This window comes from Furipterus horrens, unplaced genomic scaffold (assembly GCF_987537825.1).
Source record: "Furipterus horrens unplaced genomic scaffold, mFurHor1.1.pri manual_scaffold_9, whole genome shotgun sequence".
NCBI classification, from domain to species: Eukaryota; Metazoa; Chordata; class Mammalia; order Chiroptera; family Furipteridae; genus Furipterus; species Furipterus horrens.
Window position 1 is genome coordinate 78,054,039 of NW_028327179.1, and position 72,089 is coordinate 78,126,127.

The 72,089-nt window shown below is 37.1% G+C and overlaps 1 non-coding gene and 1 pseudogene across 1 annotated transcript; one reads left to right on the forward strand and one right to left on the reverse strand.

The window, feature by feature from the left end:
- The first annotated feature begins 4,699 nt into the window (after positions 1 to 4,699).
- On the forward strand, positions 4,700 to 13,400 carry LOC150001981 (ribosome biogenesis protein BRX1 homolog; annotated as a pseudogene).
- Positions 13,401 to 27,838: 14,438 nt separating this feature from the next.
- LOC150001982 (U4 spliceosomal RNA) lies at positions 27,839 to 27,979 on the reverse strand. Its single transcript, XR_016513205.1, has one exon. It is a non-coding gene; the product is annotated as a U4 spliceosomal RNA (small nuclear RNA).
- Between the last annotated feature and the right edge of the window lie 44,110 nt (positions 27,980 to 72,089).

Here is a 72,089-nt window from a genome sequence, read left to right on the forward strand (position 1 = left end):
GTCCCTCTTGGTGGTGGCCCACAAATTAGCTTGAATTTGCTGTTTACATCAATATTGGCTCTTCTTGGAAGACATTTTCATTCAGAGCTGCAGTAACTCCTAGAGGTAAATGCATAATTTCCACTATCCCTTCCTAAAATGTCTCTTAGATTATTAGAGCTAAGAATTGCAGAGCTACTTTCTCAGAAATTTTCTGTAAAGAAAGCACTTACTTAAGGGATTCTAGTTCCATGGCAGCTCTTTTAAAAAATATTTTATAATCTGCTCAAAATTACCACAAGTTGCATTAGAAAAGCAATCCCTTCATTCTCTCTCTGCATTTCTATTGCCATCTTATCACCTTCAAGTATGTAGTCTTCCTTTCCCATTTAAGATGAAATTCCATGTCTCAGCTTACCAGGTTAGACATGCTATGAATTTTAAAGACCAGAATATAGCCTTTCTTTCTGCTAGGTCACATTACAACTCATACTTTCTGAGATTAACATTACTACTTTATAGTGCTATTAAATATGGGTTGCTATTTATCACTATAAAAATGTTTTTAGCAGTTGTTTTAAATAAAGGATGCAATGGAAGACACTGTTATTTACCAACCCAACATCCATTTCCTCCTATATTCTTGTACCATCTTAGTTTTTAAAAATATTTTTATTTGTTTTTAAGGAGAGGGGAAGGGAGGGAAAAAGAGAGGGAGACAAATATATATGTGAGAGAGAGACATCTATCAGTTATCTTTCAAACCACCTTAACTGGGACCAAACTTGCAACCTAGGCATCTACCTTGACCAGGAATTGAACCAGCAACCTTTCACTTTGCAGTATGATGCCCAACCAACTGAGCCATACTGAATAGGGCACATCTTAGATTTATCATGAAGAAACTATATGCCAAATATTGTCTGATAAAAAATAAATAGTCATGTGTGATTTTAAACTTCTTTGGAAAATTATCTTCCTAATTAAAGAAGTTGAAGTTAAATGAAGACTACATGAAAATAAAGAAGAAAAAGGAAGACATGAAATAAAGAGAAAATCATTATCTATATATTTACAGCCCACTCACCCCCTTTCTGTGTATTTAGATGCCTCTTTAAGTAAATGTCATGATTGGAACTTCAGCAGCCCTCATATAATCATGAATGTTAGCCTGAGGAATAAAGTTGTTATATCAAAAGTGGCTAAAACATAGAAAGTGCTCAGTCTATATGGCATCATTGAAATACTGAAATAATCAGTTCTGTAACAGCCAACCCCTAAGAGGATGTGAGAAAATTGCTTTGATAAAGTAAGTTACCCTTAGATAGATATTTTCTGTCTTGCAATTAATGGTAGTCTCTCTGAACCCAATGCTTATGGTAACAAAGAATATAAAGATAAATACAACATAAATATAGTAAAATATCTCAAGGGAAATAACTTTCCTAATGAGAGAGTTTGGTTACACATTTGATAGCAAGATATCCTGAGGTCATTAGTAAGTGTAGCGCTGAGTCCTTAATTATTGCCTGTACTGTTAGCTTATACATCCTTGAGGACTTCTCTAAAATTGATTCTAAGCTTCTATATTGTAATGACTATTTCTTAAATTATTCTTTGGGCTAAAATCTTTTAAAATTTTTGAAAGTTTACAATTGATATAAAACCATCCTAAAATAGATATCATATATAATTAAATTTTGTTTTTATTATTTTCATTTATCAGTTGCTAATAACTAAATTCATGTAGCCAAATGTGAATATACTTTCTGTGTGTGTGTGTGTGTGTGTGTGTGTGTGTGTGTAGGAAGTATCCATGCTCTCGAGAAAACTTTTTTGGGGAAAAGACATGAAAAACTTGTTATTGCCTGTTGCCTAACAGGCATAATTTAGGACAAATATGGGTTAAAGTTTAAAGTAATTTTCATTTGTATAGGTTTCAATTCTTTAGAACAGGCTGTTTTTGGTTAATTGATTTTCACAGCTCATTAAGTCATGTTCACCTGCTAAATTTCACCTTATTTTTTCCCAGTGATTGTTTGCACTTGAATATTCTGTATTGCCACCTGAAGCATGGTTTGGATCATAGTGTTAATTATATATTTTTAATACTTTATTTTATTTTGTTGATTGTAATTTCTATTTCAGGTATAACTATTCTAATCTTACTATGTCTGCCTTTCTTTGAAACATAAACACCTTTCTAATTTTGCTGGGTAAATCTACCTTTCAATGACTTGAGCTTAAGTGGGTATCTGAAGAAATTAAGTGGTGGTTTCTTTCAGGTAACACCCAATATTTGATTGGTCATTCATTAAGTAAGCAAGTATCAGAAACTAACATCCAAATACATATCCAAGTTAAATGCCATTTCACATTTTAGGACATTAATACTGATAATCAATTGTATAATCACTGAGGGAGATGTAGAAGTTTAGGTCATTGTACTTTGGAATCCTTTTAAAACTTGATTCATCCAGAAGTAGACATGATATTTCATTTACAAGCTGCTATAAACAAAAGCATTGCCTCTGTATCTCATTGAACTGTCACATATTTTACACTTAGAAAAGCTGTATCTGTCCCATAACCATTAGCATAGTATAAAACTTTACCTCTGTCACTCAGAATTATTCAATATCTTAAAAGTTATGATCCAAAAGTTCTGGTGAGGAATTTTCCACTGTGTCTATATGAAGATATTAGCAAATCCTTTGCACAAAAACAGCCATACAGACAGACAAAATTTACAAAAACAACCATTTCAGCATCCTGGATATCAAACAAATGTTTACACATTCTAAGAAAAACACTTATTCTTGAAAGTTGCTGAATTCCAGGTAGGAACAGTGGTAGTCTATGACATCTTGTTGAGTTTATTCCTCTCCACTCCCTTCCCTCCACCTCAATCAGCAGAGGTTCTTCCAAGAACCAGCAGAGGCAAGTAATCACAAGCAAGCTTCACTGACACAGTCAAAAGGAACTCATTCAGTCTGGATTGGGAAGTGATACCCACACCCAGTGGCATTATTATTGGAAGTAACAATCTTGATGGTAAGTGATCAGGGAACACCAATAACTCTAATAGCTGGAGGATGCTATCTGTGTTGGAGCAAGCATACTCCTGACTGAAGCTGTGTGTATGCACAGTGAAGACAAGTTAAAATGCATATCCTGATCCTAGAGAAACCACCAAAGAGTAACTAACACATACTGTAGAAAACATGACCAGAGATATTTAAAAGGTAGACTAAAATAATTATGTAACAAAAATGAAGTAAAAAAAGACAAGGAAACAAAAAAGATAAAACATAAAACAAAGAGCAAAATGATGAATGCAAATACAACCATATCAATATCAACTCTAAATGTGAAAGGTCTAAATATCCCACTCAAAAGACAGAGATTATCAGAGCAGAATTAAAAAGTAAGTGAAATACATATTGTCTATAAAAGACATTTAATAGATTGAAAGTGTAACCAGAAACACAAGTTCAGCTGCCTGTCACAACAAAAGCCAAACTCCTGAGTGGGGTGCTAGTACAAAAGGAAATAGGTTTATTCAGGTCCCCACTCATGTCTCAAAGGCCATCCCCTCTTTCTGCTCAAGAGATGGTCTTATAGGGGTAGGGAGAAGAGGATGTTTTCCTATCCAATTACCTGTCTAGCTTTAGTCTCATTGGGTCCCTATCCATTACTCTTTCCAGCTTTTAGTGGCCAAGGCCCAATCTAGTCATCGTTCTAGCTTTTGGCACATTCAGTGCAAGAACTTTCCCCTAAGCCACTGAACAGTGGGGCGGGGGGGAGGGACTCTCCTGTGCTCCCTGTCTATGGTATCAGGGTCAGGGGGAATAAGAGGTGCCATAGGACCTGGTGTCATGAAGTCTGGAGATGCTGTAGCCCTCCAACGGCCTCCCAGCATTGCACATGGGGAGAGCTGGTTAGAGTCCTTGGGGGACCCACTGAATTCCAGCTCAGTCTCTGCCTCATTTGGCCCTCCAAAGTGGCCAGCCAGGTCCTGACTCTGCTCCTAGCTTCCCATGCTCCAACTCTCTATGGTAACAAAAGAGGAACTTTTTTTGACAGAAAATGAACTTGGATCTTATATATGTGTAATAAAAATAGAAAGGCAGTAATTCTACAATACCGTTTCTAAGCAAAGGTGGTCAGATATTCAACTTTGGCTGATAAATTTGTTTATTTAAATATGCTTGTAATTTTATTGTTTCTAATTGTTTGTCTCCCCCTAATTTTTTGTTACCCTACTCAGTGCTATGTACATAAAAATATATGTTGAAATAAAATATTCTTAGCTGCTGTAAAAAATATGGAATAAATATATCAAAGATTACTTATACAGGCTTTTTATTATCAGTCAAAATAGGCATACTATCATTATACAGACAATATGAATATACTAGATAAAACAATACTTTACAAAAAAGTAATATTTCATAATAATTAAGTAATCAATTCATTAGGAAGATATAATAATTGTAAAAGTATACACATCCAACAGTCTCAAACTACATAAAATAGAAACTGATGGAATTGAAAGGAGAAAGGAACAATTCAATAATAATAATTCGAGATTCAAATCCCCATTCTCATAATTGGCAAAATAACTAGAAGTACAATCAGCAAAAAGATGGAATATGTATTATTAATCAACTTGACCTAATTGACATATATAAACACCACCAGAAAGCAGTGAGGCAAGATGGCAGCCACCAAGAGGAAACAGCAGTGATTCAAATGAATAGACAAAAAAAGAATGAAAAAGGTGCCAGGCCACCAGCTAAGCAGTGCAACCTAAGAGAGAAGGTGGAGGAAAGAGACAGAAACAAACCATATCACAGTTCTTGTTTGCAATGGCAAGTGGAAAAAGAAGGAACAGAGAGATCCAAGATGACAAAGGAGTAAGTGGAAGCCACATTAACCCCCTCCCAGGATCAATTTGGAATTACAACTTAATTGTGGAGAAACCATCTGGCATAACCAACTGAACACTCGCTGGAGAGAATTTTTATAACCACAGAGAGACAGAAAAGGCCACTCCATCACAATGTGACTGGAAGGATGTGTGGAGACATGAAAGGGCTGGATGGGCTCCCACAGGTGACAGCTGAAGGGACTGAGAAACAGCTCAGCAGCCGGGGGTTCCCCCTGAGAAGGGCAGGGTCTAAACCCCCTGCTGGGCTTCTCAGGCTACAGCAACAGAGAGGAAAGTAAAATAGCTTCCAGCTGTTAAAAGTGAAAAGCCAGAGGATTTTTTGCTGGCCTGAAAGAAAAAGCTCAAATGGATCACATACAAAAATATTTTGGCACCCATTCACTCTAGGCTCAAGCAGAGGGAGAGCAGAGAGGACTAGAAATGTTTGGGGAGAATTTGGGGCAGTAGCTTTGAGGAGAGAACTGAGGGAGCAGCTGACCAGGTCCCAGTGCTGACTCATTTCCCATACTGCAGGCAGACCATTCCCCTCCAAGTGGCATCAGCCTGAGGGGAAGCAAAAGCCCTGCCTGCAGGAATTAATCTGCCCCACCCTCGGTACTTAAGCATGACAGCTGATCAAAGATTGAATAGATTAACAACTAAAAAAGACAGACAAAGGCAGTAGATCTCTGGTAGTGTCCAACAGGCTACCTAGGCCCAGGCTGGTACACAATTTGATGCTACCAGGGGCAGATCCAGGAAGTGCAAATCAATCTAAGAAGCAGCAACAAACAAGAAGAGTCACAAAAATGGGGTGACAGAGAAACAACCCCCCATCGAATGGAAAGGAAGAATCCCCAAAAAGAATGCTAAATGAAATAGAGAGAAGAAAACTATCAGACATGGAATTCAAAACATAGATTATAGGGAAGCTCAATGAGCTCAGCAAGCTCAAAGAAAACTACAAAGAACTTCAGGGAAATTACAAGGAACTTACTGAGAATTACAGCAGGATGAAAAAGGAAACATAAGCTATCAATAAGAGCCAGGAGGAAATGAAGAATACAATTTATAAATTGAAGAACACAGTAGAAGGAATTAAAAGCAGGCTAGTGGAAGCAGAAAATCAAATCATGAGCTGGAGGACAGTGAAGAAGAAAATTTCATACAGTGAAACAAAATGAAAAGAGACTGAAAAGGAATGAAGAGGCTTTAGCAGAGCTGCAAAACAACATTAAACATAATAATATCCATATCATAGGAATAACAGGAGAAGAAGAGGAGCAAGGGATAGAAAACCTGTTTGAAAAATGAATGACAGAAAACTTTTAACTTGATGAGAGAAAAAGTCACACAAGTCCAGAAAGGACAGAGGGTCCCAGTTAAGATGAACTACAACAGACCCACTTCAAAACACATCATAATTAAAATGGCAACATTCAAAGACAAAGAGAGAATCCTAAAAGCAGCAAGAGAGAAACAGCTATTAACATACAAGAAAGCTCCAAAAAGGCTATCATCAGACTTCTCAACAGAAACACTACAAGCCAGAAGAGAGTGGCAAAAAAATATTCCATGCAATAAAAAACAAAGGCCTACAACCAAGAATCCTCTACCTGGTAAGGCTCTCTTTCGAAATATAAGGTGAAATAAGGAGTTTCCCAGACAAAAGAAGGCAAAAAGAATACATCTCCACCAAACCAGCATTGTAAGATATACTAAAATATATCTTTAAGATAAAGAAGAAACAGAGAGAGACAGAGAAGAACACAAGTACAAAAAGGGAAAATGACAATGATAAGTACCTATCAAAAACAACCTTAAATGTAAATGGATTAAATGCATTAATCAAAAGATATAGGGTAACAGAATGAATTAGAAAGCATAACCCACATATATGCTGTCTACAGGAGACCCACCTTAGAACAAAATATCTACACAGACTGAAAGTGAAGGGGTGGAAAAAATAATTCAAGCAAATGGACATTTAAAAAAAGCTGGGGTAGCAATACTTATATCAGACAAAACAGATTTTACAGCAAAGACCATAAAAAGAGACAAAAGAGGACATTTCATAATACTTAAGAAAAAAACCCATCAAGAAGATATAACACTTGTAAATATATTTGCACCCAACATAAGAGCACCCAAATATGTAAGGACATTTTCGAGAGGCTTCAGGAAGGATACAGACAGCAACACACTCACAGTAGGGGACTTTAACAACCCATTGTCAACAATGGACAGATCTTTGCAGCAAAAAAAACACCAAGGATATTGAGGCATTGAACAACACTCAAGATCAAATGGACTTAGTTGATATATATAGAAATTTTCACCCCAAAGAAGCAAAATATACATTCTTTTCAAGTGCACATGGAATATTCTCAAAGATAGACCACATGGCAGAACACAAAACAAGCGTAAAACATTCAAAAAAATTAAAATTGTATCAAGCATCTTCTCAGATCACAATGCCTTGAAACTGGAAACCAAATTAAGAGAAAAAACTGAAAAACATTCAAGCTCATGGAGAATGAATAACATGCTATTAATGAATGGGTTAACAATGACATCAAAGAAGAAATCAAGAAGTGTTTGGAAACAAATGATAATGAACACACAACAGCCCCAAACCTATGAGATATGGTAAAAGCAATCCTGAGAGGAAAGTTCATAGCAATACGGGTCTACCTGAAAAAAATAAAAGAATCTCAAACAAAAAATCTAATCCTACTACAAGAACTAGAGGAACAACAACAAACAAAGCCCAGAGTGAGTATAAGGAAGGAAATCATCAAGATCAGAACAGAATTAAGTGACGTAGAGACTAAAAATACAATTCAAAATATCAATAAAATGAGGAGCTGGTTCTTTGAAAAGATAAACAAGATTGACAGACTCATCAAGAAAAAATGAAAGAGGACCCAAATAAATAAACTCACGAATGAAAGAGAACTCACAACCAATACCACAGGTATACAAAGGATTATGATAAATTATTATGTACAACTGTATCACAAGAAATTTGACAACCTAGATGAAATGAAAAAATTTCTGGAAACATATAATCTTCCAAAACTGAATCAAGAAGGAGGAGAAATCCTGGGCAGACCAATAACAACTAGTGAAATTGAAGCAGTAATAAAAAAACTCCTAGTACACAATAGCCCTGGACCGGATGGCTTCACACGTAAATTTTACAAAACATTTAGGAAAGAAGTAACTCCTATCATTCTCTAACTACTCAAAACTGTATAAGAAGAGGGAAAACTCCCAAATTATTTCTATGAAGCCAGTATTACTCTAATTCCAAAATCAGGTCAAGATACAAGAAAGAAAGAAAACTACAGGCTAATATCGCTGATGAACAAAGATGCTAAAATACTCAATAAAATATTGGCAGACTGGATCCAGCAATACCTTAGAATGATCACACACCAAAATCAAGTGGGATTCACCCCAGGGATGCATGGATGGTTTAATATATGTAGGTCAATAAATATAATACACCACATAAACAAAATGAAAGACAAAAACCACATGATCATATCAATAGACATTGAAAAAGCACTTGATAAAGTACAACACCCATTTATGATAAAAACACTCAGCAAAATGGGAATAGAGGGTGCATACCTAAACATAATTAAGGCCATATATGAGAAACCTGAAGCCAGCATCATACTCAATGGGCAAAAACTGAGAGCATTCCCCCTGAGATAAGGAATGACAGAAGGATGTCCACTCTCTCTACTTTTTTTCAACATAGTCTTGAATGTTCTAGCCACAGAAATCAGACAAGAAAAAGAAATAAAAGACATGAAAATTGAAAAAGATGAAGTAAAATTGTCATCATTTGCAGATGACATAATAGTATACATAGAAAACCCTATAGACTCCATAAAAAACTACTCAACCTAATAAGTTAATTTGGCAAAATAGCAGGGTAGAAAGTCAATATTCAGAAATCAAAAGCATTTCTGTACACCAACAATAGAAAATCAGAGGTAGAAACTAGAACAAAAATCCCATTAACTATAGCAACAAGAAAAATAAAGTACGTAGGAATAAATTTTACCAAGGAGGCAAAAGGCCTGTACTCAGAAAACTACGTAACACTGAAGAACGGATTTAAAGAAGATACAAATAAATGGAAGCATATACCTTGTTCATAGATGGGAAGAATCAACATCATTAAAATGACCATACTACCAAAAGCAATATATAGATTCGATGCAATCCCTATTAAAATATCAGTGACATATTTTTCAGACCTATAACAAATACTTCATAAATTTATATGGATCCAAAAAAGAGCCTGAATAGCCACAGCAATCTTGAGGAAGAAAAACACAGTAGGAAGAATCACAATACCTGATACCAAACTATACTACAAAGCCACAGTAATCAAAACAGTCTGTTATTGGCATAAGAACAGACATATAGATCAATGAAACAGAATAGAGAGCCAGAAATAAATCAAGGTCTATATGGTCAACTAATATTTGACAAAGTGGGAAGGAACATAAACTGGAGTGAAAAGAGCCTCTTCAACAAATAGTGTTGGGAGAACTGGACAGGGACATGCAATAAAATGAGACCAGACCACTATCTTACGCCATACACCAGAATAAACTCAAGATGGATCAAAGACTTAAATGTAAGCTGTTGTAAAAGTCCTAGAGGAAAACATAGGCAGGAAAATTTCAGATATTACACGTAGCAATATTTTCACCGATGTATCTCCTAAGGGAAGGGAAATAAAGAATAAACAAATGGTACTACATCAAACTAAAGAGTTTCTGCTCAGCAAAAGAAAACATTAGAAAGATGAAAAGGAATCCAACCATATGGGAAAACATATTTGCCAATGATACCTCATACAAGGGTTTGATCTCCAAAAAATATAAAGAACTTATATGAGTCAACATCAAGAAGATAGACAGCCGAATTTAAAAATGGGCAAAGGACCTGAACAAACACTTCTCCAAAGAGGACATACAGAAGGTCCATAGGCATATGAAAGAATGCCCATCACTAGTCATCAGAGAGATGCAAATAAAAACCACAATGAGATACCACCTCACACCAGTCAGAATGATCATCAACAAATCAACAAACAACATGTGCTGGTGAAGATGCATAGAAAAGGGAACCCTTGTACACTGCTGGTGGAAATGCAGACTGGTGCAGCCACTATGGAAAACAGTATGGAATTTCCTCAACAATGAAAAATGGAATTACCTTTTGAACCAGCAATTCCATTGCTAAGGTTTTATCCAAAGAATGCTGAAACCCCTATTCAAAAGAACATATGCACCCCTATGTTCTAGCAGCACTATTTCCAATAACCAAATGCTGGAAACAAACTAAGTGTCCATCTGTAGATGAGTGGATAAAAAAACTGTGGTATATTTACACCATGGAGTACTATATAGAAGAAAGAAAGAAGGAACTTCTACCATTTGCAACAAAATGGATGGAACTAGAGAGAATTATGCTTAGTGAAATAAGCCAGGCAACAAAAGAAAAATACTATATGCTATCACTTATTACAGGAGACTAAGGAACAACACAAACAGACAAGGAAATTTGAACCAGAGGCATGAAAACAAGGAGTAGACTAACAGTGACAAGGGAGTGGGGGGAGGAAGAGAAGGGGACTAAGAAAGGGAAGGGTCTAGTCAAAGAACATATATAAATGACCTATGGACATGGACAACTAGGTGGATACTGACTGTGGGAGAAGGGGAGGGCACAGTGTGGGGAAGCAATGGGGACAACTATAACAGAAAAACAAACAAAAAATTTAAGTGGTGGAAAAATAATGGAAGCAAAATAAATTAATAAATGAGCCAGCAAATCCCCCACCCAAAAAAACCCCTCACATGTAGGAAGGTAAACAAAAGAAAATGTAAAGTATGTAAATGCAATTTTAATGAATATTGAAAGGACAAGGATTTTCCTTCATATTGTTTATTTTTCTCCCTACCTGATCCCTCCAGAAGTTGGCATTCTGAAATAAGTAATGACATAAGGTTCTTTACATAAAACTAATAATACCAATTATTAATAGAAGTTTTGTTGACCAAGACTTTGACTGAAATGTCATGCTTAAAGGAGGCATGCTTAGGCTCTGGTTGTTACCAAAAAGCCCTGAGGAATTGGGATTGACTTTTGAAGGTAATAAAAGCCCACGAGAAAAAAGGCCTGTTACCTTGGTTGGTTGTGCAGTTCATGACTATCATTCCAGGGAAAGAATGAAGGTTGCTTTCCTGAAAGATGGCTAGAAGGACCCCTAAAGCACAATGGAAAACCCGAAGGACTTGTAAAAGACAGGTGTTTACAGGCAAGGCTGAATGCCAGGTATGTGGCTCAGCTTCTGTGTCCTAAAGGGCAGACTGAAAATCACGCTAAAAGTTCCTTGTGTAAGTTCCAGCAAAGCATATGTAAAGATCATATGTGATATTTTTCTGCTCTTGTTGTGTTTATGCAAATGAACAAGATAAATTAAACCGGACTTAATGCAGTCCCTTTAATGACAAGGAGGGTAATCTTAAGGAGAAAAATTATGATTCAAGGAAAATCACAATGATCAGTGGTAGACTATAAAGTAGTGCAGCTAACTGTCTTTAAAGTTTATTTTCATTTAAAGTTTGTTTTCATTTGAAATTTAAACTAGGTCTGTGACATCATCAAAGATGCTTAATTTACAGGCAAGAAGTGTGTCAAATGCCTTGTAACTGGCTGTTTTTCCAATAAAATAGTCTTGCAGATTTAGAGACTGGTTTGTGGGTTAGATTGCATAAATTTACATGTGTATTTTGTTTTCATAGGACACAAGCCTATGATCTCATTACCTCAATGATTGTACATATAGGCCTCACTTAATCCTGTCTCTATCACTACCTCCTGAGACTCACTGGTTTGGCTGAACTAAGTGGCTGGGTTGGTGAAGTATGGAATGGTCTGTGGGCTTCACTTTAAAACTGGTTTCTCTTTTCTATCCTAATGGCTTGGACAGAAATGGCCTCAAGGTCTGAGAGTGGGAAATATAAATATTCCCCTCCACCCAAACTAAGTACAGTGGGCAAAAGGGTTTTGGACAGATGTGACATGCCTTGCACACCTTCCTCCAAAGAAGCCTTTTTTCCCCTAATGTTGGACATTGACAAATTAATCCCTGCCTTTTGTTATCTAGTGATTATAATTTGAATGATGCCTTTTAACCCTGTTGCCAAATCTGTTGCCCCAAGACTAAAACAAGGATGCCAACCTGTTAAACCAAGCATGCAGCTGTCCAGGGACAGCCAACTGACCTGGAGTCTGCAAGATCCTTCCCCATATGGGAAGGCCACCCTCCCCTCCACACCCCTACTCTTATTAGGGATTTCTGGACCCAAGGGTAGGTAGGACGATGACCATGTCCAGCTTGAAACAACTAGAGGAACATGAGACTTTCACCCATTGTCCTTTATAAGATTATAAAGGGTCTTAAGTCTGAGAGGGAGGAATTGTTACAGAGCAGATGACCCCTCCCAAAAAATCAGTGTATTAAAGATTAATGTATGCTTTATAAAAAATAAAAATAAAAATGATTAAAAATAAATAAATATTTTTAAAAATGAAGAAAAAGAAGGAACGCAGACTCACCTTGTCTTCCAGAGGAATAAATTTCACAGTAAGACATGTAATGCAAGACTTAAGAATGTTGATGCCTCACTTTAAAGCAGATCCTAAAATAGAACACAATGATAAGTTATTTGTGATTAATTAGGTTTGTAAAATAAAAAACTGCAATAAATGCATCTAATTGAAGCAAAGAAGAAATAAGTTATCTTTAGGTGGCTTTCAAATTTATCTCATGGACCATCTGCAAAATTACTAGTTCAGAATAGTCTCATATCCTAGCCAAACTAAAGATAACTGAAAACTGTTTGAAAGGTTCTTGAGACCCTTTTGTCTTTTGACCCTGCTTTTGATGAATTACCATATTATGCTTTGTTAAAAGAACCCCTAATTCAGTCCTTTAGCACATCATGTTTTACCCCAAAAGCCAATCATTCATTGACCATGCTTTTACTTTCAATGTTTTGGATAACAGTAAATGGTTTCAGAACTTTGAGATCATAGAAGATGCTGCCCTTGTAAAAATAGGACCTCGTTTTGTCTTAAATCTCATAAGGATTTTTCAGGGAAGTTTTTGAGGTACAAAACATGTTTTGGTGGGTCATAAGACCCATCACAGCTGCAAAATACAAAGAGAAAAAGAAAGTTAAAGTGGTGCAGAAACAGAGAAAGAAGAACCAAAAGCTATTCTTCCAAATGATTCCACTGCAGATGTTTTTGTTACATTAGAGAAAGAAAAACAATAGAAATACAGTAGTTAAAAGAAGAGCCAAAAACTGATTTGAAAGCAACAAAGAAAAAGGTTTACAAATGGCAAAGAAAAAAAATGAAAGTGAACAGTGAAAATGAACAGTAAATCAATGAATAGCTATTTTTTTTCAATTACTTTATGTTTATTTTGTAATTAATGTGTAATACTTTTATTATCCAGAACTATCTTATATCTGATTAGTGTGGCATTTGAAAGAAAGATCAAATTAAAATCCTGAGGCTTCATTGGCATCTCTGTTTTTCTAAATAAAATATCAGTAGAATTCAAATAAATAAACTAAATTAAATTAAATACACCACCCAACAACTGCAGAACATATTCTTTCAAGCACTCATAGAAAATTCTCCAGAAAAGATCAGATGCTAAGATGAAAAAACAAGCCTCAATATATTTACAATGATTCAAATCATGTAAAGTGTGCTCTCTGCGATCACAAATAAATTAAATCAAAATTTAAAACTAGATTGGAATCTGGGATACCCCAAAATATTTGTACATTAAACAAGATACTTCTGAATAATCCATGGCAAAATGAAATTATAAGGGAATTCATAAAATATTTTGAACTGAATAAAAGAAAGAAAACACCAAATTTATGGAGTATTTATAACTTTGAAATCACTATCAGAAAAAAAGTCTTAATGAAAAAATTGAAGGTTACATATTAAGCAACTAAATTAGAAGCAAACTAAAGACAAAGCAAGAAAAATTAAAGAAATAATAAAAATTAAAACATCGGTCCATCAAACAAAGAGAAAAATAAAAGAAAATTTAATAAAATCAAAGTTGGTTCTCTGAAAATATTAACAAAAACTGATCAACTTTTAGGTAGAATAAACAGTAGCAATACAGAAAAATGTCAAAAATTAGAAATTAAATATTCACAGATAGAGAGCAGGCTGACAGCTCTGGGAGTGGAGGTCCCTTGAGGGTGGAAGGATCAAAAAGAGAAAAAGGTCTCAGGGACACAAACGCAGTGTGGTGATGGCTGCAAAAAAGAGGGTGGGTGGAGGTGGAAGAAAGTATACAGGGGATAAATGGTATGGACAAAATGCAAGAAAATAAATTAAAAGTCACTTTAGAGAGAAAAAATTATAAGAAAAAGATTGTCTTACTGGATATGTAATTAAAATGAGAATACTGTGAAAATTGAAGAAAATAAATAACTTTGATGACATAGAAAAATTTCTTGAAGAAAACAGATGACCAAAACCAATTCAAGAAGAAATAGAAAACATGAATAAACTCTATAACACATTCAGAAATAGACTTATTTATTGAAAATCTTCCCCAAAGAAAAGCACTATGGCTTATTTGGTGAAGTAAAAATAACACCCAATCACCAAGCACTTTCAAAAAGGAAAAAATTAAAATGATTGAACCTTTTCCAACAAATTCATTCTGAGATCAGTATCTATTACCTTGATACCATAACCAGACAAATATATTGCAAGAATATAAATACTTTCTAATGTCCCTCATTAATATAGTTGCAAAAATATATCGTCGTCGTCGGCAGCCGTCCGTCTCGAGAGACGATGGTGTAGCTTCTTAAGAGTCTATCTGCACCGCCAAGAATGGTTGTGCAGTCCGACTCGGGAGTGACACGGTATCTGTCTCCTCCCGTGTTGAATCGACATCTTGCGATGTCGCTGGAGTGTCCTCTCCAGTGAAGCTGAAGCTACAGAGCCTGGGCAGGGTGATATGGAGGGTCTGCTGTTGCCCATGCAGCAGACCCCCCCTCTCTTCACAGCTGAAGGATCCAAGGGAAAGACGGAGTCAATACAGCTTGGCTTCAGGTGCGCCGCAGGAGTTGCCGGTGTTGACTACAACGTCAAACCGCCTTAGGGACTCCGGCTCCGGATTTTCTGTCGGGGTTTACTCCCTTAGCCTTTCCCCTGAAGAGGTATGCCGCAAGGCAGCGGAGGTTTTTTGGAGTCAGGGTTTTCTTTCTCTGACATGTTTTATATATATATATATGTATGTATATATATATTGGTCGGCAGCCGTCCGTCTCGAGAGACAGTGTGGGGAAATTAGAACTCTCATACATTTTTGAAAGGAATGTAAAAGTGGTGAAGCAAATTTTCAAAACCTTTTGGCAGTTTCTCAAAAAGTCAAACAGAAACTTACCACATAACATACCAATTTCATTTCTAGGGTCAAAGAAAGTCAGAATATATAAATACATAAAGAAATGTAGGCTAATATTCATAGCATTTTTTTTTGTAATAGCAAAAAACTGTCAATCAACTGACACATGGAAAACAAAATGTGCTTTATCTCCATAATGGAATAATATTCAGCAATGGAAAGGATCCAATTACTGATATATGTCACAATATGGATGAACCCAAATACATTATGCTAAGTGAAAAGAGTCAGACTTACAAGACTACATATTATATGATTCAATTCATATCAAATGTCCATTAAAGGCAAATTATACAGCTAGAAACATATTATAGGGTGCATTGAGATGTGTGAGTGGGGATTAATTTAAAATTAGTCGAGGCAAATTTTTGAGGAGTTAGAATGCTCTAAAACTGGATTATGGTAATTGCATAATTCCATAAATTTAGTAAAAAATATTGATTGTGTAATAAGTGAATTTAATAATATATAAATTATAAAGCATCTTGTAAAGCAAAAATTCCTGGTGAACTGCAGTATAAGAAAGATTGGAGCCCTGGCTGGTGTGGCTCAGTGGATTGAGTGCTGGCCTCCAAACCAAAGGATCACTGGTTCAGTTCCCAGTCAGGGTGGGCACATGCCTGGGTTGCAGGACAGGTCCCCAATTTCTCTCCCTCTTTTTTTCTCTCCCTTCTCTTCTCTAAAAACAAATAATTTTTTTTAAGACTGATTGGAGAGGATATGGGAGTATGTGGTGAAGCCAACTAAATGAAGGAAAAAACAGGATTAGTTGCCAAAAATGTGGCATTCTTATTGCTGATATTGTTTTTTGAACCCAATATCAACATTATACATACATACATAATTTTCAAACTCATGGCATTTTTTAAAACAAAGTTGATCTAAGTGTTTGCTTCCTTCCAAAATTCAGACGTTGAAATCCTGATATTTGGAGATGGGGCCTTTGAGCGGTGATTATAATGCCCTTATAGAAGGTCTGAGAGAGCTCCCTTGTCTTTTCTGCCACATGACGTTACTACTAGCTGATACCTTCTATGGATCAGAAAGCGGAACCTCACCAGACATGGTATCTGCTGGTGTTTTGATCTTGAAATTCCCAACTTCCAGAACTGTTAGAAAAAATTTTCTACATTTTACAAACCTGCAATCTGTTGTAATCATAGCTCAAATGGACTGAGACAAAAGACCACAGATGCACAAAACTCCTTTTCAGCTTTAATCTACAGGATGTAATAGCTTATTGATTAGTATTGATTTGTTATTCTTGGTCTGGATAAAATTATCACTTCTTTACAAAATTAACTCCTCTTTTCTCACTCACACCAACAAAACAAAAATTTAACACCCAATAAGTATTTTTATAACTATTGCTTTTTCTGCCTTTGTTATCCATCATCTAATTGCCAGGCAAAAAGCACCTCTGATATATTTTACATAAACAACCTTGTAGTCTTCTATCATCTAGTTACTTTTCCATTTAACACATTCTCCACTCTATAGATGGAGTGATCTTTCTAAAATGTTAATCTGCTTACACTCTTCACAGGTAAAAACTCCTTCATGGCTTCCATGTCAATCACTATACATTCTAATTTTGTTAACATGGCTGCACTGCTGTACCACTACTTGTGTTATAGTTGGGGGAACCTGGTCAGATCACAGCAGAGGGAAGAGACCCCCGAGGCAGGTTGGGGAGTACCAGAGTTGGTGGGGAAGCATGTGACAGATTTCCATACCCACAGGTAAAACGATAAACAAACCAGTCCCACTGCATGTGACACTGGAAGCTGTGTGTTTGGCTAGAAAAGCCTCCCCTTTTTCAGATCATGGCAGCAGGAGGCGGGGCAGACACATTGTGCAGGCTGACAAGCCTAATGGACACTAACTTGGATTTGCAGGGAAGCTGGACACTTCTGCTGCGCAAAGGATTTTGGGCCCCGACTTTTAAATGGAGGGCACACAGAAACTTGCAGCTTTTTTCTTACCCTTGCTCCCCCAGTGAGGGGCTGACTCGGAGAGACCAAGGAAATCACTGGGCCACACATCTTGCTGCAGTGGCCCACAGGACACAGAGGATCTGAGCCAGAAAGCATGGGTCCTGGACACACCCTTTTCAGCATACATATGCATGGCGAGGGGACCCCTGGACGGAGCCCTTGCTTGACCAGCTGCAATGATCTGGGTGATCTGGGTATGGGGAGAGGGAAAAGCTGCTGGGAGGCAATGGCAATGCTGGCCCCACAATTGTGCACTCCAGGGAGGAGAGAGCCTAAAACTGGAGAGCTGGAGACCCATTTATGTAACCGCCTTGGGTCCCAGGAGGACAGATAAAAATGGAGTTGGGTGGCTGGACACTGACTCTGGTTCTGGAGGTGGCTGGATTCTTTTTGGGTTTTGCAGAAGAGATTGACCTGGAGCTGGGGAGTCCTGAACGCCCCCATATTGGGCAATCTTTTTCCTTTGAAGATTTTATTTATTTATTTTTAGAGAGGGGGGAAGGGAAGCAGAGAGGGAGAGAAACATCAATGTGTGGTTGCCTCTCAAGTTCATTAGGCAAAGATGCAGTAAGTCAAGGATAACCAGGGTATGATTTGCTTGACCAACATGCATGCACTGGTGTGAGGTGCTGTTACTGAACAGCAAGTTGGGGTCCTGCTGCCCACTGCCACTCTCTAGGCAAAATTCCAGAGGCAAAGGTCTGGTGATAAAGGAAAAGTCTTTATTCAAAAGCAGCTAGTTAAGCCTAACACTAAGGCTAAACTCTAACACCTGTGTTCTCCTAGTTTTTTCCCCTGACAGTTTCTGTAGGGTTAGTTTACAAACTAAAACAACATAATACACAAAAGCTACACAATTCTGGAAGAATGGCAGGCTTCTCCCTCAGAACCTGTTCCCTCTAGAACATAAACCTGCCACCCTCTGCCATGCCATCCCGATCCTAAACTGCCTGGAGTTCCTTCCCATACAAAAATACCGTCTGTTGGAAAATGTAGACAGCTGCAACATGATCATCCAGGCATCCTTGAGGAAAAAAAGCCTGATGTTGAGGAAGAAGAGCTGGAGAGCCTGCGAACCAGAGCCAGAGCAAGAGCCAGAACCAGGCCTGAGAGAGAGCTAGAGCTAGCTCAGGAGCCAGAAAAGTGAACCAAAGAGTCAGCCCTCTTTCTATTTCCATTGGCTCTGGAGGCATTCAGCTTCTCAGCCAGTCCTGTCCTAGACTGCTTTCCACTACCTCAGCAAACTCCTACAGCCCCTCCTACTTCTCCCCAGTGATCTTAATTAGATATCTGTATCAGTGCACATCAACCTTCTGCATGTAAGTGTCAATTAGAATGGCTTTTCAAATTATGGTTGTTGTTTTTTTTTGCCTTTTATTATGCTTGTAATTTTTATTGATAACAGTACATGGTGTAATTGGTAGCAGAAACTACTTAAATAAGCCTTTAGTAATGGTGGTAAGGTGTGAGGAAAGCATTGTGTAGTCCAATGATTAGGTCTCAGACTTCTGGAAAACCTATACCTTTGGACTGTGAACTTCACAACTGTTTCTCAGTATTTTCTCTTCCCCTTACTTGAGACAGGATGGCCCAAATGGGCTGAAGATAATATCCTCCCCACCAACCCCTGGTGTATTATGCTTTCATAATACCCCAGCAACAGGTTAGCTCTAATTACTAGTTTCTCCTAAAGGTAAGCCCTGTTAAAGAAAAGAATATAGTATTCCCTCACTTATCTTGGGTACTATGTTCTAGACCCACCTCCCATGATAGGCAAAAATCCGCGAAGTAGGAACCTTACATTTATTTTAGTATTTATATATATATATATATATATATATATATATATTTTTTTTTTTTAAGGTTTTAGAAACCCTTCCCACGCACTTATAAACCATTCTCAGTCCCTTATTAATATCTCCCACTCCCTTAATAAACTTTTCCACACCTTTATAAACACTACTTATGTTCTTAAACATATTCTACACTCTTAAACTTATGTAACTTTAACAACATAGAAATACAGTACCACAAAATCCCACGATACAGCGAAAAATTCATGATAAATAATTAAATATAATATTTTTAAAAATCCTGCGATACAGTGAGGCTGTGTTAAGTGAACCGCGATATAGAGAGAGACTACTGCACTCTAGCCTATTTCACAGTGGCTCTCCTACCCTGCTTCCCATTGGAAATATCAGGGGATTTGGGGGGGAGTAGGTGGTAATATTTTCTGTGAGAACCTGATTGAGCTCTTGAAAGTAAATTTTACAATGTTATGGGAGCTCATCTATGACTGGGTCCCCTGGAGTTTTTAACTCTCAGTGTTTTCCACCCTGAGACTCCAGCAATTCATCAATTATAATAAGGTTTCTTATCCTGGTACCGGTTCCTGTGGAAGTTTATGTTTATTTCTTGTAAGCAGTAATTTCCTCTATTCTCCAGGATCTATCCAGTCCTGGAGGCAGTGGTTTGTCCTGTGTCCTCTCTTCTCTTAAGAATCCAAGAAGAGTTATTGATTTTTCATTCTTTTTTACTTGTTATTAGGATGAAGTGCTGATTTCCAAGGTTCTTATGTGTGGAACCAGAAGACAGAAGTACACTTCTTAGGTTTTTGAATACTTCTTTTTTTTGTTGTTTTCCTTTTATTTTTTGGCTTTTCAATTACAGTTGTTCCATTTTCCCCCCATTGCTCCCCCCAACCCAACCCACCCCTTATCCTGCGATCATATTCCTCCCCCTTGTCCATGTCCATGAGTCATATATACACGTTCCTTGACCAGACCCTTCCCCTGCTTATCCCCCTTCTCTCCCTCCCCCCCCCATTGACTACAATTCTACTCTTTGTCCTATTTAATTCGTTTGTGTTGTTCTTTAGTTTCCTGTATTAGGTGATATCATGTGGTATTTTACTTTCTTTGCCTGGCTTATTTCACTAAGCATAATTCTCTCTAGTTCCATCCATGTTGTCGCAAATGGCAGGAGTTCCTTCTTTCTTTCTGCTACACAGTATTCCATGGTGTAAATGTACCACAGTTTTTTGATCTGCTCATCTACAGATGGGCACTTAGGCTGTTTCCAGTACTTAGCTATTGTAAACAGGGCTGCTATGATCATAGGGGTGCATAAGTTCTTTTGAATTAGGGTTTTAGGATTTTTCGAGTATAATCCTACCAGTGCAATCGCTGGTTCAAAAGGCAGTTCCATTTTTAGTTTTTTGAGGTAATTCCATACTGTTTTCCATAGTGGCTGCACTAGTCTGCATTCCCACCAACAGTGCAGTAGGGTTCCCGTTTCTCCACATCCTCTCCAGCACAAGTTGTTTGTTGATTTGTTGATGATGGCTATTCTGACAGGTGTAAAGTGGTATCTCATTGTGGTTTTCATTTGCATCTCTCTGATGGCCAATGATGTCGGGCATTTTTTCATGTGTCTATGGATATTCTGTATGTCCTCTTCGGAGAAGTGTTTGCTCAGGTCCTTTGCCCATTTTTTAATTGGGATATTTCTTTTCTTGATGTTGAACATATAAGCTCTTTCTGTATTTTGGAGATCAGTCCCCTGTCTGAGGTATCATTGGCAAATATGTTTTCCCATATGGTTGGTTTCCTTTTCATCTTGCTGATGTTTTCTTTTGCTGAGCAGAAACTCTTTAGTTTGATGTAGTCCCATTTGTTTATTTTTTCCTTTATTTCTCTTGCCTGAGGAGATGTAACCGTGAAGGTATTGTTATGTGGGATATCTGAAATTTTCCTGCCTATGTTTTCCTCTAGGACATTTATGGTGTCACAACTTACATTTAAGTTTTTGATCCATCTTGAGTTTATTCTTGTGTGTGGTGTAAGTTGGTGGTCTAGTTTCATTTTTTTGCACATCCTTGTCCAGTTCTCCCAGCACCATTTGTTAAAGAGACCCTTCTCACTCCATTTTATGTTCCTTCCCCCTTTATCAAATATAAGTTGACCATAGAGGCCTGGGTTTATTTCTGGGCTCTCTATTCTGTTCCACTGATCTATATGTCTGTTCTTATGCCAGTACCAGACTGTTTTGATCACAGTGGCTTTGTAGTATTGTTTGATATCTGCTATCGTGATTCCTCTTGCTGTGTTCTTCTGTTTCAAGATTGCTTTTGCTATTCGGGGTCTTTTTTGGTTCCATATGAATTTTTGGAGTATTTGTTCTAGGTCTGTGAAATATGTCATTGGTATTTTAATAGGGATTGCATTGAATCTGTAAATTGCTTTGGGTAGTATGGACATTTTGATGATGTTGATTCTTCCCATCCAAGAACATGGTATTTGCTTTCATTTATTTGTATCTTCCTTAATTTCTTTCTTCAGTGTTGCGTAATTTTCAGTGTACAGGTCTTTTATCTCTTTGGTTAAGTTTATTCCTAGGTACTTTATTTTTCTTGTTGCTATAGTAAATGGTATTTTCTTTTTTGTCTCTGTCTCCGATATTTTATTGTTGGTGTACAGAAATGCCTTAGATTTCTGTATATTTATTTTGTACCCTGCTATTTTGCCAAATTCGCTTATTATATCGAGAAGTCCTTTAGTGGAGTTTATAGGGTTTTCTAGGTACACTATCATGTCATCTGCATATAGTGATAGTTTTATTTCTTCTTTCCCAATTTGGATGCCTTTTATTTCTTTGTCTTGTCTGATTGCTGTGGCTAGGACTTCCAACACTATGTTGAATAGAAGTGGAGAGAGTGGACAGCCTTGTCTAGTTCCTGATATCAGGGGGAATGCTTTCAGTTTTTGTACATTGAGTATGATGGTGGCTTCAGGCTTCTCATATATAGCCTTAATTATGTTAAGGTATGCTCCCTCTATTCCCATTTTGCTGAGTGTTTTCATCATAAATGGTGTAGTACTTTATCAAATGCTTTTTCTGCATCTATTGATATGATCATGTGATTTTTATCTTTCATTTTGTTTAGGTGATGTATTATATTTATTGATTTGTGAATATTAAAACATTCTTGCATCCTTGGGATGAATCCCACTTGATCATGGTGTATGATCTTTTTGATGTATTGCTGGATTCTGTTTGCCAAAATTTTATTGAGGATTTTAGCATCTATGTTCATCAGTGATATTGGCCTGTAGCTTTCTTTCTTTGTTGTGTCTTGACCTGGTTTTGGGATTAGGGTAATACTGGCTTCATAGAAAGAGTTTGGGATTTTTCCCTCTTCTTGGATTTTTTGGAATAGTTTGAGGAGGGTAGGAGTTAGTTCTTCCCTAAATATTTTGTAAAATTCGCCTGTGAAGCCATCCGGTCCAGGGCTTTTGTGTGCAGGGAGACTTTGGATTACTGTTTCAATTTCCTTCTATGTTATTGGTCTGTTGAGACTTTCTACTTCTTCTTGATTCAGTTTCGGAAGGTTATATGTCTCTAGAAATTTGTCCATTTCTTCTAGGTTGTCAAATTTCTTGCCATACATTTGTTTGTAGTAATTTCTTACAATTGTTTTTATTTCTGTTGTATCAGTTGTGATTTCTCCTCTTTCATTTCTGATTTTGTTTATTTGGGTGTTCTCTATTTTTTTCTTGATGAGCCTGGCTAGAGGCTTGTTGATTTTGTTTATTTTTTCAAAGAACCAGCTCCTAGTTTTGTTGATTTTTTGGATTGTTTCTTTAGTCTCTATGTCATTTAATTCTGCTCTGATCTTGATGGTTTCCTTCCTTCTTTTTGCCCTAGGCTTTGTTCGTTGTTGTTGTTCTAGTTCTTCTAGCTTTAGAATTAGATTTTTTATTTGAGATTCTTCTATCCTTTTCAGATATGCCTGTATTGCTATGAACTTCCCTCTCAGGACTGTTTTCGCTGTGTCCCATAGGTTTTGGGCTGTGGTGTGTTCATTGTCATTAATTTATAGAAATTTCTTAATTTCCTCTTTGATGTCATTGTTAACCCATTCATTCTTTAATAGCGTGTTATTCATTCTCCATGAGTTCAGGTGTCTTTGATTTTTTTCTCTGAGGTTGATTTCTAGTTTCAAGGCACTGTAGTCTGAAAAGATGCTTGATATGATTTCAATTTTCTTGAATTTGTTGAGGCTTGTTTTGTGTCCTATCATGCGGTCTATCTTTGAAAATGTCCCATGTGCATTTGAAAAGAATGCTTTTTGGGGGTGAAAAGTTCTATATATATATCAGTTAAGTCCATGTGGTTTAGTGTGTTGTTCAATGCCTGTATATCCTTGGTGTTTCTTTGCTTCAGTGATCTGTCTATTGTTGATAATGGTGTGTTGAAGACCCCTACTGTGAGTGTGTTGTTGTTAATATCCTTCTTGTGGTCTTCTAGCATTTTCTTTATGTATTTGGGTGCTCCTACGTTGGGTGCATATATGTTTGTCAGTGTTATATCTTCTTGATGGATTATTCCTTTAAGTATTATGAAATGTCCTTCTTTGTCTCTCTTTATTGCCCTTGCTTTGAAATCCATTTTGTCTGATATGAGGATTGCTATCCCAGCTTTTTTTTCATGTACGTTTGCTTGGAATATTTTTTATATCCCTTTACTTTCAGTCTATGTAAATCTTTTGTTTTGAGGTGTGTTTCTTGTAGACAACAAATATGTGGGTCCTGTTTTCTTATCCATTTCGTTACCCTATGTCTTTTAATTGGAGCATTTAATCCATTTACATTTAAGGTTATTACTGACATGTATTTATTCATTTCCCTTTGTACCTCTGTTCCTCTCCTTTTTTTTCCTCTTCCTTTTTCTTAGAACATTTTTTTTAGCATCTCTTTCAATGCTGGTTTGGTGGAGATATATTCTCTTAGTCTTCCTTTGTCTGAGAAACTCCTTATTTCACCTTCTATTTTGAATGAGAACCTTGCTGGGTAGAGTATTCTTGGTTGTAGGCCTTTGTTTTTTATTGCTTGAAATATTTTTGACCATTCCCTTCTGGCTTGTAGTGTTTCTGTTGAGAAATCAGTCAATAGCCTTATCAGAGCTTTCTTGTGTGTTATTTGCTGTTTTTCTCTTGCTGCTTTTAGGATTCTCTCTTTGTCTTGGAATATTGCCATTTTAACTATGATGTGCCTTGGAGTGGGTTTTGGGGGTTCCTCTTTATTGGAACTCTCTGTGCTCCCTGGACTTGCATAACTTTTTCTCTCATCAGGTTGGGAAAACTTTCTGTCACTCTTTCTCCTATCAGTTTTTCTATTCCTTGTTCTTCTGATCTCTCTTTAATTCCAATGACTCTTGTATTGTTCTTACTTATGCTCTCCTGTAATTCCCTTACCTCTTCTTCATACTTTTTCAATCTTTTTTCATTTTGCTGTATCTTCTGAGAATTTTTGTCTACATTATCTTCTAACTCACTAATCTGATCCTCTGCTTCGTTTAGTCTGTTTTTGACTGATTCTGCTGTGTTTTTCAGTTCAGAGATTGCATTCTTCATTTCTTCCTGGTTCTTGTTGATAGTTTGTATGTCTTTTTTTATGCTGGTGTAGTTCTCTGCAAGTTCCCTATAATTTTCTTGGAGCTGTTGGTAACTTCCTTGGAGGTTGTCATAGTTGTTTTTAAGGTTGTTGAGTATATTGAGCTTCTTCACCACCATTGTTTTGAATTCCGTGTCTTACATTTGGGCTATGTCTATTCCATCTACCTCTCTTTCTGGGGATTCCTCTTTTCTTTTAATTGAGATGTTATTTCTGCATCTTACCATGTTGGATTCTTCTTGTTTATGTTTGTTTTTTGGGTTTGTCTGCTTTGACTTCCCACCCTTGTGGTATGAGATTCTTTATGGGAGATCTGTGGGGTTCAGTGGTGCAGTCTCTTTGATCTCCTGAGCCTGATGTTCTTGAGATACCCTTTATGTCATTTGTTTATGCTGTCTGGTTATATTTCAGATGCTCTTTGTTAGGATCTTCCTTCTGGCTAGTTGATTGAGAATCACTCTATCCACTTTGTCTTGAGTTCTTTTGTGGAGATGCTGTTAAAAACATAAACACACAGCCCTGGCAGGAGACCCACACCCTCAAAAATATCCCCCACCCTCTATCCTGCTATCATCAGCCAACGAGCCAGTGTTAATATAAATGTAGAGATTAGAGGTTTTATACTATAGGAAGAATAGATAAGAGTTGTTTTTAGGGAGAAAAAATATGATTTTTGAGAGAGGCGATAATAGATTAATAATAGTTGAGACTGTGCAAGACAGTAGGTAATATTTACATTGTATATTATTAACTATAGAAGAAAAAAGGGAAGAGTGCAGAATATAGTAGGAAAGTGGAATTGTATAGTATTGGATTTATATAGTAGTTATATTCTATTTACTTAGAGTGAAAGGGAGGCAAAGCTAGACCCACAAACAAATAAACAGAAATTAAAGAGGAAGGATGAGAAGGAGAGATTGTATGAAACAAATTAGAGATATAATTTTTTTTTCCTTTCAGGAAGAAAAAGAAAAAAAAGGGGGGGAATGTTTTTACTCAGTTCAGTCTTTGTGTATTCTATTCTTTTTCTACATCCACAGCTGGTCTAATGTGGCGGGTCAGAGGTTCCTATTCCTTGCAGCAGTGGTGTGCGCGCAGTGACTGGCAGGGCGCATTCCTTTGGCACCCATTGGAGCTAGCTGAGGTGCCCCTTCATGCAAGGCGCCCGAGAGCACACCTCAGGCCTGCCAAGCCGCTCTCCGGGAGTTGGTCTCTCGCCTCCCAGTGCTGGGCCCCAGACACTGTGCACAGTGGAAGTGAGTGATTGGCAAGTGCTTTCGCACGCGTGGGCCTATGCACACCCATGCACACCCAAGGCGGCCAGGGATCTAGCCTCAGGCCTGCCACATGGCGTTTGAGAGTTGGTCTCTAGCCTCTTAGGGCGGGGCCCCAGACACTTGTGCTAAGTAGAAGTGAGTGTCTGTGAGTTACTGCTGCCCGCTGTTCCCACGCCGCAGCCTCCCACTGTTCCTGCGCCCGCCTGGTGGGCACAAGCAGAGCCTGAGCAAGTGTTCTGCGCTCCAGCCTGGCACTCTGGCCTGGCACCCACTGGAGTTGGCCAGAGGCAACTGCACACAGTCTTCTGCATGTCCAGTGGGCCCTCCCTACACCCATTGGGGCACTGATCTTCTGTCTGTTGAGGTATGTCCGAGGGGCACCTGGACGCATGGCCCTGTGCACCTGGGCCAGTGAATGAGGGCACTTCCCTATGTACTCCAGCGAGACCCAAGCAAAGGGTTGGGGAGTGGGCGAGCACACTTCTGCGCCTGCGCTCCTCAAGAATGTCCTATCACCCCCAAACTTACTCCCCCTCTCTGCAGTTCACAAGAGAAAAATACAAAGGAAAATTATGTTTTCACTTGCACAACAGCACGCTGTCTCCCATCTTCCAGAGTCAATGCCACCTGGTCGAGTCCCATCTTTGCCAGCGGGCAGAGATCCGCTTTCCTCCTGACTCCCCTCTGGGGAAGCCTGTGGTCACCAAAAATCCTTTGTGTCCTTCCAGCCACAGCTCAGGCAGCCACCCCAGTCAGGAATCCCATTTCATCCCTTTTTCTTCCGCTCTCCTCACTAAACAGATGGTTTTTCTCTAATCCAGTAGTGCGAAGGCTCAACTCCTGCCAGTGTCCAGCTGCTCACTGAGATGTTCTGTCTGCAATTAGTCCAAACTATGGACGGGTCTTAGGAGCCTGAGAGCGCAGCCTCCCCTCACTCCTCCGCCATCTTCCTCCTTGAATACTTCTTAATGTCTTATAAAATGAAAGGCCTGTTTAATTTTTGTTTTGTTTTCTTTTGTATTTTATAATTATGGATGGTACAGAAAAGTCACACTTTTTAATATATAGATTTATAACTTGGTGTCCAGAATATGCTTCAGCTGCATAAAAATTAATTATGAATATTATTTAAACTATTTTTGCTGAAAATTATTATACATTTATTAGCATAGAAATAATCACAATTCTATAATTATTTCTAGTTATCAAATTTTGTCCAATTTTTATGAGATGCTTCTAGTTACTTAAAAATCTTTTTCCTCTTTAAAAATAACAATTAAAATTAAAATATGTTTGCAAAATACACTCAAAGTTGTAAATCAAAATACAATAAAAATAAAACCACAGCATATGGAATGGTGTGTTTTCATTAGAATTTGTTTAAAAAATGCAATCATAATGTATATTCTACTCTGTTTTTCTTCTTCTTTTTCATTTATTCAAACCAGAATACAAAATTATACTTATTTAATAAATAAAATGTTAACAATGGAAATAGATATTGAATGAATATATTAAGACAAACTTTAGATTAGTAATATTTATAACCTCACCTATTTCCAAATACCTATGTAATATACCATCCTTTACATATCTTCTTAATATTCTATAATTTCTTTTTTTTTTTTTTTTTTTAGTCTCCGCAGAGACCGTCAAAAATTGCCAGTGCCGACTATATTTCAAGTCGTCATGGCGGGGTATTGGGAAAAGTTTTCAATTAGCAATAATTGCGCCTCGGATAAACCTCATTGGCTACGATACTGCCACTGCGCAAAGCTTAATAATATTCTATAATTTCTTATAGTTCAAAAATTTGGAAAGAAAACAATATTTCAAATTATTTTCTGCTAATACTGCTAGCTTGTGAGGATATAAAATGTATCTTATTTTATTTAATTTGCGGGTCACAACTTTGTGAAGGAGAAGCAAGCACAGGGAAATAACACGACTTGCCCATTTTTCAAACCTAGAAGGACAAAGATTGGACTGGAGTTGAGATTTTCTAATACCAACTCTATCCTCTGTCTATGCCACATTTCGTCATTATATACAGAAGTGTCCTGGTGGCAGGATAAGAAGCAGAACAAAGGCAAATATATCTAGTGGTTTCATCATGACACAAACATTGTCAAAGCAGTTCTGAGTAGCTTTTAGGGCTCAATGTAGTAGTACACACAACTATTATCAGGCAATATGTAGTTGGGAGATTTTAATTAAAATGCAAATAAATTTTTAAATTATGCAAGAAAAACACAGCACATTCCAGTTGTGTAAGATCATTCACTGCTTTCCAGGTAACATTGCTATGACTCCTTTTACTTTGTAAACTGTTTTCACATTGGTGTATCTTAAAATAATGGAAGTTACTATATACTACAGTATAAGTAAGCTACTAAATAGATTCATAGAGATGTTTCTAGGATCTGATTGCCAAGATGATCAGAGCTGTTCTGGGATATCTTTGGAAGTATTATGAATGCCTTTCATGAAACAAAGTTAATTTATAGTCTCCTTTGCAAATGTTTAGTTATAACTTATGGGCTTTTAGGGGGACACATCTCTCTCCCAAACCCCATTCTTACTCAATTCTACTTAAAAGTAGGTAAGAGTAATTCTTTGAATTATAGAAGTACCATGATTAGCCTTTCAACAGGAGGATGGAGAAATAGGAAGGTTTCAGGCTGCCCCAGCTAATAAGTCTCAACTAATCTCTCTCTCTCTCTCTCTCTCTCTCTCTCTCTCTCTCTCTCTCTCGCTCAATCCTTTGCTCTCCTGTCTCATTGTCTTATAGATGTTTCTCCCTGAGACATAATAAGTACAGAAGATGGGGCCTGTGCGCCATCTTTCTGTCCTAATGGCAGAGGGAAGGGATTGAAATTCACCGCTGTACAAAGAAAGAAAAACTTCCTGGCTCTCTTCTGTTTGCATTTTCTTTCTGCATACTATGTTCTTTTTGGGCAGACATTTTTTTATAATCATTGTTTTGATATATAAAGGGCTGAAGTCCAATTGTATGTTTTTTAAAAAGTTAGCAAAAATAAACTATTTGGCTTGCTTTATTTTTGGCCCTAATATGAACACCATTCTCACAGCGAGATATTCTGTGTTCTAATATCAATCATCTTGAGTCTAGTTTTGAGATTTTAGAAAAAAAGTTGTTAGTCAATAAAGTTCAACTATTTATTTTCTTCTTTTTAATCCCTGTCTGAGGGTATGCTTTACTGATTGATTTTAGAGACAGAGAAAGGGGGAGAGAGAAAGAGAGAGAGAGAGAGACATTAATCCGTTGCTTCCCATATGTGCCCCAACTGGGGATAAAACCCACAACCTAGGTATGTGCCCCAACTAGAAATCAAATCAACAACCTTCTTTGTCCATGAGACAGTGCTCCAATGCGCTCAGCCAGCCAGCCAGGGTTTGTTTTCTTAACTTTGTCATGTATATGATATGTGTAAATATGTAGCCTATAAAGAATAGGATTTAGGGTTTTACAAATCTGTGTTTCAGGCTCCTTCTTTTTTTCACACCCTAAACATTCAAATTTGAGTCATTATTTTGATTGTTCATGTTTTCCTTTTCCCTGAACTAAATTCCTAAAAGATATGTACCATATATTATCTAGCTGCTTTTCCTGAATATCTATATGTCTGCCAGATACTTAATTCTTGCTGAATGAAAATTCTGAAGACTGACTGAACTACTAAACGAGCTACTGAATGAACAAAAAATGGATATTATAATAACCTGATTAGTTCAATTTCAGCATTTATATTATTCTCTGTGGATGCTGAGGGAAATTAGAAACCCATAATTGTGTACATGTGCTACATTTTAAATATTACTGCTAAATAAAGATCAAGTTAGTTTTTGTATTTCCCTGGAGGAAAAAAAAATTGAATCTCAAAGACAGATTGTTGTCTTTGAGGTAGTAGATGGGTTTTAATTGTGAAGGGAAGAAAAAGGGGATAAAGTTCATCTTTAACCTTGTTTCCAAGCTAAATCATCTTACCCTCTTAGATATATTCCTCTTACTGTTCACACAGGGAAAAAGAAAAAAGTAATTCCCAGCACTGCATCCCTCTCCCGGGTGTCTGTGTATAAGTGACATGGGCCTGTGCATCCTCACTGCTGATGGGCAATATTAATCTCAATCTCTCCAAACACAGCAAGGCCTAGAAATTCACCTTTCTCTCTTTGGTACCGCAGGCTCTGTTCAGAAAAACCCTGTGGTGAGTGTTTAGACCACAAGGAATCATCAGAATGATGTAAGCCTTCAAGAGGCGGCTGTGGCCTGATTTTTAAAAGGATCGCTGCTTATAAGTCTGGAAGTGCATCATCTTGTCAGGAATGATCTAATGTACTTTCTGAACTGTGAACTTTTGGTGTCATATTTGGCATATTGGGTTTTATATACTTTTTAAAATATGATGATTATCTTTAGTCATTTTATTTTCATTCACATTTATGAGTATAAATTTATTCTTAGTATAGATACTATTTTCCCAAAGTATTATAAAATCAGGTAATCCATTAAAAATAATAAAAGCACAATGGCAACCTCATATATTTTGTTATTTAACTACCATGCCAATAGATGCTAATTTAAATGTTAACTAAAAATAGCTTAAATAATTTTAAAATACATTTAAAATTCTTTAGAATTATTAAATGTATTGGTATTAATTTGTAATACTTAAAACCACCTGGCAGTTGTTATTCAGAATTCTTTTTTTTTTTTGTACTGAATATGAAAGGGCTAATATCAGTGAAGCTAATCCATTCTTCACACTCCAGGAAAACAAGGTACAGAGATGATGAAACTTAACCACAATTTTGCACAGCAAGTGTTTCATTCTCTTACCCAACCCCTCCTGCTGTAGTAGAGTGGCAAAGGGCACATGATTTCTCTTCTCAATGTTCCTCAATATCCCATTTCACATTGTACTATTTCTACCTTTTGGGGTTTCTTTATTATTAGCCCTTGTAAAACAGAGTTTGATATGCATTATTTCAGATCTGAGAAAGATCGCTAAATCCATAAATCCTCTTATTTATTTTTCTTCTGATGACATCTTGAGCAGACAAAGCTGACAGAGCAGAAAAAAAGAAATCAGCCTGGTCAGCATTTGACCTGTGGCATTAAAAAACTGTTACTTGACTTCTGGCCAAGATGGAGGCCTAGACAGACACGCTGGGTCTCCCTCCACAACCAAGAAGGAATACAACTACCTCAAAACTAGAGACAACCAGAAGTCCCAGAAAATCAAGCTTATAGAAGTCCAACAAACAAAGATATAAAGAAGAAATACGCATCCAGACAGGAAGGAGGGGTGGAGGCCAGGCAGAGAGGACACAGTGTGGTGGCGGTGGCAGTGACAGGCTGGTGAAAAGCGCATTCACACATTTTAAAAAGTTGGAAAGGACACCTAGGGAATGCTCCCAGCACCACACCAGACCGCACAGCTCACAGTTCCAGCACCAGGGAAAATCAAGCCCCATTGCTTCTCACTGTGCAAACCAGTGGGTGTTGGGGTGGAGGGGGAAACTGCCTGTCTCTTAGCAGAGTCTGACTGTTTAAAGGGCCCCCATGGTCCTAGAACCTCTACAGACCCACCTGCTCTGGGAACGACAACCAGGGCAACTGCTAGAGGGGGTCAAGTCTGATACAGAAGTGGGAGAAGTGCCTAAGAAAGGGGCAAGTGCTCAGCAAGCAGCACTGTTCCCTCTCTGACCCCTCCCCCCCCCACAATGCCACAATGTGGTGAAGTGGGTTTCCCTGTACTCACAAATACCTAAGGCTCCACCCCTTGCAATGTAACAGGAGTGGCAGCTCTACCTAAGACACAGAGGCAGACAAACACAGGGGCCTGTCAAGATGAGGAGAGAGAGAAGTATGGCCCAAGAGGGGGAACAGATCAAGGTTTCAGTGGGAGAACTAAGCAATGAGGAGATAGCCAACCTAACAGATGCAGAATTCAAAACACTTATGATAAAGATGTTCACAGGCTTGACAGATATGCTTGAGTATGGCAAACACATAAGGGAAGAAGTGAAGGCTATGCTAAGTGAAACGAAGTCAAATCCACACAAAACCAATGGTGAAGGGAAGGAAACCAGGGTTCAAATCACTGATTTGTAACATAAGGAAGAATAAAACAGTCAACTGATACAGAATGAGGAAACAAGAGTTGAAAAAAAATGAGGAGAGACTTCTGAACCTCTGGGACAACTTTACACGTTCTAACATCCAAACCATAGGGGTACCAGAAGAAGAAGAAGAAGAGTGAGAAATTGAAAGCTTATGTGAAAATATAATGAAGGAACACTTCCCAAATTTGGTGACAGAAATAGACATACAAGTTCAGGAAGCACAGAGAGTCTCAAACAAGCTAGGCTCAAGGAGGACTACACTAAGACACATCATAATTAAAATGCCAAAAGTTCAAGATAAAGAGAGAATCTTAAAAGTAGAAAGAGAAAAGCAGATAGCTACTTACAAAAAGGTGCCAGCTGATTTCTCAAAAGAAACTTTGCAGGCAGGAAGGGACTGGCAAGAAGTATTCAATGTGATGAAAAGCAAGGACCAATAACCAAGATTATTCTATCCAACAAAGCTATCATTTAGAATAAGAGGGCAGATGAAGTGCTTCCCAGACAAGGTAAAGCTAAAGGAGTTCATCATCACCAAGCCATTATTATGTGAAATGTTAAAGGGACTTATTTAAGAAAAAGAAGGTCAAAACTATGAACAGTAAAATGACAACAAACACAACTATCAACAACTGAATCTAAAAAATAGAAACAAAATCCAACTAAGCAAACCAGAATAGGAACAGAATCATAGGTATAGGGATCATTTGGAGGGTTATCAACTGGGAGGGAGAAGGCGGAGAAATGGGGAAATGCTGCAGGGATAAGGAAGCATCATTGATGGTACAAAATAAACAGGGAGAAGTTAAGAATAATATAGGAAATGGTGAAGCCAAAGAACTTATATGTATGACCCATGGCATGAACTAAGGGGGGTGGGATTGCTGGGAGAAGGGGAGTACTGGGCAGAGAGAAGCAAAGGGGAAAAAGTTGGAAGTACTGTAACAACATAATAAAATATACTTTAAAAAAACTGCGACTTGAATGGTTACCTCATACAAAAACACACGTTAAATAAAATGCTTGGCAACTCATATTTAAGTCACAAGTTTTGTAAAATAGGATATAATATAATAAAGTGTTTATTTCTTCTTTCAGTTTTGTGTATTAGAGAACCTCTTCCCATATATTAATTAATTGACTGATGATTGTATTACAATGTGTGAAAATAAAACAAAACCTTTATCAAAGAGAATGTGAAAGTCTACTATGAAAGTACTTTTTTCAAGGTCAATCTGTATAAACTATTTATGGATTCTTTTTCCACCAAACCTTAATGAATCAGAATAGACACTGCATCTGCTCCCACTTTTGTTAAAGGTATAAATAACAAGTGTCCAAGAAATTTATTCTTTCTTTGTAATTTTGTTATACTACATTCAATAATGCATTCAAGCTCTGCTCTAGAGAACATAAAATTAGAAGAGCAAAAGATTATCAGGAAGAGTGAATCTAATTTAGAATGACTTTATTCAGCAGATTACAAGTAGTGAGATGTTAATGTTTTTTTAATTTGAAATTTAATAATTTCTCTGATAGTTTATTTTTTAATAATGATAAATATTTATATGTATGTTTTACAGGGTAAATTTTTATTTATTTCAGAGAAATTATATTTATTTATTTAAAAATTACCTTCACCAAGTGATATAAAGTGAATATGTAAATTTGAAATAGAAATTAGTGCCTATGTTAGTTAAAAACAAAGAAAATTCTTTAAAAACTTTTTAAAAAGTCATTGCCAGCTATAGGGGAAAAGACAGTTAGTTGGTGGCTACAATATTCTACTAGTGCAAGACATAATTCTGATGCAAATATGTAATTTTGATATTATGACATTCAGTGAAGAAATTTGAAGCCCTTTAGCTATAATAGACTCATTAACCAATAAGAGGTAACATTAACATTTTAAAATTGTTTTTAAATTGATTATTCAGCTTGCCACATGGAGATTTTGCAATAATTATGTTGGGATATCTCCCAGTTGATAGGTTGTTTTCCCACTGATTCTGTCAGAAAATGTTATTTCCTACCAAGCTCTTTTGCCCTAAAAGGTCATGAGTTAGCTCATATTACTAAACACTGATTCATTTAAATATTGCTCTTCTAAAAACATGAATAGAAACCTTATTTAGAATGAAGTAAGGAGATCACTCAAAAGGGGGAGCTCTTGCACCCTACATTGATAGCAAAGCATAATGAGAAACTGTAATCCTCCTTCCTAATTTCCCTTCCTATCTATAAAAGAGGTTCCTCTTCTTTATTTTAGCAAAATTGCACTTGACTCTCTATGGTTGTAATCTCCGGAAAGCAATACCTTGTTTGTTAATCCTGAATCAACCCATTTTTCTGGACAAATGTCTGGCTGACTTTCTGTTTGCAGTCAGCACTGTTGAATAAAAAAAGAGCTGAAATGATTTGCTCCAATTTGAGAAGGCAAGTGAATGAGTTTGTAGTCATATAAATGTAATTTTATAGGTCAGAAAATAGCCCCAAGCAGCTTCAGCCATCCCCTTATCTGGTGCCAACTCATCAATAATTGTTTAACTATTTCAAAGAAATGTCCTTTCAGCACAAGAGAAATTATACTGCTCATAGTAAATGTCTACTTTGTACTTTTATTTAAAGATATGCTCTTCTGTAATCACATTTATCAACTGATTTCTATCACTTTTTTTGCCACTTATTAAGATTACTGGGCTATTTGTGGAGGATATCTCATTAGCAACTTCCATTAAGATTAATGTAGAGGCAAATTTTGAAATTATTTCTGATATTTTTTCAATTGGGTGTTCTATAAAATATGCAATAACTGAATGTCTATATACCTTCTAAACCATAGATATTTTAAAATCAAATCTCGAATGTATTTTAAAATAAAAACTACATATATCTTTTTCATTGCAAACTTCATTTTAAAGGAAAGCATGCATTAATTTTAGGAGGAGGGATTTTTTTCTTAGTTTGAGAGGTTAGTGATTCAGTTCTTTACATATGTAGTACATACTGAAGACATGCATAGAACTGTTTTTTAAATTTGATTTAATGTCATAAAACAAACAAAAAATGCATATGCAGATGTCACATGGCCACAGTGACTGAAATCCACTCCATCGCTTAAAAATTGTGTTTGTGTGCATGGAAAGGTATAAATATGTTTCTGTGATATGTAGTTGTGTTGAGATAATTAATATAATAAATATCTCAGTTTTCATAATAAATATTCAAAAAGTAGTATTTTTGGATTAGTGTTTCAGATTTATGTGTTTGATACTAATAAGCATTTGAGAGACTTACATGGGTACTTGAAGTATAATAAAAAGTATATTTGGTCTTTGTTCTTGATTCTAGCACAGGGCTCTTAACATCCTTGATATTTCTTGAATAATGGAAGTATCTTTTGTTATTTATAATGAGCCCCTTTTTATCTCTGCTGAGTTTACATTAATGAGGTGACTTAGAAATGAGGCTGGTCACCAAAAAGACCAAGTGATAAGAGTTGAAACTTTCAGTTATACTTACCAAACTCCTCTGTAAAAGAGAGAGGACAGGCCTGGAGAAATCTCTGTAAAAACTCCTGAACAATAAGATTTGGAGAGCTTCTTGGCTGGTGAACACATATAGCTGCTGCAAAGGTGATATGCCCAGAAAGGTCATGAAAGTTCTATACCCAGATATCTGCCACCAATTTATCTTGTATGCATTTTTTCCATTTGACTGCCTTGTTTTGTTTTGTTTTGTTCTTGGCAACAAAATTATGGTAAGAGACTAATTTTTGTTGTTTCCAACAATTTATTTAAAACAAATTTACTGTAGGACTTTCACAAGTCAGTAAGTAGCATATAGGATAATGTCATTTGAGCTAATAAAGAAATAACACAGTGCAAACAAATAGCAGATTAATCATAATATTGTTCTGGGCAAGTGGAGATGAAAGGAATAAAGTTCAAATTTAGTTTGAGGTCTTTCTTGTTTACCAGTAAACCCTGAGAAAGACAACTTTAATCAACTGGGAGCTGACTCAACTGCCAGTTCAAAAAAAGTACCCTGTTGCTAGCATGTGTTGCTAGCCAAAGAAGGTGCAGGTACTGGCAGGCAGGCTAGGCTTCCCCTATGGTTATCACCTCAGGGACCATTGTGTGGTTTGCATCACTGCTTATGAGGAATGCCTTGCCAAAACAGGAACACATATATCTTCTCTTGAGATTGTTGTGTGGTTTACTACCACTGCTAAACAAAGACTCACCTTGGCCATGGCGAAGCCACTGTCTCAGCATCTTCAGAGAGTTATGTCTTTCCCAGACTAAAACCCTTGAATAATTCTCACAGACACTCAGTAATTATAGTCTAAATGTCCCCTTGCTGTAATTGCTCTTCCACATGTCCTTATTTTTTTTAATTGTTTAAGCTGTTACAATTGTTTCCATTTTTCTCCCCTTGATCCTCCCTCACCCAGCCCCACCCTCTCCCCACCCCAAGCCAATCCCCACATTGTTGTCCCTGTCCATGGGTTGTACATAAATGTTCTTTGGTTAATCCCCTCATCATCTTTCATCTTGCTCCCACCCCCTCCAGCACCTATAAGTCTGTTCTGTGTATCTAACTTTCTGTTACTATCTTGTTTGTTTATTGTGTTCATCAGATTCCACATACAAGTGAGATCATGTGGTTTTTTTTTTTTCACCTACTGGCTTAATTCACTTACCATAATTTTCTCCAAGTCCATCCATGCAGTTGCAAAGTGTAAGAGTTTCTTCATTTGTACTACTACATTCCATTGTGTAAATGTACCACAGCTATTTTATCCCCTCGTCCACTTATGGGCACTTAGGCTGTTTCTTGGCTATTGTAAATAGCACTGTTATAGACAAAGGTGTGCATATATATATATATTTGTATTGGTGTTTCTAGATCTTTAGGGTATATTCCTAGAAGTGGAATCACTGGGTCAAAAGGAAGTTCCATCTTTAATTTTTTAAAGTAATCTATGTTGTTTTACACAGTGGCTGTACCAATCTGCATTCCCAGCAACAGTGCACTAGGGTTCCCTTTTCTCCACATTCTCACTGGCATTTGTTGTTTGTTGATTTATAGATGATAGCAATTCTGACAGGTGTAAGGTGTTATCTCATTGAATTTTTTTCTATTACAGTTGTCCCACTTTTTCCCCGATTGCCCCCCCATTCCACGCCCCCTTCTTCCACAGTCAATCCCCACCCCATTGTCCATGACTATGGGTCACTTATACTAGATCCTTTACTAGACCCTTCCCCTACTTACTACTGTCTCTCCCTCCCCCTACTCCCCTGGTCACTGTCAGTGTGCTCCTTATTTACATGCCTCTGGTCCTATTTTGCTCATTTGTTTGTGTTGTTCATTAGTTTCCTGTATGAGGTGATATCATATGGTATTTGTCTTAATTAAATTATTTATTTATTTATTTTCTTTTGTGGGGGCCCACTCAGTAACAATTCCCCCCTCTCAGACTTAAGACCCTTTATAATCTTATAAAGGGCAATGAGCGAAGGTCTCATGCTCTTCTAGCTGCTTCAAGCTGAATGTGGTCATCATCCTACCTACCATTGGGTCCAGAAATATCTAATAAGAGTGAAGGTGTGGAGGGGAGTGTGGCCTTCCTACATGGGGAATGATCGTGCGGACTCCAGGTCAGTTGGTTGTCTCCGGGCATGCTTGGTTTAATAGGCTGGCATTCTTGTTGTATTCCAGCCACTTAGTTCAGCCAAACCATTGAGTCTCAGGAGGCAGCGATGCAGACAGGATTAAGTAAGGCCTATAGGTACAGACAATTGCTCAGGTAATGAGATCATAAGCTTATGCTCTCTTGTTCAATTTTGTTCATTTGTTTGTGTTGTTCATTACTCTCCTGTAGTAGGTGATAGCATATGGTATTTTTCTTTCATTGTCTGGCTTATTTCACTGAGCATAATTCTCTCTAGTTCCATCTATGTTGTCACAAATCGTAGGAGTTCCTTCTTTCTTTCTTTCTGCTGCATAGTATTCCATTGTGTAAATGTACCACAGTTTTTTTTAATCCATGCATCTACAGATGGGCACTTAGTCTGTTTCCAGCACTTGGCTATTGTAAATGGCATTGCTATAAACATAGGGGTGCATAGGTTCTTTTGAATTGGTGTTTCCAGATTCTTCAGGTATAATCCTAGCTGGAATTGCTGGATCAAAAGGCAGTTCCATTTTTAGTTTTCTGAGGAAATTCCATACTGTTTTCCACAGTAGCTGCACCAGTTTGCATTCACACCAACAGTGCACTAGGGTTCCCTTTTCTCCATATCCTCACCATCACTTGTTTGTTGATTTGTTGATGATGGCTATTTTGACTGGTGTGAGGTGGTATCTCACTGTGGTTTTAATTTGCATCTCTCTGATGGCTAGTGATGTTGTGCATTCTCTCATATGCCTATGGACCCTCTGTATGTCCTCTTTGGAGAAGAGTTTGTTCAAGTTCTTTGCCCATTTTTTAAATTAGATTGTTTGTCTTCATAGTGTCAAGTAATATAAGTTCTCTACATAAAACTAAAGAGTTTCTGCTCAGCGGTGGTGGCGGGGGGCATCAGCAAAATAAAAAGGAAACCAATTGTATGAGAAAATATATTTGCTAATGATACCTCAGACAAGGGATTGACCTCCAAAACATATAAAGAACTTATATTACTCAACAGCAAGAAGAGAGACAATCCAATTAATAAATGGGTTTATAGGCATATGAAAGAATGTTCAACATCACTAGCCAGCAGAGAGATACAACTAAAAACCACAATGAGATAGCACTTCACACCAGTCAGAATGGCCATCATCAACAAATCAACAAGCAACAAGAGCTGGCGAGGATGTGTAGAAATGGAAATCCTACTGCACTGTTGGTGGGAATGCAGACTGGTGCAGCCACTATGGAAAACAATATGAAATTTCCTCTCATTGAGATATTAATTTGTATTTCTCTGATGATTAATGATGTTAAGCATTTTTTTTCATATGTCTATGGGCCCTCTGTATGTTCTCTTTGGAGAAGTGTCTATTCAGGTCTTTTAGATAAAAAGACTAAAAGTATTCAAATGCTTGAAATCTAAATTAAATATTATTAAATAATCAAAAAATTCCTAGAAACAATTGAAAATGAACACACAACAACCTAAAATCTATGGAACACAGCAAAAGCAGTCTTGACAGGAAAGTTTATAGCACTAGAGACCTACCTCAAGAAGCAAGAAAATCTCAAATAAACAATCTAGCGCTACACATAGAAGAACTAGAAAACATCAAACAAAGCCCAGAGCAAGTAGAAGAAGGGAAATGATCAAGATCAGAATGGAAATCAATAACATAAAGACTAAAAACATAACACAGAAGATCAATAAAGCAGGAGCTAGTTCTTGGAAAAGATACACTAGATTAATCATCCTTTACCCACACTCATGAAGAAAAAAAGAGAGAGAGAGAAGACCCAAATAAATAAAATCAGAAATGAAAAAGTTGATATAACAATTGATATCACAGAAATAGAAGTTATTGGAAGAAATTACTATCAACAACTATATGCCATAAAATTGACCAACTTGGGAGAAATGGAAAATTTTTTAGAAACATACAGTCTCTCATAACTGAATTGGAAAGAAGCAGAAATCCTGAATAGACCAATAATAATAAACAAAATCCAAGCACCAACTAAAAAGCTCCTCACATACAAAAGCCTATGACTTCACCAAAAACTACTGCACCTAATAAATGAACTCAGCAAAGTAGCAAGTTACAAAATTAATACCCAGAAATTGATGGCATTTTCATAAAACAACAATGAGCTATTTAAAAAAGAAACTAAGAAAAAAATTCAATTTACTATTGCAAAAAACAATAAAAATAAAAAATAATGTACCTATGAATAAATCTAATCAAGGAGGAAAAAGAACTGTACCAGGAAAACTATAGTCTACTGAAAAAAGAAATAGGGGGAGATACAAATAAGTGGAAGCATATATCGTGTCCATGGATTGGAAGAATTAATATAGTTAAAAAATGGCCATTCTACAGAAAGCAATTTATGCACTCAGAGCAATACCTATTAAAATACCAACGGTATACTTCACAGAACTAGAACAAATACTCCAAAATTTATATGGAACCAAAAAGAAGACCCTGAATAGCCTCAGAAATCTTGCAAAAGAAATACAAAGTTGGAGGTATTACAACTCCTGATATCAAACTATACTATAAGGCTACTGTAATAAAAACAACTTGGTACGGGCACAGTACAGACATATAGATCAACAGAACAGAACACAAAACCAAGGAATAAACCCACACCTGTATGAGCCATTGATATTTGACAAAGGTGGTTAATTTCATGCCATTGTGGTTTGAGAACAATTTTGATATGATTTTAATTTTATTGAATTTGTTTAGGTTTGTGTTGTGGCCTAACATATGGTCTATATTATCCATGTCCACTTGAGAAGAATGTATATACTTCTTTGAGGTGAAATGTTCTGAAAATGCCAATTAAATTTATTTAATCTTGTGTGTCATTCACTGCTGTTGTATCTTCATTGATTTTTTTTTTTTTTGTATGTAAGATCTGTCCATTGTTGACAGTGTGGTGTTAAAGCCCCCTATTATGTCAGTATTGTTGTTGATATCTTCCTAAAAGTTCCCCAAGATATTTTTTATGTAGTTAGGTGCTTCTGTATTGGGTCCATATACATTTACAAAGCTTATGCCCTCTTGTTGGGTTAATCCCTTAAAGATTATGAAATACCCTTCTTTATCTTTTTTTTTCATGGCCTTTGTTTTGAATTCTATTTTGTCAGATATAGAATTGCCACAACCTACTTTTTTTAACATTGTCATTGCATGGAATATTTCCTTCCATATCTTTACTCTCTGCCTGTGGAAATTTTTTGCTCTGAGGTGGCTCTCTTGTAGACAGCATATGTATGACAGCATTTGGCTACTTTATGTTTTTACTGGAGCATTTAATCCATTCACATTTAAGGTTATTATATTGTACCTATGGTTTTTTTCTCTGTTTCTTCTTTTTCTTGGAGAAGGTTCTTTAACATTTCTTCAATGCTGCTTTGGTGGTAATGAACTCCTTTAACCTTACTTTGACTGGGAAGCTCTTTATTTGGTCTTCCATTTTAAATGATAGCCTTGCTGGGTACAGCAATTTAAGCCACATATTCTTAGTTTTAATTACTCTGAATATTTCCTGCTAATCTCTTCTGGTCTATAGTGTTTCTGTTGATAAATCAGCTGAGATTCTAATGGGGGCTCCCTTGTATGTAACTGACTATCTCTCTCTTGTTGCTTTTAATATTATCTTTTTTTCTGCAAGCTTTTCCATTTTAATTATAATGTGTCTTGGTATAGGTCGTTTTGGGTTCATCATTATTGGGACTCTCTGTCCTTCCTAAACTTGGGTCACCTTTTCCCTCACCATGTTGGGAATGTTTTGTGTCATTATTTCTCCAAATAGGTTCTCTATCCCTCTCGCACCCTCATCTCTTTCTGGCACTTCTATGATGCAGATGTTGTTACACTTGATGTTATCCCAAAGGTCCCTTAAACTTTTCTTATTTCTCTTAACTGTCTTATTTTTTCATTTTCTCATTGAGTGGGAACTGTCATATTGTCTTCTAATTCACTGATTTAATCCTCTGCTTATCTAACCTACTGCTGCTTCCTTCAAGCACATTCTTCATTTCAGATATTATATTTTTCATTTCTGACTGGTTATTACTTATGGTTTCTATATCATTTTAAATACTTACTATCTCTTTGTTTAAGTTCTCGCTGAGATCATCTATTCTTCCTGTAAAGTCTTTGACCTTTCTTATAATCATTATTTTGAACTTTGCATCTGGTATTTGTGTTGCTTCCATTTCATCTACATATTTTCATTCTTCTTGTGGGAATTTCTATTGTTCTTTTTTCCTGGAACATTATTCTTTGTTGCCCATTTGATCTCTGTGTGTTAGATAGGTGTACTATGTCTCCTGAGTCTACTTTGATTGTTTTATGATATAGGTGTCTTGCTGGTGTTAGTTGCCCAATCCTTCTGTTACTTGAACACTGTGGTCCATGAGTGTCTCTTGTGGTTTCTTTGACCCTCTTGTTGTAGTTGTATCTTAAATACTGATAGCTCCCTTGTGGGTAGAGTTATTTTTTCAGGCTGGGAAACTGTAAGAGTAATCCTCAATCTCTGTGTGGGATGTTATGCAATTATTGCCTCTTGATGTGGGATTGTTCCCAACAGAGTCTGGAGCCTCCAGTAATCCCTCTTTAGGTGTACTGATCATGTGACTAGTTGGCTCAACCTTTGGTGTGGGCTGAAGCTTACCATTGGTTTTGTGAGTTCTGGGTCCAGTTAGGTGGGTCACTTGTCATTTTGAGATGTTGTGTGAAACCAGCCCTAAGCTATCTCTGTAGCTACTAAGATGTGTGCTGCTCATATCTGTGTTTACTGGACCTGCTTGTGCATATGAGGGACCAGTCTGTGTAAAGAGGCAACTCTTTCCTACTTGGAGCTAGTGGCAGCTCTGTATAAGAGCTGAGGCTCCCCTAGGTCATATTCCCTCTTTCAGTCTCTCAGCTCCTCCATAAGGTTGTCTGTTTTTCCTCCAGAGCCTTTTGAAAAGTTGAGACCAGGTCTGTTGAGACAAGGGTAGCAAGTTTCTACTTTGTTAGTCCTGTAGATTGTAGGTCATTCAGTGAGATTCTGGCACTTGCTTCTACAGGTAGGCTACATTCAATTTTCCCCTTCACAAGACTGAGCTCAGTAGCTCTGGACTTCTGGTGATATATTAAAAGAGCCTTCTATTGCAGTTGGAGTTGAGGGCAAGACCAGACCACAGCTGAGAACTAAACTCCTTCTCATCTCAGCCCTCAGTAGGAGACTAAGCTCTCTGTCTTGCTCCCAGGCAATATCCTCCAAAATTCTTACATTTTCAAAATCCCTATTTGGAGTTTTATCCCTCTATGCAAAGGAAACCAGAAGGCAAATCTTGGACCTGGCATCACTGTTCTGCAGAGTTTCTCCATTGGAGGTCATACCTGTAACTCTGCAGGAAAGAAACAGGTATTCTCTTCCCTTCTCATAGGAGTTAGACTGTAAGGGGTTTGCCACACTGCAAAGTATCTCAGGCACTCAACTCTCACCCATCTAATTCCAAACTCATAGCCTTTGCAGGAGACACTTCCCATGCACTCTATTCCATGCAGCACTTGGGTTGCTTGCAGGACAACCTATGCAGAGCCCAGAAAACCCTTCATTGCACAAAGTTCTGATCTCTCTGCTCAGGTGACTTCAGTAGGAAAGGACCCAAAGATCTAGTGTGGTTTGGTGTGGCTGAGAAAAGTTCAGAATGAGTTAAAATAATAACACAATTTTCCCATTCCTTGGGGTTCCTCTCCACAGCTGCAGCAGTAGCAGCAGCAGCAGGGTTAGATCATACTGGGTGGGATGAGATGCCACCCCACTTAAGAGTGGAGAAACAGGTTGTCTTTCCCAATCCACTGAGCAAGACCTCTATTTTGACCTAATGCATGCCTTGCACAACTTTCTGATCTCCCTGCCCATCTGATCTCTGTGGAAAAAAGTCATGAAAATCCAGTGTGGCTTGGCATGATTGAGAGCTCAGTACAGGTCAATTTTTTTTTTCTCTCATTCTGCTAGATTCCTATCCACAAACACAGCAGAAGAAGCAGGGGTAGCTCACAATGGAGAGTGGGGTATCTCCAGCAGGACTGAGTGGAGAAATTGCTTCTCTTTCCTAATCCACTTAGTAAGATCTCTGTTTTGAACGTCCCCACCCCTGCCTTGCTCTACAACTGCTGTCTGCCACTTTCAGAAGCTCTGTTGCATCAGCATGGTTTCTCTCTTAGTCTTAACTCCTATAGTGAACACTTTCACCAGGCACCCAAACCATAGAAGCACTTCACACGGATATGCAATCTCTGATTTTCACAGGCATGGTGGAACCTCATGCATCCCACCACCAGAGACCCCACAGCCTCACCTTCCTTCTCTATTGCTGTATTTTTGTGGCCCTACAGTTGATTCAAAGGCAAGGGCACTATGTAGCTGCATTTTCAATCTGGTCTATTTGCTGGCAGAGCAGCTGTGTGTGTGGTCTTTGCTCAGCTATGTTTCAGTTCCTTTCAAAAAGCCTTTATGTGTGTACCCATGCCACAGTACTGAGTCGCTGTCTGGTTCTCTGTGCATACAACCTCATCAAATAGCAAAATGTCTCAAAGTCCTAGCTCATTGTGGCTGCTGGTGCCTCTGACAGACCCAGGTGTGGCAACCTGGTCACCCAAGGAGTCTGAGTCCCTATTAGGAGCTCTCCTGGTTGGTGTTTCAGCTATGGAAGTGCTGCTTGCTCTGTGTGTGTACTCTAGGTCTCACAGATCCCCCCAGGTTACCTCCCATTAGGGTTGTAAATCTCTGTGGAACTTAGGCTCCCTGTTCCAAAAGCAGATGGAGCTCAAACATTGCAATTTCTGTCTGGTCTCTCTACTGCTACAGAAGCAACACACAGGGTATTTCCCCTTCAACTTATAAAATCCTCTTAACTGATGCTATAAAGCATCTTCTGTACTCCTTGGCTTTAAAACTTCATATCAGATATGATTTCATTGATTATTCAAGTTGATTGTCAGAAGATCAGCTAAAAATCTAGGTTGTGGGCAGGAGCTAGTGGACTCAGCTCCACCTACTTGGCTGACAGCCATCTTCAGTCCCCACATGTTCTTATTGATAATCCCTCAATTGGGACCTCAGCAGCTGAGCCACTGAGTTCTTATCAAGGACAATAGATGAGATGATGTCATCCTGATATAACTTACTTTATCCTTACATAAAAAAATACCTAAAAACAACTTTTTTTGGTCTTTTTTGTAAACAAGTTGTTTAATTAAGTAAAAAAAATAACAAATTTTAAGTCATTTTAAAACAATACACAATACTCTTTCTGAGTTGTAGCTTTTATAATAAACCAGTAAACATAAGTAAATTATCTTCCTGAATCTGTTAGCTTTAGTAGCAAATTATCAAACCTAAAATGTGGGGAGGGTTTTAGGAACCACCTACTTTATAGCTAAGTCAGAAAGAAAAGTGGGTAGCCTGGGGACCCAACAATTGTGACTTGCACCTGAAGTCAACGTAGTCTTGTGGGACTGAAACCTGTGGAGTCTGGTACTAGAATTGGAGAATATTTTTTGGTGTTGTAAAACACACCCAAGCACTTTACACTGCTGTATCTGGAAGAGAGGGAATAGAACATATTTGGAGCTTAAGCTGTGCCTCAGGCTAAATGAAACAAGTTATACCTGGTTCTCTCCAAAATCTTTTCAACAATTATTTAAGCCAAAACTGTCAGGCCTAATAACATGTTGTATAATTTGTTAACACATAACAATATTCTTTATGAAGCTTGAATTTGGGACTCTAGCCTATTATTTTGCAGGCTTCATTACTGGCCTAATTTCAGCTAAAGAGGCTCTGAAACTCACTCTCTTTTGGGTTACAAAAAAATTGAATAGCTTTATAAAAATATGAATGAACATTTGTGATATAATTTGCCTACCATGATTGCTATAGTACAAAAATATGTGTTTCAATAAAGCAAATACACTTAACTCCAAACTCATGAAATGTTCAATGCTTAAACATCTGTAGCTTTTCTGAAGAATATTTTTAACAGCACCCATGTATGCTCATATTAGTCTACCAATACACTCCTTAGTGAGACTCAGAGAGGTCCAAATGAACTAATATTAATTACAGTGAGTTTTGCAATTATTTTTCATGTAACAAACATTATTCCTACAGATGAATCAAATCGATAGCATGAAAACTTATGTAAACCACATTTTTATAAGAATATTGTACTTCTAATAAATTTAGCTCTATTTTAAAAGCTTATTAAAATATTGTTAATCTTATAAATTTTTATTTTGATTTACATTTTAAGATTTATATATATCTTTAGGCTATTAGTATTCATATTTTGAAATGTGTTTTAATTTTAATGTCTAAAGTGCAATTATGTATGTATAATTAAAAAAATATATTTTGATGATGACAGTTCTGAAAAGTTAAAAGTGTGAAGAAAACAGACAGGAGGAAGTACTTAGTAACTTTAATAGATATATATTTAAAATATATATATTGTGAAAGAATTGGGATTAATGAGCTGAGTAGCTCCGGGCACTTTGGAGGGAAGCATAATGAAGATTCTGGCTCAATGGAAGTGTGAATAGATATGAAGTATCCACCCTAAGACTCACACCTCACTGGGGAGGGGGATCAAGGTGAAGCCTGGAGGAGCAGAAGGAAGAAATATGTGATGGAAGAGAATGGGGCAATGTGGTCTGCTCTGGGGAACTCTCTTCCTGCACATATCACATTTGCATGGACCTCATCTCCATTTCAGTTGCAATCATTGATCATTCACATGAATAATGCACCTTTCTTGCAAGATTTTCTCTCTACTCCAAGAAAAGAAAGTGCACACATATGCTTATGACAAATTTTCTTAACCATAATCAGTTTCAAATATATTTAAAATACAAGCACAATGGAAAAAAATGTATTACATTTATGCATAAAACTTTGTCATTATCACAAGTTCTATTGGGGAACATTAGAATAGACCTTCTCTTCCATTCCATCCATTCCAATACTTTTTGGGTGCAGTGCTGAAATTTCTGCATGTGTTAAGGTGTTATTATCCAAGAGCCTTTAGTATATTAAGCCTAGCTATTTTTAAATTTCTCATGTTATTGACCTCCTTTTTTTGGTTAGTCTATAGTGTGAGCAATTGAGTCATTCTAGTCAGGAGCTGAGCTTGTTTTCAGTTTTGTTGTTGTTTTGTGCCACCATATCCTTCAAGTTCTTTCATTGTTACATTGGGTTTTGGGTAATGGCTGGGTTGCTTAACCCATTTTTCAATGTTTCTCTTCCACTTCAGCTTTAAGTATTCCTTATAATCTTGCACTTCAGAGATGTTTACTAAAGCTGCTTCCAGTAGCTTAAGGGTTTCATTCTACAGGAATGATAGGGAAGAAAGATGTAGGTAGTACAGCCTTTGAGTCATCTGCAGCTGCTGTTCCTTTGCTTGCCTAAGTCTTCATTGAATGGGAGGGCTTTCCCTAGTTTCCTGTCCTGTGACCAGTATTAACATTTAAAAAAATGTTTTTTTAAATATTGACATACTTATAGATAGAGAATAGGAATTTAGCAATGGTGTTGGGGGGATTGTTGGTTGAGGGGTAGAAGGATTGAGCAAAAAGGAAAAGTGACTCATGGACGTGGAAAACAATGTGGTGATTGCAGGGAGGGGTGGGTATAAGGGGGATAACTTGTAATGAAAACATAAAGTTTTTAAAAAAGTGTTAAATAAAAATGACTAGAAGACATAAAAATTGGAATACATGTATGTGCTATCATAAAGAATCTTATTATTGATTCAAACTTACACAGGTCATAGATCTTTATCAGTATCAAGTTTTTAAATAAATTGAAGAGTAGGATAATCAAGAGGTGCTGACAAAGCAGAGGGAAGTTAAGAACATCAAGGGATTTCCCAGGTTCTTCCTGGACTTATCTCTGCCCCAGAATATATGAGACCTCTAAGTGAGGTTTGTGGAGTTCCTCACACAATGGGACGCATTTACATAATAAAACAATTCAATTTTAAACTCTCTTAAGTGATGTTTCCCAGTAGTCCATGCCTCATTGAAACATAAATCGTAGGTCTTAGGTACTAGATATCATCCTTTAGCCAAGAACATTATACTAGGACTATTTTATATATAGAGTATCTTTCTCTTAGCAAATATTAAGCAATTTATTTGGAAGTTGAATTGACAGAAAGATTAAGCCAGGTGTTATGCTGTGTTATTTTATTTCCCTAGACACATTTGAGGGAGTAAATGGATTACAGTTCAGATGTTTTAACTTCCTCCTAGGACATAAAAGAAAATATATTAAGAACTTGGAATTAAAGGATTCTTCTTCAACTAGAAAATGTTTAATGGTATAAGATTCCAAATCTATGGAACCAGTTATGCAACTTTGTTAGATACAAAATAATATCTATCAATCATAACATGGCAATATGTGATTCATTTGCTTTTAGCAATAACATATATAAATATATATATATATATATATATATATATATATATAAAACATGGACTGCTTAATCAAAGTTATGAAAAAAGTTGGTAATTCTATAAATATTTAAAATATAAACCAGTTCCAGATCCAAATAAGATACACACGACAACTCCTAAACTCCCCGCCATAGCTGTCATCCTGCTCTCTCTCTATGAATCTGTCACTGTTTTGCTTGTTAGTTGTTTGTTCATTAGATTCCACATATGAGTGAAACTATAAGCTATTGTCTTTCTCTGACTGGCTTATCTCATTTAGCATAATATCCTCCAGGTTCATCCATGCTGTTGCAGGGGTAAAAAAAAATTTTTTATAGCTGAGTAGCAATATTCCATTTTGTATATAAACCACAGTTGTTTTATCCACTCATCTACTGATGGACACTTGGGCTGCTTCCATATCTTGGTGATTGCAAATAACACTGCAACGGACATAGGAGTGTTTATGTTCTTTCAAATTAGTGTTTTGGGTTTCTTCAGAAATATTCCCAGAAGTGGGATCACTGGGTCAAAAGTGATCCACAGTGGCTGCACCATTCTGTATCCCTACCAATAGTGCAAAGGTGTTTTTTTTCTACACCCTCACCATAACTTGTTGTTTGTTGATTTATTGAAGATAGCCATTCTGATGGGTGTGAGGTGATTGGACAGATATGTGCAGAAAAATGAACCCTCTTAACCACACACAAGAATAAGCTCTAAATGGATTAAAGACTTAAATGTTAGACCTGAAACCATAAAAATCTAAGAAGAAAACATAGGCAGCAAAATAGGGAACATTGCTCATAGCAATATTTTATCAGATACATCTCCTCAGGCAAGGGAAACAAATAAAAAAAAAAGGGACAACATCAAACTAAAAAGTGTTTCCACAGCAAAGGAAACCATCAACAAAATAAAGGGGCAACCCATGGAATGGCAGAACATATTTGCCAATACGTCTGATAGGGAATTAATATCCAAAAATTTTAAAGAACTTACAAAACTTAACACCAAAGCACAATCTAATAGAAAAATGGGCAAAGGACCTAAATAGACACTTCTCCAAGGAGGATATACAGATGACCAATAGACATATGAAAAAGTGCTCAACGTCACTACTCATGAGAGGATACAAACCCAGATACCAGGAGAATTGTGACTCTAAACTCCCCAAGTAAATTTATAGGAAAAACAAATTACTAAATAATATATTTGATAAACATAGATGTACATTGCTTAATAAAGCTTTATACAAGATCAAGAACATTCAGGGTAGTGTGGGGGTAAAATACATGGTGATGGAACATGATTTGATTGTGGCTGGTGCGCAAACAATATACAGATCATGTATCATAGAAATAAGGACAATCTGTGGAAGACACAGTAAAAACAAACAATTCTACATTTTAGAAGTGAGATGCATCAATTTTTCAAATGGGAGGTAATGCATGCCATTGAGTTTCATTGTAGGAATTCAAGGTTTGGTAATATTTGAAAAACAATCAATGTAACTATATTAACCTAAGGAAAACAAATAATTATCTCCATAGCTGCAGAATAAACTTTTTCAAAATTGAACATTATATGATAAAGTCTACCATGAAAACTAGGATCAGAAGGAAATATTTTCAATCTGATAAAGGATATCCATGAAAGAGTCACTTGTGACTTTTTAATAGTGTTTAATTAATATCACTGTATAAAATGCTGTTTAGAATTACATTTTCCCTCTAGTTGTGAGTTTAAATACAATTTATTTCTTGTGTTTTAGCTTAGATTTTAAGACATTGTCCACTATTTTATTTAAATTATGCTTAACATCATCATTAAAATGAGTATGAAAAGGAATCTGTGTCCACATTTTGATAAGCAACATGGCATATAATAGCATTGGAAATAATAGGAAATTAAAATCTGTTAGTAATAAATGTTGCCCCTTTTGAAATCCTGATCTGGGAAAGGTCTAGCCATAAATATCTGCTTTGTTTTTACAAATGCTGATTCAAAAATCTTATACAATGAAATTCTATATTCAATAAAACAAATGTCCCCTTGTTACATTTTAAAACCTATGTTTATATTCTCTAAAATTCACTCCACTGAAGTGATTAAACATATCATCACCATTATCATCCAGGTAATTTTCTTGTGCTTCAAAGCTTTGTAGGTTCATTATCAAATAATTGTACAAATGGATTTATTTTTCATAGTGTTCCATCATTTCTAAATATTCACATGGGAATCATGTAGTTACCACATTATTTTAAGATTCTCATTACATTATGTGGTTTGCTGGTGGTCTATTAAATTAATATATATAGGTATCAGGAATAGAGTACTAGCTCCTAATATTTAGTTTTCACCCCAAACCTCAATGGCTTGATCACCATTACACACACTTACTGTAATAGCTAAAGGCAAAATTTTTCAAATTAGCTCTTATCGTGGAGGCATTTAACTCTTGTAAATTTGCAAATATTTGAAAATACTTTTAATATCCTCAGTCCGAAATCTTTATGTGTTTAGTATTTAATTTTGGTGCTATGTCTGAGGTGAAACATTTTCATATTCATGAGAAGTTCAGTTTTTGCTATTTGTTTAAAAACGTTTGATATAATAACAGTTCACTTATCTAACTGTAAGCATTTACAAGTAGCTTTTTCCCCCCAACAGATTTAGATACATGAATTTTGAGAAATAATCTATATAATTTTACTTCTTTGGAATTAAATTTTAGTCATCACTGCCATGATAAAAAAAATTGTATTCATCTATCAAACTTGGGCTTAGGAAATGAAGGTTAGTTTAATGGAACTGATAGTTTGAAAAATGAGAACACAATTATAGTTATTGGCTCACAAACAGTTTCATTCCCCTCACTAGCAGTTTTCAACAAGAAAATGAGAGTAGATTAGTTGTTCAAAAGATGAAGTAAAAAGCTCATAAAGCAGATATAAAGCTCAAGGAAGGCTTGAACAATAGTGGTTGGAAGGCACCCACAGCTTAAAAATAAAAACAAGCAAATTATATTAAATTATAAATGGAATGAGTCTTGACCACTTCCTAATGGCTATACTCAATCTGCAGTGCCCAAATTCCATAAGTATTGCTGTATTCTACCTTGGTGAATTGCAGAGTTGTGGAAAAAAATTATAAAATAAAAACTTCCAGCTTTCTAAGGAGAATATATTGATCCATAGCTGGGCTTTAAGCTTCAATTATTCTTGTTATTATTTAATTCATATAGCAAATGAATGGGAAAAAAATAACCTTCAGCTTTATAACCCATTGTCAGAAAAGAGTAAAGTATTGCATAATAAAAATAAAACTTTTCTTTGTGTTTTTTGTGATTTTCCTATTTTTAGTTTGAATTAAGTCATTTTAAAAGTAGCAAACATGTCTTATTTGAATTATATAAAGGTAAGACATCTAAAGAACAAAGTAAACAAACAAAATAGAGACAGACTCATACAGAACAGACTAACTGTTGGCAGAAGGGAAAGGGTTGGGCAATAGAGTGAAACAAGTGAAGGGACTAAGTAAGATTAGTAGCTACAAAGTAGTCACAGACATTTAAATTACATCATAGGGGATATAGTCAATAATATCATATTGACTATGTATGAGGCCAAGTGGGTTATTGAAATATCAGGGGAACCACTCTGTAAAGTACATGATGTCTAACCATGATGCTGCACATCTGAAACTGATACAAAATAATAATGAATGTAAACTGTAATTGAAAAAATTTAATAAAGGAATTTGTGAAAAAAGTATTTACCTTTAATACAATTTGTATTTTCTTTTTAATTTTTGGTTCACACATAACTTTGATCATCCATGTAATTATTTTATTTTAATATATAAAAATGAGAGCCTGATGTTTGAGTGCATAGATATTCTAAAACTATAAAATAATTTCTAACATTAGTGACAAACACTATTAGAAAAATCACAAGTGACAGAACCAATCTTGAATTTTATTATATGGAACAGAATTACCATATTTCAAAATATTTTAATAAATATAGAATTAATAATATGTTCTGGCTTAATAAAAGATCAAGAGGTGACTGAATTCAAACATTCTGAAATAACCAGTACTAAAAATTAATAAAAATAAAATCCTTTTACTTCAGTATCATCTGTGTCTTAAACACTATGGTTATTAAAATAAAAACAGATGACCTTAGTGTGAGTCATCTCTATCCATTCATTGATTGACAGTTAGTAAGGAAAATGGGCATAGCAACATTCAACTTCCTCCAGAATGAAGCAATCATGGTGCTCATGTGAACTGCCTATTGATTAAGAAGTCAGGAAAAGAACCACATTGTTAAAATACAGTATTATAACCTGGCTATATCTTCAGATGGTTAAACATAACACATAATTATTTTCAAAGAAAATTTGAGAGGTAGAAAGTTACTTTTTAAATGTTATTTTTATATTTAATATAAAATATTAACCAAGAGTTCCAACAACAGGAGCACTGAGAGACATTTGCCGAGAAAAGACAGAAGCAAAGTAAAGAAATTATGACTGGCTATAGCTTAAAGCCTAGATGGCTATTTGTGATTGGTTGTCCTTAAGTTTCAATTTTGTAACCTTGAGGCATTTGCAGGCTTAGATTTTGGTTTGCTCACATGGGCCACCAGGCCATTAGAGCTGCCTGAGTCTAATGACTTTCTTCTTTAACTCATTTAAAACACAATTAATATTACTAGAGTATTTAGTAAAGTCTAAAGTGTACTCATATTTCCTTAGTTTTTACCTGTCTTAGTTCTGTTTCAAGATCCTATCCAGGACAGAACATTACATTTAATCATTATGTCTGGTATGTTTCTCTAGATTGTGAGCATTTCTTAGACTTTCTTTTATTTCAATGACCTTAACAGTTTTGAGAAGTACAGGGGTGGTATGCAAGTTAAATAGATGAAACACAGATAATCTTTTTGGGTGGTGAAACTCTTTTGTATAATACTAGATGCCAGATACTAGATACTATAAATTTGTCAAAACTCTTAGAACTTTGTAGCACACAGAGTTGAATTATAGTGTATGCAAACTTGAAAAGGTCATCTAGGAGATAGGAAGTTCCTGGAATGGAATGTGGATTATGACAAATGAATCTTGCTGTATTACAAAAGTTTTATATAACCTAACATAAGAAGATAGGCTGAAATGGTGCTGACCCACATAACTTTGGAAATGAGTGAAGAGCACATTAGAATATCGTGAAGAATCTTGTAGTACCAAAAAATAAGAAAGGGTTAAAAAAAAAAAGTACAATTATGGCAAAGAACATGGGTGCCAACTGAAAGTGTTTCTAATTACCAAAGCTGGAACAATTGGAGCAACAAAATAAATAATGTAGTACTAAATTATAACCCAGGGTATTAAAAATACCCATAACCCTATATTGATAAAAATAATGATCAAATTAATAAGAAAATAAAAGACATAAACAAATAACCTTAGCAGAATAATTTTAAATAATGTATGTAGGTACTCCTCCCTCAAAAGACATGGAGCAAAACTCTTATTGTGTGAGCAGTTTATAGTGACTTCCTTCCAAAGAGTACAGTATAAAAAGGTGGGGGGGTGGGGGGTGAATCACTTTACAGTGGAGAAACCTGACAAACATTACCTCAATGAGGTGATTAAGTTTTACATCAACAGTGTTAAATCATTTTGATCACATGTACACTTGATATGATGTGGTAAGAATGAAATATTATGTCTGTCATCTTCCTTTCAATAACCTATAATCCTAGTTTAACCAAGAGAAGAACATCAGGAAAAAATTCTGTTTGAGGAATATTGGACCCTATTAGAGTCCAGGAAGCCTGAGTGATCACACATTCCAGGTCTAGGACATTGAACTGCTCTGGTCAAAGATGCTTTCTTGGGAGATGTAGATGAGCTGGAATTAAAGAAAGATAAAGACTTGAGCTGCTACTTTCACAGAATACTTCCTTACTCCCTCTGCATTTCATTCACTTTAAAAACAAAACAATTTTTTTCTCTATAAAACCTGACCATGATCATGGCCTATGATTTTCAATGAAGATAGAGGGATTTATGGAATGAGAGTAGTACTGAAACAATTTGAAGAATAGGGAAGCTGTTCTGATTTTACTTTTTATCATTCCTACCAAGTAATTATAAACAGATTTTTAAGATTCTGTAGAAAGAATGGCTATTTGCCAAAATATTTCCATTTCACCCCTAAATAAATCAATTAGCACCTGCTAGTTGTTTTAAGCACATTTAAAAAATTTATTATGTCCTTGTTTACATGATAAATTAAGTTAAAATAAATTTATGTATATTTTTAATTGTTTCTTTTAAAAAATTGTTATTTATTGATTTGAGAGAGAGAAGAGAAGGAAAGAGATGAGAGAGAGGAAGAGGGAAAGGGAGAGAGACAGAGATATCAATTTTTTGATCCACTTACTTATGCATTCATTGGTTGAATCTTGTGTCCCTGACCAGGGATGGAACCCACTAACTCTGCGTATAGACAACACTCTTCAGCTGACTACCTGACAAAATCTAATTAATTGTTCATTAACAATTAATTCATTGGGATAAATAATTATGGTGGCAGACATTGATTTTCATTGCAATTAACCCTTCACTAAAATATTCTGAATATATTTATATTCAATAAATTATAGGGAAGCAAAATTATATTTTGACCAAATGTCAGTATATGACTTATTATTTGGATTTATAAGTATATATACATTTTTATTTTATTTTAATATTTAAAGTATATGTAGTCAAAATTCTTTAATATCTTTACACCAACTTATTTTTTTGCAAGCATCACAAAGTTAAAGTCTTCTCATTAATTTACTTTGTAATAATTGTTTTTATTCTTAGCTTGTCATTACCTGGAAGCCTCTACATTTCTATGCCTCTCACAACAAACCTATGAAAAATATTTTATTATTTCCTTAATTTTACAGGTTAGAAAATTATAGACAAGGAAAGTTAAAGAGGTTTCCCAAAGACACACAGCTAGTGAATGGCAGACCGACATTCAAGCTATGTATGGTCTGTCTTATTCAGCAGCGTGGGCTCTGAACCAACATCCTATATACACTTATCCCTCTCAGAATTTCCCACAGAGTGTGAAGCCTGGTTAGTAACTTATAGCCTACATAACGTTCTTGCACAACTCTGACCTCTCTGTCCATTTGTCTAATCTAGCACCTAAACCTGATGCTTCTCTGAGACTCCATTCTCTGTTAAATCTCCATGGCTTTCCTCTCTTTGGATGGTCTTAACTGCTTTCTGGAGCTCTTTATATACTCAGCCTCTTGACTTAAGTCCTTTCCCACTTCTGGGCATAACTGAAATTTGACTCTATCTCTATACTTCTACTTCCCTGGTTGGTGTTATATAGTCTCTATGGATATATCTCCCTATACAAAAGTGCATTGTTCCATTAGTCTTCTCTGTAGAACATTATGTCAGGTGTTAGAAATGTACTTGAACTTAAATTTGTACAACCATAGGAAATACAAGCATTGTTCTTACCATCTTTCATCTTTCCTTCCCTAAATAGATTTATATATTTTTCAATGTCCCTTTTTCTGTTCACAAATCCAGGCAAAATAAATCAGAATTCTTCACAATTTTTGAGTTTTTATACTTTTCATCATTCCAAATCTGGAATGAGGTCATTTTTTCCAGTTCTACAGAAAACACTTTGGTCTAGACTAGGTAACTAGATTGTGTTCTAACCACTGTGACTAAGGTAATGGATTATTATACAACTGTACAAATACAGTCATATGGATTTCCATAGCTTCATGTATATCTCGGTGTATGAAAGGACGGACACTTCACTAGCTACTTGGTACTCAATGAGTGCAGAGAAATTATTAGGCTTTCATCTCACTCATCTGCATTTTATTCCTAATTCTCTGGCAAATATATCACTTCTTATATAACTGAGGATATCTACATCATTAGGTGAGAGGTGTCATAAAGTTTGATCTACTAGAATTAAAAACATAGTTCCAATTACTGCTATTTGTATAAATTTTATATTGCTGTATAACAAGTTACCACATATTTTGCTTCATGAAATTATGCACTTTCATAATTATCCACATTTCTGTAGGATAAAAATCTAACACAGTACGGTTGAAGTCTCTGTTCAAGAGCTGATGAGGCTGAAATCAAGATGTCAGCTAGGTCTTCTATCCTCGTCTGGGACTCTGGCTCCTATTCCACAATCACAGGTTATTAGTAGAATTTATTTATTTATTTATTTATTTTATTTTTTATTTTTTATTTTTTATTTTATTTTATTTTTTGGATTTTCAATTACAGTTGTCCTATTTTCCCCCATTGCTGACCCCCACCCAGCCCACCCCTTCTGCCGCAATCATATCCCTCCTCGTTGTCCATGTCCATGAGTCACATATACACATTCTTTGACTAAATCCTTCCCTTACTTATCCCCTTTCTCTCCCTCCCCCCTCCCCCCTATTGACTGCTATTCTGCTCTTTGTTCTATTTAGTTCTTTTGTTTGTGTTGTTCTTTAGTTTCCTGTATTAGGTGATATCATATGGTATTTTTTTTTCTTTGCCTGGCTTATTTCACTAAGCATAATTCTCTCTAGTTCCATCCATGTTGTTGAAAATGGCAGTTCCTTCTTTCTTTCTGCTACATAATATCCCATTGTGTAAATGTACCACAGTTTTTGATCCACTCACCTACAGATGGGCACTTAGGCTGGTCCCAGTACTTAGCTATTGTAAACAGGGCTGCTATGAATATAGGGGTGCATAAGTTTTTTTGAATTAGGGTTTTAGAATTTTTCAGGTATAATCCTAGCAGTGGAATAGCTGGTTCAAAAGGCAGTTTCATTTTTAGTTTTTTGAGGTAATTTCATACTGTTTTCCATAGTGGCTGCACTAGTCTGCATTCCCACCAACAGTGCAGTAGGGTTCCCATTTCTCCACATCCTCGCCAGCAATTGTTGTTTGTTGATTTGTTGATGATGGCTATTCTGACAGGTGTAAAGTGGTATCTCATTGTGGTTTTTATTTGCATCTCTCTGATGGCCAATGATGTCGAGCATTTTTTCATGTGTCTATGGATCTTCTGTATGTCGTCTTCAGAGGAGTGTTTGTTCAGGTCCTTTGCCCATTTTTTAACTGGGTTGTTTGTTTTCTTGATGTTGAGTCATATAAGCAGCCCTGGCTCGTTTGGCTCAGTGGATTGAGTGTCGGCCTGCGAGCTAAGTGTCGCTGGTTCGATCTTCCAGTCAGGGCACATCACAGAAGGAAAACTCTGACTCCAAAAAACCTCCGGTGCCTTGCGGCATACATCTTCAGGGGAAAGGCTAAGGGAGTAAACCCCGACAGAAAATCCGGAGCCGGAGTCCCTAAGGCGGTTTGACGTTGTAGTCAACACCGGCAACTCCTGCGGCGCACCTGAAGCCAAGCTGTATTGACTCCGTTTTTCCCTTGGACCCTTCAGCTGTGAAGAGAGGGGGGGTCTGCTGCATGGCAACAGCAGACCCTCCATATCACCCTGCCCAGGCTCTGTAGCTTCAGCTTCACTGGAGAGGACACTTCAGCGTCATCGTAAGATGTCGATTCAACACGGGAGGAGACAGATATCGTGTCACTCCCGAGTCGGACTGCACAGCCATTCTCGGCGGTGCAGATAGACTCTTAAGAAGCTACACCATCGTCTCTCGAGACGGACGGCTGCCGACGAGTCATATAAGCTCTTTATATATTTTGGAGATCAGTCCTCTGTCTGTGATATCATTGGCAAATATGTTTTCCCATATGGTTGGTTTTCATCTTGCTGATGTTTTCTTTTGCTGAGCAGAAACTCTTTAGTTTGATGTAGTCCCATTTGTTTATTTTTTCCTTTATTTCTCTTGCCTGAGGAGATGTAACCATGAAGATATTGTTACGTGGGGTATCTGAAATTTTCCTGCCTATATTTTCCTCTAGGACTTTTATGGTGTCATGACTTACATTTAAGTCTTTAATCCATCTTGAGTTTATTCTTGTGTGTGGTGTAAGTTGGTGGTCTAGTTTCATTTGTTTTGCACGTCCTTGACCAGTTCTCCCAGCACCATTTGTTAAAGAGGCCCTTCTCACTCCATTTTATGTTCCTTCCCCCTTTATCAAAGATTAGTTGACCATAGAGGCCTGGGTTTATTTCGGGGCTCTATTCTGTTCCAGTGATCTATATGTCTGTTATTATGCCAGTAACAGAATGTTTTGATCACAGTAGCTTTGTAGTATTGTTTGATGTCTGCTATCGTTATTCTTCTTGCTGTGTTCTTCTGTTTCAAGATTGCTTTTGCTATTCGGGCTCTTTTTTGGTTCCATATGAATTTTTGGAGTATTTGTTCTAGGTCTGTGAAATATGTCATTGGTATTTTAATTGGGATTGCATTGCATCTGTAAATTGCTTTGGGTAGTATGGACATTTTGATGATGTTGATTCCTCCCATCCAACAACATGGTATTTGCTTCCATTTATTTGTATCTTCCTTAATTTCTTTCTTCAGTGTTGTGTAATTTTCAGTGTACAGGTCTTTTATCTCTTTGGTTAAGTTTATTTCTAGGTACATTATTTTTCTTGTTGCTATGGTAAATGGTATTTTCCTTTTTGTCTCTGTCTCCGATATTTTATTGTTGGTGTACAGAAATGCCTTAGATTTCTGTATATTTATTTTGTACCCTGCGATTTTGCGAAATTCACTTATTATATCGAGTAGTCTTTTAGTGGAGTTTATAGGGTTTTCTAGGTACACTATCATGTTACCTGCATATAGTGATAGTTTTATTTCTTCTTTCACAATTTTGATGCTTTTTATTTCTTTTTCTTGTCTGATTGCTGTGGCTAGGACTTCCAACACTATGTTGAATAGAAGTGGAGAGAGTGGACAGCCTTGTCTAGTTCCTGATTTTAGGGGGAATGCTTTCAGTTTTTGTACATTGAGTATGATGGTGGCTTCAGGCTTCTCATATATAGCCTTAATTATGTTAAGGTGTGCTCCCGCTATTCCCATTTTGCTGAGTGTTTTCATCATAAATGGGTGTTGTACTTTATCAAATGCTTTTTCTGCATCTACTGATAAGATCATGTGATTTTTGTCTTTCATTTTGTTTAGGTGATGTATTATATTTATTGATTTGCGAATATTAAACCATTCTTGCATCCCTGGGATGAATCCCACTTGATCGTGGTGTATGATCTTTTTGATATATTGCTGGATCCTGTTTGCCAATATTTTATTGAGGATTTTAGCATCTATGTTCATCAGTGATACTGGCCTGTAGTTTTCTTTCTTTGTTGTGTCTTGACCTGGTTTTGGGATTAGGGTAATACTGGCTTCATAGAAAGAGTTTGGGATGTTTCCCTCTTCTTAGATTTTTTATAATAGTTTGAAGAGGGTAGGAGTTAGTTCTTCCCTAAATGTTTTGTAAAATTCACCTGTGAAGCCCTCCGGTCCAGGGCTTTTGTGTGCATGGAGATTTTTGATTACTGTTTAAATTACCTTCTTTGTTATTGGTCTGTTGAGATTTTCTACTTCTTGATTCAGTTTGGGAAAACTATAAGTTTCCAGGAATTGGTCCATTTCCTCTAGGTTGTCAAGTTTCTTGCCATACAGTTGTTTGTAGTAATTTCTTACAATCATTTTTATTTCTGTGGTATCAGTCGTGATTTCTCCTCTTTCATTTATGATTTTGTTTATTTGGGTGTTCTCTCTTTTTTTCTTGATGAGCCTGGCTAGAGGCTTGTTGATTTTGCTTATTTTTTCAAAGAACCAGCTCCTAGTTTTGTTGATTTTTTGGATTGTTTGTTTAGTCTCTATGTCATTTAATTCTGCTCTGATCTTGATGGTTTCCTTCCTTCTTTTTGCCCTAGGCTTTGTTCGTTGTTGTTGTTCTAGTTCTTGTAGCTTTAGAATTAGATATTTTTTATTTGAGATTCTTTTATCCTTTTTAGATATGCCTGTACTGCTATGAATTTCCCTCTTAGGACTGCTTTTGCTGTGTCCATAGGTTTTGGGCTGCTGTGTGTTCATTGTCATTAGTTTCTAGAAATTTCTTGATTTCCTCTTTGATGTCATTGTTAACCCATTCATTATTTAATAGCATGGTATTCATTCTCCATGAGTTTGGGTGTCTTTGATTTTTTTCTCTGAGGTTGATTTCTAGTTTCAAGGCATTGTGGTCTGAAAAGATGCTTGATATGATTTCAATTTTCTTGAGGCTTGTTTTGTGTCCTATCATGCAGTCTATCTTTGAAAATGTCCAATGTGCCTTTGAAAAGAATGTATATTTTGCCTCTTCGGGGTGAAAAGTTCTATATATATCAGTTAAGTCCATGTGGTTTAGTGTGTTGTTCAATGCCTGTATATCCTCGGTGTTTCTTTGCTTCGATGATCTGTCTATTATTGATAATGGTGTGTTGAAGTCCCCTACTGTGAGTGTGCTGTTGTTAATATCCTTCTTCTGGTCTTCTAGTATTTGCTTTATGTATTTGGGTACTCCTACGTTGGGTGCATATATATTTATCAGTGTTATATCTTCTTGATGGATTGTTCCTTTAAGTATTATGAAATGTCCTTCTTTGTCTCTCTTTATTGCCCTTGCTTTGAAATCCATTTAGTCTGATATGACGACTGCTACCCCAGCTTTTCTTTCAAGTCCTTTGCTTAAAAAATTTTTTTATATTCCTTTACTTTCAGTCTATGTAAATCTTTTGTTTTGATCTGTGTTTCTTGTAGACAACAAATATGTGGGTCCTGTTTTCTTATCCATTCTGTTACGCTATGTCTTTTAATTGGAGCACTTAATCTATTTATATTTAAGGTTATCATTGACATATAGTTATTCATTTGCCTTTGTACCTCTGTTCCTCTACTCTTTTTTTGTTTTTTTCTCTTCCTTTTTCTTAGAGTATTTTCTTTAGCATCTCTTTCAATGCTGTTTTGGTGGAGATGTATTCTCTTAGTTTTCCTTTGTCTGAGAAACTCCTTATTTCACCTTCCATTTTGAATGAGAGCCTTGCTGGGTAGAGTATTCTTGGTTGTAGGCCTTTGTTTTTCATTGCTTGAAATATTTTTGACCGTTCCCTTCTGGCTTGTAGTGTTTCTGTTGAGAAATCGGTTGATAGCCTTTTTGGAGCTCCCTTGTAAGTTATTTGCTGTTTTTCTCTTGCTACTTTTAGGATTCTCTCTTCGTCTTGGAATGTTGTCCTTTTAACTATGATATGCCTTGGAGTGGGTTTTTGGGGGTTCCTCTTTATTGGAACTCTTTGTGCTCCCTGGACTTGCATAACTTTTTCTCTCATCAGGTTGGGAAAACTTTCTGTCACTATTTCTCCTATCATTTTTTCTATTCCTTGTTCTTCTGATCCCTCTTTGATCCCAATTACTCTTATATTGTTCTTCCTTGTGTTATCCTGTAATTCCCTTTCCTCTTCTTCATACTTTTTCAATCTTTTTTTATTTTGCTGTATCGTCTGAGAATTTTTTTCTACGTTATCTTCTAACTCACTGATCTGATCCTCTGCTTCGTTTAGGCTGCTTTTGACTGATTCTACTGTGTTTTTCAGTTCAGAGATTGCATTCTTCATTTCTTCCTGCTTCTTGTTGATAGTTTCTATTTTTTTTATGCTGCTGTAGTTCTCTGCAAATTCCCTGTAATTTTCTTGGAGCTGTTGGTAACTTCCTTGGAGGTTGTCATAGTTGTTTTTAAGGTTGTCGAGTATATTGAGCTTCTTCACCACCAATGTTTTGAATTCCATGTCTGATATTTGGGCTCTGTCTATTCTATCTACCTCTCTTTCTGGGGATTCCTCTTTTCTTTTAATTGAGATGTTATTTCTGCATCTTACCATGTTGGATTCTTCTTGTTTGTTTTTGTTATTTGGATTTTTCTGCTTTGCCTTTCCACCTTTGTGGTATGAGATTCTTTATGGGATATCTGGGGGTTTCAGTGGTGCAGTCTCTTTGATCTCCTGAGCCTGATGTTCTTGAGATACCCTTTATGTCATTTGTTTATGCTGTCTGGGTGTATTTCAGATGCTCTTTGTTAGGATCTTCCTTCTGGCTAGTTGATTCAGAGCAGCTCTATCCACTTTGTCTTGAATTCTTTTGTGGAGATGTCAGTTCAGCCTTTGTGTGTTGTCTTGTTTTTTTGTGTCCACAGCTGGTCTAGCGAGGCAGGTCAAAGGTTTCTGTTCCTTGCAGCAGTAGGCCCCCTCACAGCACGTTCCTTTGGTGCCTGTTGTAGCTAGCCAAGGTGCCCTTGCATGCACGCCTGTGAGCACTTAAGGCGGCCTGAAATCTTCTCTCAGGCCTGCTGAGCTGTTCTCCGGGAGTTGGGTCTCACCTCTTAAGATGGGGCCCTGGACACTTGTGCTCAGTAGAAGTGAGTGTCTGTGAGTAGCTGCTGCTCGCTGTTCCCAAGCTGCAGCTGCCCACCTTTCCTGCACCTGCCTGGGGGGCACAAACAGAGCCTGAGCAAGTGCTTTGTGCTCTGGCCTGGAGCTCCGGCTTGGCGCCCACTGGAGCTGGCCAGGGATGACTGCACACAGTCTTCTGCATGTCCAGTGGGCCCTCCCTACACCCATTGGGGCACTGATCTTATGTCTGTTGGGGTGTGTCCGAGGGGCACCTGGACACGAGGCCCCACACATCTGAGCCAGTGAATGAGGGCACTTCTCTATGCGCGCCCCCTCGACACAAGGGGAGGGTTGGGGAGTGGGCAAGCGCACTTCTGTGCCTGCGTTCCTCAAGAATGTCCTATCACCCCCAAACTTTCCACCCCTCTCCGCAGTTCACAAGAGAAAAATATAAAGAAAAATTATGTTCTCACTTGCACAGCAGTATGCTGTTTCTTGTCTTTCAGCTCCAATGCCACCTGTTCCCTCCTGTCTCTGCCAGCAGGCAGAGATCTGCTCTCCTCCCGATTTCTCTCTGGGGAAGCCTGTGGTCACCAAAAAGCCTTTGTGTACTTCCATCTGCAGTTTAGGGAGCCACCCCAGTCAAAAATCCCATCTCGTCCCTTTTTCCTTAGCTATTCTCACCAAACAGGTAGCTACCAGATGGTTTTCTCTAATCCAGCAGTGCCAGGGCTCGACTCCTACCAGTGTCCAGCTGCTTACTGAGATGTTCTGTCTGCAATTAGTTCATACTGCAGACGGGTCTCAGGAACCTGAGAGCGCAGCCTCCCCTCACTCCTCTGCCATCTTCCCTCTCCTGAATTTATTTTTTTCTCACATTTTCCACATGGCTCTTTACATCTTCAAGGAAGCAACAGTGTGTCCTTTTCACTCTATGAATCTCTCTGACCTCCCCTTCTACCACAACTCACTGATTTATTTTTATGACTTTTGCTTCTTACATTAAGGGTTCACCTAGATAACCCAGAAAAACTCCTGTCTTAAGGCCAGTTGATTAGAAACCTAGTTCCATATTCAAAGTTTTTGTTATCACATAATGTAATTTTTTTCACAGAAATGACATTGGGAGTGTTGATCAGAGACAAAAAGTGTTGCTTACTTTTTGGCTACCACACCAAAATATGAAAATGTGTACTTAACAGGAAAAAATGTTGTAGAGGTTTAATTTGGTTATATGAATGGAACACTTTCTGAAATCAAATTTGGTTTAAAAAATGAAACAAGGAAGTAATAGCTGCCTTGGAGCTAGTAAGGTATATATTTGTCTCTAAACCTTATTATACTGTTCCTTTAGAATCTCCCAAATTATCACCCATATAAAATATTCTTTTCTTATGTCTCACTTCTTTAGTGCTTGGGAAAATTAAGTGGGCAGTTTGAAGTTTATTAAAGCGTTTTCTTATTCATTTGTTCAACAAACCTATCTTTTATTTTTAATTTATATTCTTTCATGTTTCAAAAGCATTGCTACCAGGTTTTCAGATGCTATACCCCCCCCAAAAAAAAACCCAGTCACAATTAAGCATTTCCATCTCTCTAGGCCTCAGGATTTTAAAATTTATTTTATTTTATTTGTGGTGTTTACGCTATAACTAATGTCTTCATTTCCCCCCTTTTTTGCTCAACCGCCCCCTATTTTCACTGCCTTGCTTCCTTCTGGCCATCACCACACTGGTGTCTCTATGGATTTGGCATATATGTTCTTTGGCTAGTCCCCTTATTTTATATCTCCTAAGAAATCCTCAAGCCACCTACCTAATATGCTCCAAAGTACCTAAAATATACAATCCTTTCTGATTCTGGTCCAATTACATGACCAAACTTGCACATCGAGTCTTAAATATCTTTGAGTCTGTAGCAGCGTCACCTCAAAATTTCAGACTGCTGTTTTGTAAGGCTAAAATATCTAGAACTTTATAGCTTATGTTTGTATAAAATGTGAGATAATAAATGAGCTCCTCCTGGTTTGATTTCAGTTTTCATATTTTTACCAGTGTAAACTGAAGACAGCTAATATATTAAATTAATTCACTTATTAAAAGAAATATATGCAAGCTTCCTAAATGCAGAGAATACTCTTGTGACAAAAGAAAAAGATAATTAAATTGGACTTGCCCCAAATTAAGAAGTTTGTGCTTCAGAGAAATGGTTAAGAAAGTGAAAATATATACATAGATTGGAAATAGTATTTATAAATAATGTACCAAAAAAGAGGCTTGTATCTTGTTGTTTTTATGTTGGGCCTGAGAATATTTGTTCCAATACATTAAGTGAGAGAGAGAGAGAGAGAGATGACTTAGTGAAAACACAGTTAATAAAATAAAATTCTTGTTTTTCATATTCTTTTACTTATGTGGTTTTATACTTTGGATGATCATGAGGAAGACAGCTGTGTGATATATCATTAAGTTACTTTTGAGTCCCCTGAAAATGCCAACATTATAACATCAACACTTCCAAAAATTACTTCTCAGTTGTGGAACCATTTTTAATACTTTTACTTTGTTTTCAGTTTTGTTGAAAAATTTCTAATTACTATAAATCTATTATGCATTTATAATTTTTAGCACAAACCAAACTGTAGATGCAGAAAAGTGATAAAAATTAAGACATGAAAATATTTAATGAGGCTTGTCCTCCTTCTCTCTAAAGTTTGATAAAAAAGATATTTATAGAGCATAAAATATTTATAGAACTTAATTTTAGAGCTAAGTAGTATACAACTGTATGGTCACACTCTAATTAATATCTCTGTATCTTTATATATATGTGATACATATATACACACATATATAAGGATATACATAGATATGTGCATGTGTATATATATGTATATGTATACATATACATATATATATATATATATGCCACCTTATACCATATGCCACACTACCTAAGTTGTCCTCAATAAGATACATTTTCATTTTAACTTGGTGATAATTTATTGCCATTTAAACAAATAGCTATTTGAAGTGTGTTACTACAATTACTCCCTAATGATGATTCTCTTGTCCCCAATATTATGTAATATGTCCTGTAGTAAATCAAAAGTTTTTTTGTTTTTTTGTTTTTTTTTGGCTAGAATACGGCTTGTTTCTAATGAGGAGAAGCTATTTTTTCTAATTTTCAAAACACATTTAACATAATTTCAAGAATTATCCAAGCACTATTTACAGAAATCACATTGACCTTTGTGGTGGGTATTATATAGGGATTTTATCATTAAAAGGCCAGAACCTAATTCAAACCAGTTTACTCAAGCCACAGGAAGAGAAAAATTTTATTGTACTTTTGGGCATTAGAACTGGTTAGAATGGCATGGCTCTCATGTGATAATTTTCTGGCTCTGGTGTGGTGCAGTGACTTTACTTTGCAGGCTATCTTCTCTAGGAGGTGAACACTTGGCTACAGTTCCATGATCATATCACTAAAAACTTACAAGGGAGATTTTTTTTTTCCTATATTGGAGTTTCAGGGAGAGAAGAGGAGAGCAGGGGGGGGGAGTAGAGGGGTGAGGAGAGGAGAAGATGATGAGAGAAGGAAAGAAAGGAAGAAAGAGGACAGAAAAGGAAGGGAATTGGGAGTGGGGAGAAGAGGGGAGGGAAGGGAGAAGAGTAAACTACAGAGAAAGCCTCTCGCCCAGCTTTAAGGTCATGTTGCTCGTTGTTCCAACAGCCAAAGCCAGGTTAACAGACTGAAAAAGGAAGCTACTTTTTGACTGGGGCATATGGTTCAAACTTGGGTAAGAGAACAGCAGACCCTCCATATCACCCTGCCCAGGCTCTGTAGCTTCAGCTTCACTGGAGAGGACACTCCAGCGACATCGCAAGATGTCGATTCAACACGGGAGGAGACAGATACCGTGTCACTCCTGAGTCGGACTGCACAGCCATTCTTGGCGGTGCAGATAGACTCTTAAGAAGCTACACCATCGTCTCTCGAGACGGACGGCTGCCGACGATGACGGGTAAGAGAAGTAGGTCTCTATAAGAAAGTACAAGTGCAATTATAAATACCTTTGGACAGCTACTGAATTAATGTCTCTGAAACATACTTTCATTCTATTTTCTTTTATGTTTTTAATTTTTTAAACAATTATTTTCCATTTCATGATGTTTGTAAATTGACTCAAAAGTATTATAAAAGGAATGAACAGATCTGGGGGAAAAAAGGTGCAGTTGAATTGGGACTTGAGAAGCCATCATTGAAAAGATGGACTTTAATGTGGGATATTTGAAGAATATGTAGGATGTTTGAAGAACATAACAGAACTAGGAAAGAAAACTCAGGAAGACAAGAGGTTACAGACTCATGGGAGCTGTTTATAAAGCAGTGAAGGTATGGATTGAACAACGATTGAGTTTATAGACTAAACTAAGGAATTCAGATAATCTCTATGAATTAAAGTGACAGGACTGAGGGCTGCCATTACCAGGTGAGAAATCAGGACTTGACCCCTTGAGATCCACTTTTGTCTGTTGAACATATCCAGAGATTCTGCATCTCCTGGGAAACATAGGTGGTTATAAGATATAACTAAAGTTTTAAAGAACAAATAACACTTATCTATCATTATATATAATTTGGTAACTATTTTTTACTTACTATGGAGAACTATCATAGGCACCTTGTTATTTCAATCCATGTTAAGCTCATGTTGCTCCAAAAGGAGCTTCTTATTAAATATAAAATATCACTTTAAGAAAAATCTTGGGCATAGTAGCAGAAGGAGAAATATATTTTTTGTGAACTAATGATTTTTATAGATAAGTGTATATTAGACAATATAAATTTCCAAATAAAAGACTGATTTGTCTTTATATGTTAATAAAAGAGCCTTGGGCTAGAAAGCCATTTTTAGGAGTTTTAGTCTCACAGGTACTTCTGCTTCATTTTATTTTTCTACCTGCCCTACATTAAAATGACACAGAACAAATGCTTGGCAGTTTGGAGTGCATTGTCTATTGTTCCTAAGTACCATCTGGCACAGCGATCTTGGCTGCAGAAAGTGCTTCATGCCCATCCTGACTGATGGTTATAAATAATGCATCTCTGCTACTCTTGCAAGATCTATGAGTAATTCTAACCAGACAGATGACAGTCGCAAATCTCAACAGAGCATTCAGTTGTTTTCAACTCCCAAACCTTTAAGATTGTGAAATTTAGCAAAAGGAAGCAGACTGATAAACAAAGTTAGAACATATCTTCATACATAATAAAATATTCAATAGACAAGAAAGGCATATTACTGATTTCCACTGAATTCTTGTTGTGAATAGCACTGCTACAAGACTTTTTTTGTAGGAAACTGAAGGGAACAATCATTTGCTCATATTTCTTGTACAAAAGCCAGCATTTCCTGAACTTCTTCAAGTGATCACATTTTTAACATAAACTCCCTGTGTGAAATGACAATAAAAGCAACAGAAGGAAACTGAGGAAATCAAGAGATGAGCACAGGTGTATAGTGAGACTCTTGAAACCATAGAAATTACTCTTAGATACTAATTGTTACTAAACTATGTACTTGTAATGTCTACATTCCAAGTCTAGATGCCTCAGAGGATGTGTAGAAACCATATGTTGACAGATTTAATATGGACTCAGAAATCTCAAAATGGGAAGAAATGTCATATGTTTTGTATACTTTAGGTATTTCTGATCTTAAGAAGCTGATCAAAGGTAAACCTAACTAAGTAAACAAATCACCTTTATTGAACTTTGCCATGGGATGATAATTACCAGAATAAATAAATAAATAAATAAATAAATAAATAAATAAATAAATAAATAAATATGACCAGCTTTAGCATCTAGTAAATGTTTTCTAACCATAGATTGCAGAAAAACTGCACTTATGTATTTAGACTAATATTAAATTAATACACTGAAACTAGTCAAGTTATATAAAATAAATGACAAATTCATATTTGTAAATAATATTACTGGTCCTATATATTCTTTCCTTCAAGGAGGATCTTCTATGTGCATGTGTTAGATCATGCAAAGATTAAAATGACACAGCTCTTGCCTCAAGGAACATATGCACATAGTTTCAGAGTTATACAGTATGAATATTTTTAAGTAATGTGGATTGGATGGATTTATGGAATCATTCATCTTCTCTGGATGTTTGTTATTGCTTTAAGAGCACTCATGTATGATGAGCGCACATGGAATCCAAACTAAGAGAGAATCAAAATAAAGAATGAGTCTCTTATTCTCTTGATAACAACTTTAGAGAATAAAAATGTTTAGTGGACAACTTTTGCTTAGAGATTGATGAAATGGTTATTTCCAATATGGAGAGTAGGAAAGAGCTTGAAAGTAAAGCATGCAAGTAACTAAAAGGTTGTACAATAATTTTGGAGACCAAAGATAACCACACAGACAATAATTGGGTTGGCACAGAATCATCAAACTCTGAAGACATGTTAAGTTATGGAAAATGAAAGATACATTTTGTAAACTAGAATATTTGCTTTTATTCATAATGTTTATTTCCAGTAGTTCTTTATATTTAGGAAGACTGAAATTTCCAGATTTTCTCAGACAAACTAAGAAGAACAAAGGAAAGAGATTTTTGTTCACACTTGAGCCAGAGCTATAACCTAAGTTCTCCCAAAGTTGAGATAAAATTTGAGACAGAATTAGGCTCACTACCCTTGTATCCTAATTTCAATCCATGGAGAGTTTGAATTTTATTATTTTTGAAGTTCTGGCAATATATTATGCCATCTAATTCCTCAACAGTAGTTCCTCAAAGGCCTGTATTAGATATGTTGTGGTTTAATTATTATATTTTATTATGCTTTCTACATATATTTTCAATATTATCTTATAAGATGTAAATAAGTGTATATATGTTTTGCATCTGTACATCTGATATACTGTTCTGTAGTAACAGTATTCACAAAGCCTACTCGTCGTCGTCGTCGTCGTCGGCAGCCGTCCGTCTCGAGAGACGATGGCGTAGCTTCCTGAGAGTCTATCTGCACCGCCGAGAATGGCTGTGCAGTCCGATTCGGGAGTGACAATCCCTGCCGCACTTGGTACAGGTGAAGGCAGATGGCTGTTGTTGCTGCTGCTGACGCTGCTTCCGCCTCGATCTTTTCTGGGCCGCCTCCTCGTTGCGCACAGCCTCCGCGCGTGACGTACCTTGCCTGACCGCAAGCCTCCAGGCTAGGCGGTCGTCTGCTTGAACTTCCCATGTGTTGAGATTGATGGAGCATTGTGTCATGTCCTTTTTGCAGATGTCTTTGAACCGCAGTTTTGGGCGCCCTGTCATCCTCTTGCCTTCTGCTAGCTCACCGTAGAGGAGGTCTTTGGGGATACGGCCTGCATCCATTCTTTTGACATGGCCGAGCCACCTGAGGCGTCTCTCGCTGAGAACTGCATGCAAACTGCTCATATTGGCTCGCTTCAGCACCTCGGTGTTGGGGACCTTATCCTGCCAGGCGACATGCAGGACGCGTCGCAGGCACCTCATGTGGAAGCTGTTGAGTTTCCTTTCGTGCCTTGCGTAGGTGGTCCACGTCTCGCTGCCATAGAGGAGAGTGCTGAGTACGCAGGCTTGGTAGATGCGCAGTCTGGTTTTCTCAGTGAGGCTGGAATTGTTCCACGCTCGCCGGTTCAGTCTGGCCATAACTGTGGCTGCCCTGGCGATTCTCCGGTTGACCTCCAAGTCGACTGACAGAGAGCTCGAGATGGTGGACCCGAGGTAAGTGAAGTCGTTGACAACCTCCAGGGTGTATCCGTCGATGGTGATGCATGGGGGAGTCCCCGTGCCTTGAGCCATAACATTCGTCTTCGTCAGGCTGATGGCTAGTCCGAACTCCTTGCATGCGTGGGAAAGGCAAGTGACTAGCTGCTGGAGTCCCTCTTCGGAGTGTGATGTCAAAGCTGCGTCGTCGGCGAAGAGCATCTCACGGATGAGCACCTCTTTGACTTTGGTCTTGGCTCGTAGACTGGCCAGGTTGTAGAGCTTGCCATCGGATCTGGTGTGAATGAAGACACCCTCGCTGCAGTCCTTAAAGGCGTATTGGAGGAGCATGGAGAAGAAGATTCCGAACAGCGTAGGCGCGAGGACGCAGCTCTGCTTTACTCCGCTGCTGACTGGGAAGGCCTCAGAGGTTGCGCCGTTGTAGGACACCGTGCTGTGCATGTTGTCGTGAAAGGACATGACCACAGCAAGCAGATGTGGTGGACAGCCAATCTTCCATAGCAAGCTGAAGAGTCCGCTTCGACTGACCAGATCAAACGCCTTCGTGAGGTCAATAAAGGCGAGGTAGAGTGGTTTATGCTGCTCGTGACACTTCTCCTGCAGCTGGCGTAGGGAGAAGATCATGTCCACTGTTGATCGGCCAGCTCTGAAGCCACACTGGGACTCTGGGTAGACGCGGGAAGCAAGGGTCTGCAGGCGGGCAAGAGCGACCCGGGCGAATACTTTGCCGACGACGCTGAGGAGAGAGATGCCCCGGTAGTTGTTGCAGTCGCTGCGGTCTCCTTTGTTCTTGTACATGGTGATAATGTTGGCGTCTCTCATATCCTGGGGGATGTAACCCTCCTTCCAGCAGAGACAGAGTAGATGGTGGAGCGGCTGTAGCAGGACTGGTTTCCCGCTCTTTAGGATTTCTGGAGGGATTCCGTCGCTTCCTGGTGCTTTCCCGCAAGCGAGGCGGTCGATGGCTTTGCCGAGCTCTGCCGCAGTAGGTGGGGTGTCTAGCTCCTCCATGACTGGTAGGTCTGGGATGGCTTTAAGAGCAGTGTCTGTTACAGTGTTCTTCGTTGCGTACAGCTCGAGGTAGTGCTCGGTCCACCGCCGCATTTGCTGTTCCTGGTCAGTGATGACCTTACCTGTCTTGGACTTAAGGGGGGCGATCTGGGAGGGGATTGGGCCTGTTGCCTTCTTGATACCCTCATACATTCCTCGTGCGTTGCCTATATCGGCGGCTTCCTGAATGCTTCTGCACAGGTTTAGCCAATAGGTGTTGGCACAGTGGCGGGCGGTCCTCTGGACTTTGTTCCTGGCAGCCCGTAGAGCTTGAAGTGTACTGGGAGTGGGCGTGACC